General features: G+C 43.2%; 3 protein-coding genes across 6 annotated transcripts; 2 read left to right on the top strand and 1 right to left on the bottom strand.

The window, feature by feature from the left end:
• Nucleotides 1–1,717: 1,717 nt before the first annotated feature.
• Nucleotides 1,718–9,167, top strand: LOC130609944 (glioma pathogenesis-related protein 1-like). The gene is made up of 6 exons (XM_057429418.1): nt 1,718–3,604; nt 5,776–6,021; nt 6,430–6,542; nt 7,300–7,382; nt 8,670–8,696; nt 8,782–9,167. The coding sequence occupies exons 1-6, from the start codon at nt 3,425–3,427 to the stop codon at nt 9,024–9,026; spliced, it is 894 nt and encodes a 297-aa protein (XP_057285401.1). The 5' UTR covers nt 1,718–3,424; the 3' UTR covers nt 9,027–9,167.
• Nucleotides 9,168–11,525: 2,358 nt separating this feature from the next.
• GLIPR1 (GLI pathogenesis related 1) lies at nt 11,526–20,052 on the top strand. The gene is given in 6 exon segments (XM_057429419.1): nt 11,526–11,854; nt 15,116–15,361; nt 17,196–17,305; nt 18,308–18,390; nt 19,530–19,556; nt 19,640–20,052. Coding segments are annotated over 6 exon segments (798 nt in total). The 5' UTR covers nt 11,526–11,674; the 3' UTR covers nt 19,792–20,052.
• An 8,005-nt stretch (nt 20,053–28,057) lies between these two features.
• On the bottom strand, nt 28,058–33,528 carry KRR1 (KRR1 small subunit processome component homolog). Of its 4 annotated transcripts, none has more exons than XM_057429465.1 (10): nt 33,437–33,528; nt 32,793–32,971; nt 31,846–31,980; nt 31,501–31,626; nt 31,325–31,408; nt 30,626–30,682; nt 30,007–30,177; nt 29,734–29,811; nt 29,508–29,601; nt 28,058–28,211 (listed from the first exon to the last, which is right to left on the bottom strand). In XM_057429465.1, exons 1-10 carry the CDS (start codon nt 33,516–33,518, stop codon nt 28,072–28,074), a joined length of 1,146 nt encoding a protein of 381 aa, XP_057285448.1. In that variant the 5' UTR covers nt 33,519–33,528; the 3' UTR covers nt 28,058–28,071. The 4 variants fall into 4 exon arrangements, with proteins under 4 accessions (XP_057285448.1, XP_057285449.1, XP_057285450.1 ...); XM_057429466.1 differs by having other exon boundaries at nt 32,793–32,968; nt 33,437–33,524; XM_057429467.1 differs by lacking the exon at nt 30,007–30,177.
• Nucleotides 33,529–60,948: the final 27,420 nt, after the last annotated feature.

Genomic DNA, 60,948 nt, shown 5'->3' with positions numbered 1-60,948 from the left:
CTTCCCTTATCCTTTGGCTGAGGGAAGAGAGTGATGTGGGCTGTCCTTGAGGGGCATAGCCATCTTGACTGGCAGGAGGTGGGCACCACAGAAAGCACCTTCCAACAACCTCTTGTGCTTCAGTCCATGTGACATCCCAGTACTGCGTTGAGAGAACACTGCAAGCAGTGCAGCGTGATTTTGTTCAGTTAGGCCAAGGGGCATAGTTGGCACTATGCAGCAGCACTGTACAAATCCTCCTAACCGATAGTGAAACTACATACAGTCCAATTGCATGCTGATGGGCTCCCCTGTTAATTGTAAGGCTCTTCACAACCTCATTAATACAGAATAATTGCAAGAATTTTTAGCTTTTAATAAACACAAAATAGTTTATTACAAAATAATTCCAGTACCACCACCATCCTTTCATTCAATCTGTTTACTGCCCTGAGGTGAGACTGTGTAAAAGAAGTAGGAATACGTGTCAGAATATTATTCACAAGTCTTGAAGGCAAAATGACCTCACAGCTGCCTAATCCTGTGGACAGAACAAGAAAGCCCAGCAGATCCACCCGTCTTTGATCAGCTGAACCTAGTAAGTCAAAAGACAAACATTCTCTCCCCAGCACAAGTAACAATGTGGGGAGGTTGATGATTTGAGGACAAAATTAAATGTAATTTTACAGATTCCCAGGCATCTTGGATACCTATAATAGTCTGTAATCCACCAACCTTTAGTCCTCTGACTGAATCATAATTACGGAAATCTAAACTGAGGCCTTATTTTTTCCAGCCATTTTAAACTGAAAGCAGGTGCAAAGTGAGAGGGAGGGATGTAAACATGGGAATCTTTTCAAAGTTACTGGGCTGTATGGCTTCCCGCCCATACCCAGCTCATTGTGCTCAATTTCTCTTGAGATCGGTGCGGGGACAGGCAATGTTTGTATTGTCCGGACAAATATAATGTAACACCCAAATCGCAAAGCTTAAGTTTCATCTGGTTTACAAGATCCACCGACTAATGCTGGCAAAGGGTTGGAACTCTTTTTGTGAAAACATTGTTTACAGATGCTTGAGGGCAGGCTGGACTTCTGCTTTAATCATAGATAGAAGCACTAGGTGGAGCCAGAGCCAGCTCTTCATGAAGGTCGCCTGTAACCTGGGCTATCCTGGGTGTGTCAAAATTCACTGCTTCATAAAGATCTCCGTTCAGCTTCCAAGCACAGCATTTCAACTGCACGCATCTATAACTGCAAGATCACTGCATTGCTAAATTAATGGTGCAGTTTGAGTGCAAATTGCATGTGGTTGTAATATATAGTATTATATATATTATATATACATTACATCTAGCTGCCCAAAAGCTTTAGATTGTACAGCATTATTAGGAAAGAAAAAAGAAAGAGAAAACATACTTCCAAGGTAAGACTCAGCTGGAGAAAGAATAACTGGCAGTAAATTGAACTTGGTCCTGGTCTAGAAAAGAGGCAAGGTGACTTTCAAAGGAGCAAAACTGCAGGCAGGCTATGTTCAGTTTGGAAGGAGGGGAGAGGGATGTTCACCCTAATGATGTAAACTGTCACAATTTCATCTAAGTATCTTTCCATTACCTGGAGAGTGGCACATCCAGTGGCACCTGGAAGGTACCCTGTGGGCTTCAGGAGTGAACATGGCAGAATGGAGGGTCTTTGGTAACCCAGAAGCAAGCAGCTGACAGAACAACCTCTGTCCCCGGGTTATACAGAAGGTATTGGCAGCCACAGGAAGAAGCCTCCCTCCCGAGATTTGCTTCACCATCCCAGTTTGACCAGCAGTCATCAACACCAGCAAGGGTCTGACCTCCTGTACACTGAAAAATGTCCCACCACAGCTGAGGGCCCTGTCACCTATGCCAGTGTCCACACACAGTTTCTGGAATAAGCCATGAGAGCAGAAGAGAACAGAAACTACAGCTGGTAGTCAAGGGACCTTGGCACTGTTAGTTGTACACCAGAGGCAGAGTCAGCAGTTGGATCTAGTAAGTGCAGGTGAGATCATGACCATCGCATACATGTTCTGGAGGTTGATGGAGCCACAGCCAACCGCTGGTAGAGGAGCAGGTAAAGCAATAAGAGCTAAAAGCCAATGGCTGGGCTGCAAGTGTAGGTACTGCCTGGGGCTGGGGTTGTGTCAGGGTGAGTGCTTCACCCCCTACTTCTCTTTACTTGCCAAGGGAGTTGAGAGTTTGAGATGACTGGTAGTGCTGCAAGCATCTTTTTATCACATCATCAGTACCTTGATGTACTAAAAGCTTCTTGCACCCAGCTTGCTGTGGCCACAGAGAAAGTGGCCAGTCTCCTCTCACTGACTGCTTCAGCTTGGTCTTTTTTAAACAAATAATTTATTAGAGAAAAAAAACAGTGACCTTACTGGGAGAGTTTCAAAATACAGGAAACTATTGTAAAAGAAAAGGGGAAGATAGTACTTTTCAGTTCCCTCTCTGTCCAGGTCTCTTGTGCCTGTGAGGACTGTTTATTGGTAAGGGCTGTGTTAAGCCTGTCCAACAAAAATAACTGGAAGTCCTCTTTTTGTTTCTTCCCCAAAAGATCCAAAGCACCAGGATCTCTTCCATCCCCCTCCCCCCCCCAGCTTTTTTGCCTTCTACAGCTGCCCCTGCCTTCATGAAAATGGTCAACAAATCACTGCAGGGCTATGAGGAGGGTGTGGAGAGTTAGTAATGTGTGGTCATCCATAAACACATACACGCAGAAATATTTCATTATATGCCTCCTGTTAATAGCCTAAATAGATGTAGCTGTGATGGTGCTGGAGGACTACAGATCCTTCAGCCTGCCTGAATAAGGTGTACAGATTGTTACAATTTGAAGCAAATCAAGGGTATTATTTAACAGGGAAAAGCCATCATGCAACACCAGAATCATAATTTCCACAAGTGTTCAGCAGGATAAGACCTGACCTGCAAAACTGAGCAAAGAGTGAGACTCATGAATAGTTTACAACATATTTTCTCTGTAAACCTATCTAAATCTGAGTCACAAGACCTTATTTTAAAACATGGCTGTTCCTATGCTCTTGCATGTTTATACAGTTTGGTTTAGGTTTGAAAAAGCCTCAACCAGCTTGTAGAACAGTTGGTGAGACAATATAAATCCCAGCCCAGGCCATCCTACTGCCCCAAGAAGTGATCAGTCCTGGAATGTTAACAGAAGTGCTAATCCTATAGCCATTCTCCAGGAGCACTGGAAGCTCCTCCAGTGATTTCAGGCAATCAGATAATGTCAGATAGAGCTGTACTTTATGAAGCAATTTCGCTTCCTGTTAGTTTGACAGTTTCAAGTGCTTCAACACCGAGAGGACATCCTCTGAGGAACTGCTTGCCAGTATTATCTCAACCTGATTTCTTTTAGAAATTTAAAAACAATACTGAAAGCATTGAAGAATTATGAAAATCACGTTTTTCTTTGCTGCATTGTTCTTACTGGATCTCTTTGCTTGCTGTCATGCTTATCTACAATATCCCTTGCCTGACATAGAAGATGCAAAGTTCATTGAAGACTGTGTGAGAGCTCACAACACGTTTCGATCCAAAGTGAATCCACCAGCCAGCAACATGTTTCGCATGGTAAGGTGGTGTTCATGATCTGTTTGAAAATCAATAGATCTTGTGATGCTGATTTAGCCCATTTTATTCTTTATTTATTTTGTGCTCTACTTTCCATGTCTGTCAATGGCTTACCTACTATATATGTTAATGCTTCATAAGAAATATAAAAGACATTCATTTTCACAGTATTGTTAAGTGTTAATAATCTGAAGGGAATTCCCTTTTTAGGGATGGATTGTTACTTTAAGCTTCAGAAGAAAAGACAGAACAAAGGGCTGTCTTGCAAAAAAAAAAAAAAAAAGGTATTCAGTTCTCAGCATTTCATTTGCTTCTCTCTATGAGAGATAGTAATCTGTTTTATGTTAGTCCAGGTTTCATACAGGGAAGCTGGTATTAAAGAGCTTCTGAATAGGCAACCAGCACAAAAGGATTTGTTGCAAATTTAGCATCTCCTCTTGTTTCTCTCAGTCTAGAATATGTTGAAGAAAGGGATTTGCCAGGACATCCATCTTGATACCTCCTTGTCATTTGCTGTAGCAGGGTTTGAAGAGTAGGGATATTAATATCTGGGCTGGAAGACAGAGCTTCCTATAAATGCAATGAATAGTAGAACAGACTACGGATAAGTCTCAGCTTGTTTGATGGAATACATACAGAAGAAGGTAGATAGGAGGCTGAAAGAGGTAGCCCCCGTCAGTTCATGTCATTCCTCTGAGCCCTCCAGCAGCATAGCTGCAAAGGAAGTTAAATGCATAACCGCATGCACAGTATGAATCATTTCTATGAAAGGAAGTTCACAGTAAAGGGGTAGCTTGGACTACTCATTATTTTAATACTTGCTATTTTAAAAATCAGTGTTTCATTTAAAATGCTACTGTACAAGAACAAACTCAGCTGCTGAGACCAAAAATCCAGCAAGCCTGGAATAACAGCAAGATAAATATATAGAAACCTCTTGAATCAAAGGTATCACATTGTATTTAAAAGCTCTTGATGGATTTTTCTTGTATGATTTTTTTTTCAGCCTTGAGCTCACGCAAGCTTTTATCATCCCTGTCATCATGTAGCAAAGAGCTGCACAACCTTAGCGCAAGTTATGTGAAGATATCTCCTTCCATTTGATTTGACCTGTTAATTCTTAGTTTCATTTGATAGTCTCTGGTCTTTGTATTGGAAGGAGCAACTAACGAACTGCTTATTTACCTACTTGACACAAACTGTCCATCTGTCTCTGATCAAAGCTGCAGAGCACTCTTTGTTGTTCTATGAAAGCCCTACATACTTGAGGATGATCATCACCTTCCATGTTCTCTCTGTCCTTTCCAGTTCTAGTGTCCATTTTTTAATGCACACAGCATTTAACAGGACTTCTCACAGTGGTGTAATTATACACCTGGTTTTATTTTCCATCCCTTCTCAAGGAATCTCTAACACTTCATTTGCTTTTTTAGACTACTCTTTAATAGTGATTTACAAGCGGTAATAACCACCTCCAAACTTGTCATTATGAACACAAAGTCAAAATTGTGCTTTTTTTTTTTTTTCCTCACACATCCCTTAACTTACTTTTTATATATTGAATTTTACATTTTTACCTGCTATTATATTGCCTGGTCATCCAGTGGCATGAAGTCTTTCTGCAAATCTCCCAGACTAGTTTCTCAAATTCTCACTGTGCCACTCAGTGTAAGAATAATTCCTCCTCAACCCAGGAGAGGTGAGTGAGCCTTTTATTTGCTTCGGCCACACTTCTCAATGAAGAGCAAAGAGGCAAAAGGGGCTGGGGAAGGGAGTGAGTTTTCTCTCCATCCTGGCCAGCAGAATTCCTATTTGGTTTAGTGTTAAGGGCAAAGGGCTAATCCCTAGATGCAAAGTCCTTCACACCCCTCTACAGCTGGGAGTTTCACTCAGTTACCTACTCTCAGGTGCAGCAGCTTACAGACTGCAGTTCAGCCCATATACCACAGGTCAGCGGATAGATCCTACATGTCCTGCAGTATCTAAGGAAGAAAGAAGAAAAAAGAAATTGTTATGGGAGTAGGAATGTCAAGTCAGAGAAAGAAACTGGATGCAGGGATGGGAAGTAGAAAAGGGGAAAAGAATCCTAAAGTTTCTGTTTAAAAATGTTTGAATTCAGCTAAGTCACTGCTGTGCATGTTATATTATGGGTTTTTTTTCCTTTTCTACAGTCCTGGGACACTGCTTTAGCTAAGACTGCCAAAGCATGGGCAAAGAAGTGCAAGTTTAAGCACAACATTTACCTTAAAATGCCTGGGAGGGTGCACCCCAGGTTTACCCCTGTTGGAGAAAACATCTGGACTGGCACAGCTACCATCTTCTCTGTGGATGCAGCTCTCAGTGACTGGTTTAACGAAGTCAGCAGCTATGATTTTGACAGCAACAAGTGCGCTGGCATGTGTGGTCACTACACCCAGGTGAGTCTTATATGCCCAATGGTTTATAATCTCATGGTTACACAGATAAGTCAAGTACAGGCATGGAACAGACTGGAAAGGAATTACAGCAAGATTTTACAACCCCCGATTTATTGCTGAATGAGACTGGAAATAAATATTCCAAGTCCCAGGGATGTCCAAGTCCTATTTCCTGTATGGTGAAAGGGGTTATCCCATGACGATTTCATGTTTCCAGGGGAGCCAGATAATAAATGGAAAAGCATTTATCATTCAGTTGTTTGTCTCAGCTGCTGTTTGGGTTGTTGATGTTGCCCCTGTGTCAGCTGTTTTGAGTTTCCACAAGATCCTCCCCTTCTCCTTCCTCCCTTAATGCTGCTGTATTTTCAGTTTTTGAATGGGTACATTACGTTTCTCTTTGCCTTTCAGGTTGTTTGGGCAGACAGTTACAAAGTTGGCTGTGCAGTTCACTTCTGCAATACAGTTGAAAATTTTCCAGGACTTTTCAGAGCAGCACATTTTGTTTGTGACTATGGGCCAGCGTAAGTTACTTGTAACATTATCGTTATTGCTATTGTTATTGTTAGTATTATTAAAATATCCTAGAACTGACCTGGTGTCAGATGGAACAATGATGGGAGCAGCTGTAACAAACTTGAGAAGAAGCTACATCCATATGTCACCAGTTCAAGGGAAGCTTCCCCCAGCCATTGAGAGCAGGAGCTGCTGGACATAGCCACAGCTGCAGAAAATCCCTTTCTAAAAGGGCAGGAGAGCAGAACATAGCTGAGAGCACTCACCATAACCAAGATGGTGGAACAAAATCAGTTCAGTCTCTGCAGGAAAAGGTGCAAGCTTTGCGCTTCAGCAAGATTACATCTTTCTACCGCCCCACCCAAGCTTCAAACAAGACATTTTAGTTGAAGAAATCAGTTGGTCTTCTAGTTTATCTCATACCCTGCAATTTCTGGGCTTACCTTTTATGTATTTGCTTTCAAAATACAGCTGGGAAAGGAGGGACTAGAGGCAGACTGTTGTGCTTACAGCGAGTAATACGGTATTTCCTGAGAAGTTTCATTAATTTCAAGAGGCACCAGGGAGCTGCTCCCCATGCCAGTGAGAGCTTTATTCTGATCTAAAAGAATTTCAAACAACTGCAGTGATCATTTTCTCATAAAGGGATTTCCTCCCCCCATAATAGCTGTTCATGAAAAATTATCCTAACAGTCTGATGAAACCATGTATTTAAATTGCTTTCAAATGGCTGAGCTAGCAAAATACTGTTTTTCTGCTTTGCAGGGGGAATTACCCAAGAAAACCATATAAAGTAGGGCAACCATGCAGTGGATGCAGCAGCGATAAGTGTGTAGACAAGCTCTGTGGTAAGACCAAAGTGATCAACTAAGAAAGTTGAATAGAAATAAAAGCGTCATAATTATGAGTGGAAAAATGACGATGAGATGATCTGTAGTAAGTACATAGTGGGTCTGTAGTGCAGCACAGAACAGCTGTATCAAACCCTGGTAAGAATAGTATAAGAAGAAATGAATTGAAATACTTTTCTGTTGAAGGCTCTTAGAGGTAGAAACCAAAGTTTCTGATAAAAGGAAGTATCAGGTAGACTGCTGCCTGCCTTTTATCTGATCAGGAAGTCAAAGCTAAAACTCTAGCCCTGACAAATATTCCCCTTGTATTTCTTCTTTCCTAGCAGAAATTGTATATTTAACTTCTGCTTTCTTGCTTGTCTAGTTTGTCCTGTCACGTTTTCCAGGCGATTATAGCTCTGAATCAATGACAACACTACTGAAAAGCACACTTATTTCTAACTTCTACAATTTTCTGAACTATAGCAGTGAGAGCTTGTTTTTCCACAGCAATTTGCAGCTGTGGACCTTTATGTCATTACACTTAGTCCCAGACTAGTCAGAAATAGTGTTTTAAATAAACAGAGAATAAAGGACATGCAACAATGTCTTAAATCAAATATGAATTCTATACAGAGGATTAATAAGGATGGTCTCTACAATACGGGCTCCAAATAGCTTCAGCTGTAGAAATAATTGAGCATTTGGTACTCATATTTCCTTCTGTGATATCCTGGCTGACTCATCTTGAGGTCTCAGACTGATGCATCACAGGAAAACTAGGAACATCTCAAAGACTAGGGGGAGTGTGAGGAGGAAGAGAGCTTTTAAAAACTATGTGCTAGATCCTACAACCCATTTTACCATGTTCTCCTACAAGGCAAATCAGCAGTTCCGATAGGATGCACATAGGCAATCCTGAAAATGCATCAAAGGTCTTAGTAAAGGTGTACTTTTGCTAAAAACCTATTAGTTATATTTGTCTGTAACTATTTAAATTTGGTTTATCAATTTTACATAAATTCCATGGTTTGTTTTAATTTGCTATTCCCTCCTTCCCATGACACAAATTCTTCCTGACACAACTGCCTCTTTCCTGCATCTCTTGTAATTTAATAAAAAATAAGAGCCGCACACCAGCCGGAAGCCTGCTCTTGTTGACATGCTTCCTCCTTGCGGGATGTTTTAGGCACTAACTGGCATTATCACTGCAGTGAGCAGGGCACTAGCAATGGCTTACTCTTTACATTAAGAGCCACCACCTAGCGATACTCGCATTCATCTCCTCTTCTCATCTCTTTTCAGCAAATGCAGAACGTGAGAAGCTGATAAGTACGTATCAAGTTGCTCTTAATTGCTTTCCTGTAGGTATGGCTAAGTTTGATGAGTCTTAATGCCTGTTTCTTCACTGTTTTAGATTATGCCTACTGGCATCCGGAGTGGGATACACAGCCCCAGCCGCCACGGCCCCGGCCCCCCAGGCCTCCAGCACCACCCCACATCCCACCTGCTGAGCAGCCGCATCCCTCTTGTGACCAATACTGTCTTTGTGTTTCAATTTTAAGACCACTGGTTTTGGTACTGAGTACTGGTGCTGTTCTTTTAGTACAAAAGTGGTTTCCACATACTTTTTTAATGAGTAATGATCAATTAAGGTACTAATAATGATCTTACTGCTCTGTATTACTCTCAGAGAATTGCACAAATATAAGAAAACACTTGGTTATCTCTCCATTATCCTACTGATGTTTATCCACCACAGGAAAGGCTTCTTCTCCACTCAAGGCAGAGTTAGCATAATTTATTGGCAGTAGCTGCACACGCTCCTATGTCTGTACAAGCCATTTATATCTGGTTCAGTAGATTGATAGAGGGACCACATATAGATTATATATTACTATACATGCTAACAAGCCTCCTGGAAACCTGGGGCATCACAAAGACATGTCTGCAGTGGCACACTGTATCAAAAAGAAGTAATAACTCATCTCCATTAACCTTAAATTATCCCAAACATTGTTTTCCCCAGATAATGGAGATCTAACTATATGTATTATTTATGAACAGAAGGAGTAAAGCTTGTCTTTTACTGTGTTTAGCCTATGTGTATATATCAGTCTTCATTAAAGTTACTCTGTTGTCAGGTGTACTATTCTGTTCTCCTCCTCCCAGAGTTAAGCTCTGTCCTCCATAGCTACCATACCGGGGAAGTTGACAGAGCAAGGACTAAGATGGGGTGTTAATGGGGAGAGCTTAATTTTAGGATGTGAGATGGTGACAAAATCTGAAATACAAAATCTGGGTGACAGAAGATGAAATAGGCTCAGGACAGCCTCTGGTTCAGAAATGGAAGATCTCAGCCTCATTAAAAAAGCCCAAACTGTTGAGTGATAGATTCATTTTGGGTTTAGAGACATTTAACCCTCAACCCCTATCACTCCTGTATACATTTCCTAGTAAAGGAAACAAACCTGTTTTTCAAGCTAAGAGATGCTGGCTGGTATTAGCAATACATAACTCTGCTATCAGTATTTAAAGATATTTCTCCTCCTTTATCAGAGTCCTAATGCTTTGAGAACACAGTGACTCAAATTCTGAGCCACACAGCAGCTCTGAAGGAGCATGGTGTCCCACTTTTGTCATATGCTGCAAAATGTCACCATGTAAGAAGATACATATTTAATTTCACAACTCTCAGTTCCTGTCTGTTGCCATCTTTTATATGTACCAACAGTGAATTGGCTGGAGTTGGGAAAGTGTCTGGGAGGGGGCACAGCTGGGATGGCTGACCTGAATTGACTGAAGGGATATTCTATGCCATATAACACTGTGTTCAGAAATAAGCAAGCAAACAAACAAAACAACAACCACACACGCACACAACAAAACCTGCCATAGAGGAAGAAGAAATGTGGGGGGCTGGCTTCCAGGGTGTCCACTGCTCAGAGACTGTCTAGGCACCAGTCTGCCTTTGGGGAGTATGAGTGATTGCCTGTACATCACTGGTGGGGTTTGTTTGCTTGTTTCCTGCCTCCTCTTTCCACACACATTAAACTGTCTTTATCCTGACCCATGAATATTCTCACTTTTCTTCCTCTTTTCTACCCCATCCTGTTGGGAAGAGGGGAGTGAGTGAGTGGCTGTGTGGGTGCTTGGCTGCTGACAGGGGTCAGCACACCGCATTATTCTGCTCTAAAAAGGAGTCTGTTGGGGAGATGTGAACAAAGCGTTTCTCGTCCGTGATTCCCTCAGAGAGTATTTTCATCTGTAATCAGTCTCCCCACGAACAGCTGGCAGTGTGTGACATGCAGGACCTAATGTGTGCTGAATGTGGCCTTGCCACCAGCCCCAGCCCCCACAGGAATGCATGTGCAGAAGCGATAGCTGGGACCTGCAGCCAGGTGTTCAAAGGTGTTCCTTAGATGAACATGGAGTGACAGCTACAACCTCATTCCCATAGAGATGTACAGGTTGGGACTGTGGCAAAGGGCCTGAGCTTGATGGACAGGTGATAGTTAAGGGCAGTGTGAAGAAGAGGGTGGTGGTGGTGGTGGGTCTGAGCAGGGACACTGTTGGGCACCTGAGGCAACATGCATGGGACATCGGCTCCCAACTCCTGGCTGTGAAACCCAGTGTGGGTACTGGGCACCCAGCACGAGACAGCACCAACTTTCACAGCATCCAACTCAGCTGGGGACTTGGGTTACAGGAAATTAATTATGAACTGCTGAAGCTTGATAGCACATAGCACAAGGATGTGATCACAGGACAAACCCATCAGTAAGTGCAGCATACTTAAATTGTGGTTCTCAGCCAAACATACCCCTCCAATAACTCCATGTACAACAAAAGTGACTATTGATACTGTAGTAAAAGTTCAGTTATTTCTCATAGCATTTTGGATAAGAGTAACAGCCGTAACAGCAATGCTATTTTAATGAAAAGCAGAAAATATATCCAAAACTGTCCAAAATCCATAGTGATTGCTACGGATGGGATGTTGGGAGCCAATAGAACAAAAACAAAGAAGCCCAAAAGACAGGACAGAAGCTTACCCACCACAGTTGAAGAAAGAAGAAAGAAAAGAGACAAAGCTGCCACAGCTCTGATGTGAACTTGTAGCTTAATTTCCTCATTCTCGCAGCAGTGCTGGTGAAATGTGACTCATTTCCTGCAACAAAGCCATATTCAATTACCATGGCTAAGATAAGTCCAGCCCACAAGCCATCCAAGCAAAATGCTGCTGTGGGGCTAAAACCACCTCTGAAGCATTCTGCTCTTAAAGCTGAACAGACCAGAGGCTGAGAATCATGACAAGCAGATTTTCTGCTTGTGTGCTGGCTTTACTGCACTTCTGTCGTTCCTCTGACTCATATGGACCACAGACATTGCCTGATGTTGGAGATGCAGAGTTTATTAAGGAATGTGTGCAAACCCATAACAGATTCCGGTCCGGGGTGAATCCATCGGCCAGCAACATGCTCTACATGGTAAGGAGATCTTCACGACTTATACGCAAGTGTGTAGCATTTTGACTGTGCTTACACTTCTCAAAGCAACCTCCTGGGATCGTAGAGCTCATAGAGCATAGAACCATAGATCACAGAGCATAAAAAGCAGCGCTGCTTCTTTTTAAAGCAGAGAAAAAGGCTCTGATTATCAGGTGGCTTTATGCGCTTGGGTTTGTGTATAATTTTTCCTGGATTAATTTCCTCATTTGAAACCCAAGATTTCAACCCTCAGTGTTTTGTGCTGTGAAAAGCCTTGACAGCCCATGGTGTAATTTGTGTGCAGACTTAAGCACAACCTTTCATACTTGAGTCAGCATGGGCACAGACTGTTGCCAAAAAGTCTCTCGGAGAGCTTTCTTTAAGCTTTCTTTGCAAAGCTCTCACAGGCTGAGCCAATGGAGCAGCTGTTTCTAGGTACTGGGGCTGCAGGGGAAGCCAAAAAGCAACATACATCAGGAGCAAGTGATGCTGGAGGCACCAGGTCCCACATTGCTCTACATCCCTGCCTTCTCCCTGTCCACATCAGGAGGCAGTATCTGCAGCCACCATGCAAAAAATAGCCTGTTGTAATTCAAAATACACCCAAAAGTGGCCACCTCTCATGTCAGATGGCTCATGACACTTGCCTCCCTGTCGGGTGGCACATGGAAAAGCCAGCAAGGAGGAAGCTGTATGCATAAAGCTAGGCTTATGGCTGAGAAGCCCAGCTCTGATTTGTGAGATGTTCCAATAGCTTGGGAGTTGCCTCTTGCAACATCCATCACCTTTTGTGCTTTGACTGGGTAATACATGAGATTTCTGTGTTTCTCCTTGGAATAATCACAGATCTCTCAGATGGACCATAGCAATTGTCCCTGCCCATGGCAGGGGGCTTGGAAGCAGATGATCTTCAAGGTTGCTTCTAACCCAAACCATTCCATGGTTCTATGATCCTGTGGCTGTCCTAATTCTGATCTCTTTCATTTTGTTCCTCTTCCTTGCTATCTTGCATGGTCACCACCAGAAGAGGACATAACCACATCTGTAATTAGCAACACCCCAACCAAAGTTAAAGCTCATTTACCATTTCTGGTTGTCAAACACTAACAAAGAAGTGCCCACTGGGGAGGGGTAACTGAGCAGTGAGCAAGCTCCAGTTACAAGCCTGACAGGAAACAATTCAGTTTCTTTTCTAGATGTATCTTTTACTTCAGCTTTCTTCTGCTGGGCATTCTGAACTCCCAGTACATATAGCTCCACACTCAGTTTTCTGGAATGCTTTACTAGCCCTGTACTAACAAAATCTTGCTAGGATGTAAGGATGTATTAAAAAAGCAATAGTCATATTTTTAAATTATGCCTAATTTTTCCTTTTGAAAAATTAAAGAACTGAAAAAATAGCAAGAAAAAAAAGCTTCAACAAATGAAGATTATTACAAATAAAATAAGAAATCATGGTAAGTTTCCTTTAAACTGCAATCCCCCCCAATCTTAAGTATGACCTCTCCCAGGAAGAATTTAACGTGAAGAAAGCAGCATAATACATGATAAAATCTGTTATGAAAGTAAAAGCATTGGAATTGAAAACAGCAGATTTCTTCATTTTTGAGTGGCCTTTAGCACTTCAAAAATGAAAAGATGTCTCTCTTTCACAGGGAACCTCTGTCTGCTGCCGCCGATAACTGTCCACCTAGATATATAAAAATGAAGCCTTTCCATGTGAACTCAAAGCATTTCTGTCTTTTGGAAAAACAGTTTTTAAAAGAAAATACAGGACAGAAACTCCTTTAACTGCAAGTAACAAAGCCCAACCATCTGTATTCGTAATACATTTATTATGAGAATGCTGATCTTTTTTTTACCCCAGTGTGACCCCTTTCCCATTCACCCAAAGCATTGCTTAGGTCTGTTCCAAGGCTCATCAAAATCAGCACAAAGAGTCTCATCAGTTTCATTAGGGCTTCACTACAGTCTCCTTTGAGAGATGCCTCACATCACTTTTCACACATTCAATTTTCCCTACCTAATTCAAGAGGGAACTCACCTGAGCTATACAACCAAAACTGAGAAATAATTTATTAGGAGAAAAAACTGTAATTATTATTTTCTTAAATAGCAATGATATCTGTATGCAAACGTCCCTGTTCTGTGCATCAGTTTAGTCCTATCTTTTTGCATAAATGAAGTTTCATAAGCAAATAGTTAAAGATCACCCTGAAATATCAGTTTCTGCATGCTGCTTTTTCAACTCTCAGCCACTTTAAGCATTCGCTCAGAAAAGTACACTTAAAGTTACTAACTTACCTTTAAAATTATTATTAACTAATAATAACTAACTTTTCCTTAGTCATTGTTACTGATCCATTCAAAGCAATTTCCCTAGTCATTCTATTGTTTGCAGAAGCAAGAGAGATATTTTGATCCATATAGAAAAGGAGAAATATAAAAGGTGTCTTTTAAAAACAAAGTCCAATCTAAAATAGTTCAGCACTGCTGAACAACTTCATTTACAAGACACACATTGCAACAAGGGCTACAGACATGTAGAAAATTGCATTTTCCAGGAGACGCAATTCTGTATTTGCTCAATCAAGTTGTGTGTACAAGAAAACACAGCAAAACCAGACACCACCTCCAATGCAAACAAAAGACTTACATAATTCAATTGCTTAAATAAGCACTTTCTGTAGGATTGAATAGCAAGTGAATTAGTCATTCCACAAATATGAATTAATCACTAACATTTGAAGACACTGAACACAAAGATGCAAACCAAGGGGTTGAGTTTAAACTGTCTCAAAAATCCACGTGTGCTTGTGAACTGACCTGAAAGCAGTAGCCTGAATGCATGAGGCTGCATGAGACTCCAGTCTGACTGGTGGTAAGCATACACCTGAATCTCCAGATTTCCTGTAAATTCATTGTTTAAATTACATTAACATTCCCTCATGGTCAGCACAGCCTGGAAATGCACATTGCGCCCCAAAAACTGTGTTTGACTGACAAACAGTTCTTGGCATCCAACAAACCAGACAGCTAAGATCACCCACCACCCCAAAAACTTCTGCAAGTTTAATGAGTAAGTTCAAATCAGAAATTAACTATAAGACAATCTGGCATGTAGCTCTGGAAGTCTCAGCAGAGACAAAACAAAATGAACCCGAAGCATACATGCTACTGAGACCCATCTTCTCCTGAAAGCTGCTCTGAATTGCCACACTGCTAAGGTACTGAATGATTTTCAGTTGTCTTTTTTTGCAGAGTTAGGATCCAGACTTGGCAAAGACTGCAAAAGCTTGGGCAAAGAAGTGCCTGTTTGAACATAATACGTACCTGAAAGAGCCAGGGCAGGCTCACCCCAAATTTAGCCCCGTTGGAGAAAACCTCTGGACTGGCTCACTTTCTATTTTTACTGTGCAAGGAGCCATCACCTCTTGGTACAATGAGGTCAGTGCCTACACTTATGCCACCAATAAATGCAGAGGAGCGTGCGGCCACTATACACAGGTAGGCATTGCCTTTCTCTATCTAAACCAGGAACCAGTGTTGCCATTTTGACAAAGAAACTCTCTGTTGAAGAGGCAATGAATTGTTTTCCATGTGCTGTAGTCTTGTGTTAAATCTGATATTCTCACAAGATACTCTCACGTCCCCATTTTAGGGAGGAAAAGAGTCACTGTATTATTATTTTCAATATGACAGTTGTATTTTCTTTCCAGGAAGAAAACAGGTCAGCCATCAAGCAGTCAGATTTACCCAAGCAGTGTCCAAACAACAGGCAACAGCAATGGCTTTGGGCTGCAATGCACGGGGGAATGAAGTCCCAGCTCTGGCAGGCAGCCTTTACATGCCAAGGGCTGGGGAAATACCAGCACGTAGAATGCTCTGCAAGCATCACATGCACATTTTTCCCAACCATGATTCCCAAAGAAAGAGGACAAGTGAGGGAGAGGAGTGCCCTGCCATGCAACCCTGCAATCGCTAACCATGGCTATGGGAAAACAGGACAGCTTGCAACAGTGGCTCTAGGGATTAGATTTTTACCTGAGGCTATTTAATACTTTCTGCAGAGACACACATACACATTTAGTACTTGAAGAGGTGAGCTGAAGCTAGTGGGGAGGCTGAACAACACATGCACGTACTTGTATGCAGAGAATGTATGTGGATGCAGGATGTGTGAGAGGTGACAGTATGTTGCTTTTAACCTTGCTCACAAGGACAAGGCAAGATTGAGCATCTGGAAACTCCTGTGAAAGGCAGCTTACCTGGCACTAAGGCACAGGGCTGTTTACCATGTTGTTTGTAGAGGAGCAGCCCAAGTGCTTGCATGGGTACCATAAACACTTGCCCAGCATATGCCTCAGCTGGTAGCTGCTTGGGACGGGGAGGGTCAATCACGGTCCTCAGGGATGCAGGTGTCTATGGCTGATATCAAGGACAGCCTCTGCTCTGCCACTGCACTGAGAACACCCTCAGGAGCCTGAGGATTGTTCCTTTTTCCCAGAGCTGGCACCAAAAAGGCACAAACAGAAAGGCCAGGCCTCCCCTTTGAGTCAGTGGAGACATGAGCGTGTGCCTTCGTCTCTTTGTGCTGCCAGGATCTCTCTACATCTCTCCATAGTCAGTCACTGCTGCTGTTGATCACCCTCAGGTACTGCTGTGCCCTCGTCTCCCCTCTGTTTCATGGGGTTTTTGTCTCCAGGACTGCAATATTTGGTTGCACTGTAATCTTTGAGTTGGGTATAGGATGCTGGATTGAACTGCACAGCTTCTGGTAGACAGAGGATTGCTAGATGATGCCTCTAGATTATCTTAGTCATTGGTGTGATGCTGAAACGCAGGTCTACAGCCCTGATATGCAGCTCCTCCTGCTCCTCCCATAACATCAGTGTCTTCCACCAATTTGCGTATATGTCCCCACTGGATTTAGCACAGGGGCAATCAGCTCTCTTTGGGGCTATAGCAGATCACATAGCCTTTCTGCAGAGATTTGATCTGATCTCCCCCAGCAGGAAAGACAGAAAGCTAATGGATTACCTTGAAGCAAAGGAGATGAACTTCACCTTCTCCTTTGGAAGAAAGGAAAACTGCCTGTTACAGTTATTCTTCCTTTCAGACTCATTTTAACAATATCTAGCAAATAGGGCAAAACAATCAGGCATTTTTTAGAACAAGCTGTGATTTCGAGATCCACCACTGCTGCTTTTCCCCATGAAGCCTGCCCAAGGAGTGCTCCTCAGCTGATTCACTGTGATACAGAGGAAGGCAAGTCATTTCCTTAAAGCTTCAGATGCTGAAGCAAAGCCTTTGTGACCAGTGTACCCATCTGTCTTTGCAGATTGTTTGGGCTACAAGCTACAAGGTTGGCTGTGCTGTCCACTTCTGTCCCAGGGTGACGTACTCCTCCATAACCAGTGCAGCACACTTCATCTGCAACTACGGGCCAGCGTAAGGTTTTCATTACAAATACCATTTCACAGGGCTTGGGTCCTGCCCCTTCCCTCCCACAACATGCAACTTTATTAGATCAGTCCATCTATTTGTGTCTTTTGTGGTACGAAATGGTCCTCAAAATAGAGAAAGAGGTACACCTCTGTCCAACCAGCTTTTTCTTTGCTGGTTGAGGGCCATATATTTGAGCCAAAAAGCAGTGGCACTGGTAGAAAGGGTTAAATACAAGATGCTGACATGAAAATACTGAAGTGATCAGTTGAAAATGAATCTCTTGTTCTTGAGTGCCAAGATGGCGTCAGACAGATTGTACCAGCTAAGGTGAAAGCCAAATGTCTGAAAACATTTCCACATGTGACTGCAGAATGAAGCCTCTGGGTCAATGGTTTGGATACATATTGAAGAGTGCAATGCTTGCAGCTGCTATCTTAGCAGCTGAGGGCTGGGGATTCTCAAGGCAAAATCTTATCCAGAGGTCCTTCATATGCATAGTCATCAGGCTACCCAGCCAGGGTGGTAGCTGGTGCCACTCATGCTGCTGGCAGAGGGGGCAAGCAGGGGAAGACGTGCATCTCTCGTAAAAACATTTACCAACAAATGGATGAAATCAATACCTATGAAAGATTCTCCAGCACCAGAGATTCCTCTTCAAGGCTGAATACTCACATACACAGGTAACTAAACCTGCTTTTGTTCCCATAGCCAGAGTCAGCTCTGAGAGCCTGCAGTCTCTACACATAAATTACCCAGCTTTTAGTCTATTTTAACCCCCAGGTTCGCAATACTGCTGTGTCCAGGTTCTGAAAAGACAGGGTGCCCCCATTACACTTAACCTCTTCTGCTTCACTGCACGTCTTGTGCAGTCAGACAGGGACCATACAAAAAACCATCTCTGTATCAACACAAGTTAAGCAAAATCCAGGTTAAAACTAATTAGTGGTAGGTGTTCACACTTTTCTCCCAAGGGCAGTTTGAGAGCAGTGTTTCTTTCCTTTGTAGTGGGAATTACCCAGTGCGCCCATACAAGACAGGAGCAGCATGCAGTGACTGCAATGGCGAGCAGTGCATTAACCAGCTGTGTCATAAGTAGAAGACAACCAGCCCTCCTCCCCAAGCACACGTAGAAAGGGAAAGAGCACACAAAAAGATACTGGCAGGAGGCAGGCACAGTGCCCTCTTGATCCTAAAGATAGCCTGGAAAACTGCAGTCAGAAGCCAAGTGAGCAGTGATGGACAAAGAGAGGGGAGAATGCTGGCAAGAACCTCTTTTCTACCCCAGGGAGTGACAGGATGGGGTATGCTTTTTGGGTGCTGGAGAGTATGTTACAGGAGATAGAGTAGCTGCAGTTTAAGAACTCTGCAAAAAGTTACTGCCTGCAGATATGGGAAGCACAGAAGGGGGTACACATCCCCTCCTACAGGCTCCAGGTTATTATGTGGTGCATGAGCTGTGGCTTGAGCTGGTGCAAGTCCAGGCAAGCCTTTCCTTGCTGTGCCACTGTGGGAGGGGAGAGCTGCCATGGCACTGGCAAAGCTGCTCGCTCCAGTGAACATCAGGCTGGCCATCTGCTTTCCCCTAAGCACCAGGAGAGAGCCAGGCTGACATGCCCTTCATGGGGACACCGTGCTCAGCCTGAGTCCCTAGCAGCCCACCTGAATCTCAACAACTTGGCTCTGCAATGGCTGGATGGAGTCGGGAGGGGAGAAGAACTTCTGTAATACCCACAAGGACAAGGCACTGTGCTGTGGACATCTGATGGGGAGAGCCGAGGGTAGGTTCGAGTCACACATTTCCTAGTAGTTGACCTCGGATGAACTAACAGAGTGGGAAGGTGACGTTAAAACACCAGCACTGCAGGAATGAGGGGGAGTCTCTGACACATGGGGCTGTTGAATGTTAGCTGCAGGTTGAGGATCTTACATATAAGGCACTGGGCAAAAGGCAGGGATCCTGGGAAGCACGCCCTGGGGAGTGAGTCTTCTCTAGGCCAGACAGTGGTGGGAGAAGTCAGCATAGTGTGATCAAGTGCTTCTCAGCAAAGCCTGGAAGCCATTGGAGGCTCTCACAAAGTCACTGGGTTTTTCCTTCTTCCTGGAAATAAGCACAGCTCCCGTAACTGTTTTGTGAGGCCATCCTGATGTTCACATTTCATTGCCTGTTTAGGCTCAAATTGGTTTTAATGTGTATGTTTGCTTACGTTCACTTCTTTTCTCTCTCCAGGAAATGCAGAGCGTGACAAAGTCATTAGTAAGTACCACCAGAGTTACTACTTCTAAATGTTGTCCTTGGTACAGTTATACTTGAAAACAAGTAACTTGTTTTGTCTATAGGTGATTCCAAGTGGTATCCAGAGTGGGACAGATCTCCATGTGATGAGTACTGCATCGTCATTATTGCTTTAAGGCCACTACTTCTTATACTGACAATTCTGGCCACCTGGCTCCTACCAAAATACTGGTCTGTAATACCTGCCAGTGAGTGACACAGGCAGAAGACCACAAGAGTACTTGGGTCAACTCATCCCTTCCATGCACATTACCAGCAGCACAAAGATTGGTAGAGACATTGTTTGCCTCCAAAGGTGATTCAGAGGTACAGAAATACCACCTTTACTGCAGGCAGCAGCTGGGAGAGCTGATAAGCAGCTTTCTCACTGCTCAGAGCCAGTAACTGGTTTTAAATCACTCATGTATTTAGTGGAGTGGTGTGAACAGGACCCGATAGCTGGGGGAGCACGCTGCCCAGGAAGGTGCCCAACACGCTCTCTTAGAGAGGGCTAGAGGGTGCCCAGCCCAGGAGCCTGGCCCCAGGCAGAGCACTCCCCTCTCTCATTCCTCTTGCCCTCTTTCCTTGGATGTTCCTCCAGCAAGATACAGAGCAGCCTGGAGAGGTTTTTATTCACACTTATTTTTAAAGACTTTGGGAGCTCTGGCATTTGCATCCTGGAGCAAGCAATGTATTTCCCATTTGCCCTGCACTGGGGCCACTGGCACTTCTCTTTGTTTAGGATTTGGTTTTAAACATGTCATCTGTGCCAAGATATGGCTTCACCTGTGTTTACACATGATTAGATATCACTGCAATCTTTCCTGGTATTTTTTTTTTTTTCTGATCATAGTTTTTGACTGCTGTTTCAAACAATAAATCATTATTTTCCTGCTTCCCATGTATGGCAATTGTGTATTTGCAACATGAGCTAAAGCTTAACTGCTGGTGCATAAAATAAAACACATTCACCTCCAACCTGTACAATGCTGAGAAACACAATGCTGGTAAAGAGGGCATAGAATCACAGACTGGACTGGGTTGGAAGGGACCTTAAAGATCATCTAGTTCCAACCCCCCTGCCATGGCATAAAACAAATAACATCATGCTATCCCCTTTAGTCACACCTTTCGTTCAACAGCTGCCAAGGAATGAGTCTCCTGGAAGCCGCACATCTGGAGCAGGCAGAAAGCAGTGAGGACAGTGGCTGTGTTCAGCTGGGCATGTCCTCTACTGGCTGTAGGAAGGGTAGAAGTAGCAGAGCTGCACAACCTCACAGCTGGACCGTAGTGATCTGTGTCTACACATGCAGATGCTTCTGCACCATGCCCTGTGCAGGAAACAGACTTGCTCTGCTGTAAAGGAAGCCAAAAGCTCCCTTGCCACTTGCTGTCTGGGGTACTGCCCTGGCATGTACCTGTCAGTGTTTCTGCACACCCACTCCTGAGCCCACCACTGGGGTAGATCTTAACTGAAAACACTGGAAGTGGGCCCCAAAGTTCCTCACATTATTCTTCCAGGTTAACCGCTTGCACTAGAACCATCTCAGCATCACAGCATTCCCTGAACACACCATTTTTCAAAATGCAAATATGACTGGGGAAAAACATTACAAATGTTGCCCTTCATGTATCTTTATATTTGGGTTGTTGGCTACCAGAGCCCCCATAGACAAGACATCACAGTTGCAGACAAATGAGCAGTTTCCTTTCCACACTCCAGTGACCATGGTGGCAGAACCCATAACGACCTACCTGTGAGAGAGCCAAGCTCAGTTTTGTCTTCCAAACTGGGCAGATTAGGATGTTTTTTTAAAAAAATCCCCATTGCAAAAGTAAGAACACGGGTATATCTCTTAAAAAGAGCAGCTGTTTTCCTCCCCACTTGTTTTTTGCCACTCTTTTGTGCGGGAGCAAAGCCACAAGCTCCTTGTACTTCAAAGTCCCATCTGAAAATGAGATGGCAAGCAGCACACGGACAGCAGGACCTACTCTGTACACTCTGTTGCCCAGGACTCCCTCCCTCCTTCAGTCTGCCCCACTGAAGCCATGTGCATTTAGAACAGATCCCGAGATCACAATATCTCTTATTGCAATACGTAGATGACATCTTTATTGCAACAGAACAAAAATCGTTATGCATAAAGGTGACTATTGAAATCTTAAACCAACTAGGCCTGAACGGGTACAAGGTCTCAAAAGAAAAGGCACAAATTGCATGCACGACTGTGTTGTACTTAGGATGTGAAATTTCACCAGGGCAGTGAAAGCTGGGAATAAATCGCATAGAGGCAATTTGTGCCATTCCAGAACCGTGGAACCTACATGAGTTAGGAACGTTTTTGGGTATGGCAGGGTGGTGCAGATTATGGATAATGGACTATGGACTCACTGCTAAACCCCTGTATGAGGCCCAAAAATCACCTGGTTTTGTTTGGAATAAACCACAGAAAGAGGCCTTTAAGAAACTGAAAGAGGCGTTAATGAAATCTCCAGCTTTGGAACTCCCAGATCTGACAAAGGACTTTCAGTTATTCGTCCATGAGAGACAGAGATTAGCGCTGGGAGTGTTAACTCAGAAACTTGGGAGCTGGAAGAGACCAGTAGGATATTTCTCAAAACAGCTGGACGCGGTAAGCACGGGATGGCCTCCATGTTTGAGAGCAGTAGCAGCGACTATTGTTCTAATACAGGAGGCCAGAAAACTGACTTTGGGAAAACACATGGAAGTGTTTGTACCACATACGGTGACAATCGTCTTGGAACAAAAAGGGGGGTACTGGTTATCCCCTAGCAGGATGATGAAATATCAAGCATTTTTAACAGAACAAGATGATGTAAGCTTAAAGACTACTAACCTGTTAAATCCAGCAGCCTTTCTAGGAACGGACCTAGAAGGAGGGACGCTTGAACACAACTGTATAGAGGTCATCGAGCATACATATGCAACTAGAACAGATTTAAAGGATGAACCTCTTGAACAACCTGACTGGGAACTTTTCACAGATGGTAGCAGCTTTGTGGAAAATGGAACACGGTATGCAGGATATGCTGTAACAACACAGCAAAAGATAATTGAAGCAAAAGCGCTACCTCCTGGAAAATCAGCACAACGGGCTGAACTCATAGCTTTTATGAGAGCACTGGAACTGAGTAACAAAAAGGTAAATATCTGGACAGATTCAAAGTACACGTTCAGCGTAGTACATATACATGGAGCATTATGGAAAGAACGAGGGCTTCTATCTTCTCAAGGGACTAATATAAAATATCAGAAAGAAATTTTGGAATTAATAATTGCTGTGCAAAAGCCTAAACAGGTGGCCATCATGCATTGCAAAGCGCATCAAGGAGGAACTTCAAAGATATCTGAAGGAAATACATTGGCAGACTGGACAGCTCGACAGGTGGCCCGGAAGGTATGGAATATGATGGCACTGATACCTCTCAAGGTAAGCCCACTCCATACCTATATCTCACAAGATCCAAACTATTCAAAGGAAGATGAGAAATTGGCAGGACTTTTAAAGGCTCAAAAGAATTACTGTATATAACAGTAACTGGACAAATAATAGTGCCACCAGCTATAATGCGAAAAATTCTACAGAACGAACATCAGAAATGTCATTGGGGTGCAGAAGCATTGGTGACTTATTTAAAGCGAGGAATAATTTTCACACAGATGTTAACCATGGCAAAATCAGTAGGGTCAAAATGTGAAATTTGTTTGAAAAATAACCCAATAGTAAGGAAACAGGTTGAAATGGGAAGGATCAGAGTAGGGATGGAACCAGGAGACTATTGGCAAATTGATTTTGCGGAATTACCAAAGACACAAGGGTACAAATACTTATTAGTAGGGGTTGACACCTTTTCTGGATGGCCGGAGGCCCTTCCCTGTCACACCAGTCAGGCAAAAGAGACAGTAAAGTGGTTGCTCAGAGAAATTATTCCATGATTTGGTGTTCCTTTAGAAATATCATCAGACAGAGGCCCACACTTTATCGCAACAATAGTACAGGAGATAAGTAAACTGTTAGGAATATCATGGAATCTACATACTCCCTGGAGACCTCAATCTAGTGGGCAGGTGGAAAAGATGAATCAGACAATAAAAAGGCAAATCAGTAAAATATGCCAAGAGGCCAAAATAAAGTGGCCACAGGCACTGCCCATAGCCTTGTTGAGAATCAGAATAAAACCTAGAAGTGGAATGTCAGTAAGCCCCTACGAAATCCCCTATGGAAAACCATATGAGGCACCAGAACCTAATCCCAATACCCACATTAAAGGGAATCAGGATGTTTACAATTACGTGCTATCTAACCAGACTGAGAAGCACCCTGGTGTGGAAAATCCAGTGCATGACATTCAGCCAGGAGATCAAGTATACATCCGAAATTGGAATGAGGAACCATTAAAAGAACGGTGGGATGGACCTCATCAAGTACTATTAACAATGTTCACTGCAGTAAAGGTAGAAGGGGTGGATTCTTGGATACATTATACATGGGTAAAAAGAGTTCCAAAAGTCTGGGAAACACAGATACTAGGCCCTACGAAACTGAAGCTGAAATGTAAATAAGATGTCTGGGTTTTGTTACAAAATTTTGATTGTCATTTGGTCATTAACACAATTGACATTTAGTCCTATCTTAGGAATTTCTCAGAAAAATGGTTTGACAAAACAAGATGCCATTTTGACCTGCAAGTTCACGGAAACCATTCCGATGGGACCGACACTTATAAAGGGAAATGACTCGCAACAGTGCATGGACTCATTGAATCATAGGAGCAGTAACTAGGGAACATCCAAAGTACCCCACACCTCCACCTACCTATCAGGAGACAGCTACCTAAGAGAATGAAAATACTTGCTTAAGTTAAATCAAGTATTTTCAAAGGGGGGAAATGTTAGAGAGGGTGAAGTTTTTACAGTAAAATAATTATATAAAATAGTAAAATGATTATATTTGAGAAATTTATAAATCAATAGTGAGGCTTTGTATATTAGGAGACACGTTGTAACTTTGCCGTTTTGTATCATAGTTACTCTGTAACTAAATGTTACAATGGTAGTCTTGGTAGCAAGAGCTAAGATAACTGCATATGGTGAGGGGAGTTATGGGTGTATGTATTGTAAAACTCTACCCAAGCAGAACCTAAGTTTAAGATAGCCAGAAAGGGCATACCAGAAGCATCCTGGTGAAGATAAGAGAATGCTAACGTCCGGAAGACGACTGGGACCTAGCCAAGTAGAGAAAAGGTGAAGAGGACAACCTGAGGAAGACTCCTTACTTCATCAGGGCGACCACCAGAGGGGGCTGCGCAAGCGCAAAGGAGGCTGATGTCGTAATAGACTGATGTAGCAATCCTTGATGCCTATGTATTAGTCAATGATATAATCTGTGTTGAATATGTATTAGTTACGAAATTTTTAGTGTATAAATTGCGAACGCAATGTGACGGGAGTCGGAACCAGATTTGGGTGCGTACCCCTGGTTCCCGGCGCCTCAATAAAGCACCTCATATAACCATCCCGGTGGTTACGTGTTTGTCTCGACGCTAACACTACTACTGCAAAGGGAAACGGAGGAGAGGAAAGAGCATACACTGCTGTGTCCAGGGACCAAAAGTGAGCTCAGCAGGAATCTCCCCTGCTTAGTTTAATCTATGCTTGGTCTCCAGGGCAGCAAACAGAATGAAAGTCCTTAAAGTTCAAAACATTCACAGCAGTATCATTTAACTATTCTTCAGCAGCTTTCAGGAAATACCATAGAAAAGCTTCATTAAGAAACCTGTAAATCACTGGAGCTTAGGGGAAAAAATATCCCTAAACTTTACAACATGGTATCTTTCAAACAAAAAACGCCTGTAAGTCAAGAAGCGAAAGCTAAACCAGTACTGCATCTCATTTTAAGGACATCCAAAAATCCCTATATTTAACTCTGATGATCAAACCACTCTGAGCTGTTCGCATCTATCTTACGGTTTGTGCCCATGAATTCCATGTGATAAATGCAAAATATAGCCTTTGGGTACATTTTTGTGAGTCTGTAAACTCTAAAATCAGTTTAAGGAGATAATTTGCAACAGGTCAATCTGTTCTGAAAATACCAACAAAACCTTTAAAGCCTTCCAAATCCATTTTATTTTCTATTCTTTACTTTTTTATACAAGTGTTAGAACTGGTAAGCCACAGTTGGTACAAAAGCACCAACAGTGAGCCCATGAAGCCAGTTACTATCCAGATACGGGCTTTTAGGTTTGGTTTAACTTGTCTAGAGGAATATGAGTAAGCTTGCTTCATTTTCCAGTGTAAGTTAATCCTTGAAACTTGTCAACCATAACAACTGAAAAAGATTAAAAACAATGGGAAGCCTTTTCACCTCCTAACAACAGAAGGACAAGACTTCCTTAAGTCCGTTAAGAGTTTTACCAGGATGGGATTTGACAGTAAAGCTACACAGTGCCTCAGGTGTGGGTTCTAACTTAAAAAAGCAGACTTCCATGGAAGTATATATAATTTGAGGCTAGGCTGCCACCAAACTGAGGTATCTTTTCCTGCACTGCAACTCAAGACAACCAGGCACCTAGCAGATGCAGACTTTTGTAGGGTACTTTCAGCTAGATAAAGGTTCTTGAAATGAAATGCCAACCTGCAACCAGTCCTACACTTGTTTTCAACTTTTTAAACAACCAACAAGGGAACACCTGTGCCAGACCTTTGCAGTGAAAGGGACCTCTTCCAGTCTAATTTAGAAAACCAAGGACTCTCCCTCCCCCAGGACACCCATGCTCCTTCCCTGGCTATGGTCAGACTCATCCTTACTGGCTTCTAGCTCTGCACTCTGAGGCACCCATTTGCACTGTGAGAACAGGATTTAAACTCCAGTATTGCAGTGCCTCCTGTTGAAATTAGTCCTTTCACTGTTTGAGAGATTTGAACGAACAAGCTGACACTTAACTTCCATCTCCCCTCTACACAGTACAGTCAGTCAACTACTGCTTAGTTGGTGTTTCTAAAAATCTTTTCACAGTGCTGTGAAAAGCTTTTCATAATGCTCATCACTAAACCCATCAGCTCAATAGTTTGTGACTTATTAATACGATATTCTCAGTGAAGTATCTGTTAAACTAGTATTTTCCTGATTCCACAAGTAATTAAACTGGTATTTATGAATAATGCAGAGCAATGTAAGCATCTTTTTTCCTAACAATTATGTGCCAATAAATGATCACATAACTGAAAGGCATGCTACAGCTAATGTTATCTCCTGCCCTAAAGGGCAAGCATCTCAGCTATTTCTCAATGCACATGTACTGGCTATTTAACCACATGTATTCTAAATTCTTATTTATACATTTAATAAAGGAAATAGCTGTGTTAGGTTAGTGACCTTTTATTTGAAACTAAGAGCAGAGAGCTGCAGTATTCTAGTATAATCATTTCCACTGCATGTGCAGATCATCAGAATTCCAAAACTCGGCAAAAGCACTCCAACACAATCATTAAATTGGTGTTGCTTTACCACCTCCTAATCATTACATTTGCTTCTTTAATCTCAGATGTATGAAAGAAGCAACATCTGCTCTTTCAGTGAACTTCATCACAATTTGCATTTTTCAGGAAACTAAAACCCTCTAAACTTCCTTTAAAAAATAAACCTCCTTTAAAAAAGGGGAAGGGCATCAAGAAAAAAGAAAAAAGAAGAAAGAGAAACACAATTTCTTAGACTTTCTTGCAAGCAAGAAATAAATTAAGAATATATTTAAAGAAAGATAACAAGACTTTGTGCTTTCCCTGCAGCACATTCTGTGTGGAAAGCCACTTGCTTTTGCTTTGTACCACATTCTGTCCAACAGCCTCCAGGATAATGCTAATAAATTAAGTTTATTAATGGCATTCAATTAAGATTATGGTTTATCTAATTCTCACATGAAGCTGTAAACTTGTTTCCTGGAAAACAACATGGACGCTGTGCAACAGATGACTAATTAAAGGATTTAAGAACAATGTATTAAAATATTTATTAACACCAAGACACACAAAAATAATCAGCTTTCACAGAAACAAAAGCATAATATAGTAATAAATCTTGCCCATTTTCAAAAGTTATCACCATAACCAAGGCTGCATATAGTCTGGTAGTCTTTCACAGAAGAAGAACCTTAAACTTCCACAGAGCTCTCTGACCCTAATGTTTTAACATCCTGCACCAAGCTCCTGAACGTTTCTATCACAAAACCTTCCCTTAAGGCAGACAAGTATTACCCAAATACACTCTCTTATTTTCTCAAACAACAGAGCAGTGCAGATTTTCTTCACCAACCCTGGCAATTCTGCATAGCTGCTTTAGGTGCACTAATTAAACTGTACTTACGAAGAGAATGCTCTTTCTACCTAGTCGTTTCTTGTCCAGATTATACTGATAGCAAGATATCTCAAATCTTCCAAGTGTGAAAGTGTTCATTAAAGAAAATCTTGGGTGGTGAATTACTTTTTCTTTTTTTTCTTTTCATCTGCTGCCATTTTTAATTTTACTTCTTCCATAGGAAGTGCTCCTAATTTCTTCTTCTTTGCATTCTTTACCTTTTCCTTGATGGCTTCAATATCAATTTTTTTCTCAGTAGAGGCTACATAGTAAAAAATACAAAGACAACAGAAATTAATTTTACTTTTCTCTAAATTTCAACAGTCTACAAGATGCAGTACACTGCATCCAGCAGCATTGCCTTGGACTCATTTTATGTTCACTGCTGATTTTATAAACTATTCTAATAATAATTTTTGTTGAAAACAATATTATACACTAAAATTTCTTTCAACAGAATTCAGAGAACAGTCATATAAATAAAAAAATCAGAAAAAGCCCTATACAGCTGCATTTGAACAGAGATGCTACATGCCAGATGTATGAATGCCTGTGTAAGAGGCTTCTACAAAGGAGTGCCAGGGTTAAGCTACAAGTTAGGCACTTAATGCCAAGCAACATGAATAACCTACTCTATACTTAAGAGATAACATTTTTATTTTAGAGCGTAAGCCATGAGTCTGGATCCAACTCTCCTGTCTCACAGAGTCTTTTGATCTCTGTTCTTCTCTACAAACTACTTGCTCTTGGAAGACTTAAGGATTTCAGGTCAAAATACTTAGCAGCTAGAAAAGCACAGTATTTGAAATGCAGCAGAGTCTCTTGCAGGATGACTGAAAATTCACTGCCATCACAAAAAAGTACTGTGTCAATGCTGCAGAACACAGGCTTTTTGATAAAAGTGAACTTTTCAGTTCATAAGAAACTGTGTAATATATGCTGTGAGAATACGTAGGTAGCACAGCTAATACAAAAGATTCATCACATACCTAATGCAGTGAATGAGTACGTAGTATAATCAATGAATCTGGAAAACTGAAGACTTGTATCTTTAGTGCATAAAACCCAAATTATTGAGAACACAAGTTCTCACTCTGCATACAGGGTGGTTTTGGTTTAACTTTTAGAAAAGCTATTTACCCTATCTTATACCAACATTTACCTACAGTGTAAGTTCTCAAGTAAGTATTGCTTTTGGGTTTCTTTTTCTTAACAGAAAAGCTATTTGAATGCAAAAGTTACGGCAGCTTCACTACAAGACTGAAAGCAAAAAAACTCAATGTAACCAGAACTGAGCTTGCCATCCCAGTATCTCCATTAGGAAAATGTTCTATGGGGAACTGTCATTTTATAGATACAGAATTATGGCCTGCATGATCTACCGTCTGTCCCTGGCAATTACAGGCATGAATCTAATCACTAGGATTTTTTTTGCATGACTTTTTTTATTCCCTACAGCTATACCTCTGCAAAATTCACTCAGCCTAGGAATCAACAGCAGATGATTTTAGAGGTTTTAGAACAGGGAAAAAAAAAACAAAAACTGATCAACAGTTACCTTTCTTTGTTTTCACAGCTGGCTTTTCCTTTGGTGGAATAAAAGCTTTGTTTCTTTCTTCTTGTCTTTTCTTGAGTGCATCTGCTTGCTTTGCCTAAAGTTACCAATAAAAAGGCCAAACTATCAGTAGAGCATGGCAAAAGGGACACTCAAAAAGAAAAAAAAAACAAAACAAAACCAAACCAAGCAAGCAGTCTAACTGAACAGTGAGTTAGAACAACTTTACCTTTATCTCTTCCACTCGCTTTCGTTTCTTCTGTCTTTCTTTCAAGAAGTATTCACCACTTGCCAATTCTTTATCAATCTGCATAAGACAAGTGCCAGGGAGCTTTAGGTTATTATGCACTATAAGCCAGACGTACAGGCTCAGGAAATCAGAACTAGATGGAGAAGGCCTCCCAGCCTCATTAGCAAGAACATGATTTCAAGTTGAGCTATATTCCTGCACATATCTATATTGCCCTATATATATTTATAACCAAATAAAGCTTCATCTGACCTGGCTTTCCGGCTGTGGAGGTGGGAATGGCGTGTACTCCTTCTTGGTATTTTTCTTCTTTGGCTCCTTGCGTTTTTTCAAGTTCTTCCGCTTGAACTTTGGCAAAAATCTGTCCCAACTTTGTGACCTCAGTACAGGATCTTTTGCTAATTCCCTTTTGATCATCAAAGTCTTCAGTAGTTTTAGAATGTCGCAAAGAAGTTATTAAAAAAATAGTATTACAGTAGTAGCCAAGAGCTCCAAACTATGAGTTTTACTAATCTTTCTTAGAATGAATGCGCTACATCCAAATCTTCCATCTCTCACTTCAGTATAAGCAGAGGGGTTTAATTATGAACAGCAGACCCAGAAAGACAGGTATGTCTCAAAGCAGGGACGGAATGTATTGGAGGAGGTGCCTCAGTTTAAATAAGCAAGCATCAAGCAAACAATCAAAGTTTATAGATGCTATTCCTTTGATGTTTTCTGAGATGCTGCTAATGATATTATGGTAATATATCCTGGTACAAGTCTCAAAAAACAGGTTACCACACAGCAACATGGAAATTATCAACATATAACTCTCTGAAAAAAAACAGTACTTTCTTGTAAGCAAAGATGCACAGTGGACCATGCTAACCTTAATATTATATATGGGATGTATATTCTTCATTGTGTCCAGAACAACTTTTCTGACCTGTATTTAAGAAAAGAAAAAAAAAAAAGAACAGAAAACTCAGCAAGTATTTTGTATTCTAATTAATTAAATTACCGGGTATATGATCTTTCTTCCTCTCCCAGCCACTACCCTTCAAAGTAGGTAGATTTAAAAAGCTACCACACATGGTTAACCAGAAGGCACAGCACTTCAGAAATAGCAGTAATCTTGTCATGTTTCTAATACACTCCAGCACACCCTACAAACATCACTTCCATGTTACCATGGATTTTATGTGTCATGAAAAACTTGGTTTTGATGAGCATTTTTCTCCTACATCATTACTAAAAATGTATTATATATTTTTTAAGGTTATATATAATGAATTCTGCAGTATTTTCATTATTGCACCCCTTATGCAAAACTACCAAAAGTCTTGCTAAAAAAAAAACAACAAAACAGTAGCTCACACATACTTTTTTACTTCTAAGACAGTAAGACCTCAGAGTCGAAGCAAAATCCAGCAGCTAAGATGCTAAGACTACACCCATTCACATAAAAGTATCTCACACATAGCTGAAAAGTCAGTGAGATATTCCTGAGATTGCCAGATTTTGCACTTGAGCCTGGAACAAAAGTCTTTTACACAAATGGCTCATCTGCTCATCTGCCTCCCCTTACCTCTTTTAGCCCACTGAAGGGTCCAAGAGCTGAAACAGTGTTGCCTTGCACCATAATATAACAGTTTGTTAACAGTTCCAGGGCCTACCAAAAAAAAAAAGAAATTAATTAAGTATAAAGACCTTGCTCAAATTTGGGTCTAAGAATTGTCTGGTTACTACACCTATAGGAAATACCTTCAGAGTAGATCCTTTTGGCCCAAGAAGTCGTCCTCTTCTTTTTATAAAAGTGTCTCGCTTCCTCACCAGAGTGCCTATTTTAATGATATCACATGCAACATCATCCTGAAGGATACGAACTGCCTGAAGAGACAAGAAGCGGGCAACATCATCCGAATGTATCATTCAGAAGAGTCAAAAGAATACTTCAGTTTCTTCTTCTCACTTTGCTTTAAGATATATTTACTTTAAATATGTATTTTATTTTACTTGACTCACTTGAAAATCCCACATTTTGAAAACATACTATTTTATAAGTATTACAACTGAATTTGATACAAGCTTCCAGGATTTAACTCAGACCTGTTCAAATGGAACACTTCTTGCCAGAAGTTTTATTAAATCTCTAGCCCTGATGATTGCATATGGATCAAAAGTCTTCTTAGTGGTAGTGACAGTCATGCTTCCTTCAATTAGATCCAGCGCTGCATTCACATACTGCAATATTTGAACATAAATAGTGAGTCAGCCTCAAGATCCTCAGAATTCATCTTTGGCAGTAAGAAGCTCACAAACAGAACACTACATACAGAATACAGATCCATTTTCCAAAATTCCTTAAGTGATTTTCAGCTTAAGAAAATTTGTACACACTCCTTGCAAGAGGATGTGGATGATCTCTTCTTCTAAGTAAGAGGACAGAGGTAACTGCCCCAAGCTGCATCAGGGGGAGTTTAGGTTGGATGTTCAGAAAGATTTCTTCACTGAAAGGGTGCTCACGCATTGGAACAGGCTGCCCAGGGAAGTGGTGGAATCACCATCCCTGGAATTGTTCAAAAACCATGCAGACTAGGCCCTCAGTTGCATGTTTTACTGGTGGACTTGGCAGTGCCAGGGTAAAGGCTGGACATGACAATCTTAAAGGTCTTTTCCAGCCTGGCTGATTCTATGAATAAAAACGAAACATATGCGTCACAAGGCCCAAACCAGCGCCTCCATTGTCTCCCTGAATTCAGGCACAACAAAGTTGTCAGTGTCTGGATGCTGAGACACTTGCTGCTTCAGAGAGATTTGCTGCCAGCATCTGTAAAGATGTTAAGAACTGCAAGTCCGGCTACACTCTGTATCTTGATGCCGATAAAAAATTACACTACCAATTCTAAATGCAAGCATAGTAGAAATATACACAAATACTGTATCAGAAAAGCATTTGCACTTTTTTATAAGCTTGATTTGCACATTTTTATAAACTTAAGACCTGTATCTCCTAAAAGATACAACATAGTCTCACAATGAGTAAATGTTCATACATGTTCACCCAAGGCTTTCTGGACCAGTGGCCAGCACTCTTTCAAGTACGCTTCTCTGTACTTTGGGAATAACGTTGCAAAACTGCTTTCTTCCAGCAGCCCTTTGGGATTATCCTCTCTTGTAAAGGCTGGCTCTTTCCATCCATCTGGCACGGTGAGAAGTTCAGATTCATCAACTGCTACAAGTATAGAAAGAAGAAAAAAAAAGGTTGTTTTGCATCTCTTCTGACCTCAAGGTTAATTTACTGCTTTAGGCTATTTATTTATCAAAGGAATTTTCTCAGCTGAGATGCGCGTTGTGGATGGCGTATTACATAAGAAGAAGACCTAGGCTGAGGCGAGCAACCAGAGCACTATAACGAGAGGCACATCACCACAAGGCCCCACCGCTGTGTGGCCCCTACACCCACAGACGCCTCTGTGCCAGGCAGGTCGGGAAGCAGCCTACCTTCCCCACGCTGCCTCTCGGCTTACAAGAAACCGCAGCCAAGCTCCTCAGCCCCCGGCTGTGTATGGAAACCGCAGGGACCCCTGACGCCGGGACAGAGCAGCAGGCCCGCTGCCACGAGGTGTGCAGCCCGAAACCCGAAGGCTTCCCAGAAAACCAGGTACCAGCCCTGCGCGGCCGCTGAACCTGCTCCTACCTGCGGCCGCTTTCTTTTTGCTTCTATATTTCGGCTTTTCCTTTTGCTTCGGCCCGGCTCCCTCAGGATCATCATCCGCCATCTCTGACCGTGCTCTGCCTCCCATCACGCGGAACCGGAAGCGGAGTGCACCGGAAGGAGCGGCCACCATGGCCGCGGTGCATACCAGGAGCGGTGGTCGCGGCGGGCCTGAGGGAGAAGCGGACGGGGTGCTAGGGCGCGCTGCAGTGGCTCAGTGGCAGCTATGGTTTGAGTGGCTTTATCTTTTGCATGCAGAACAACACGCGTTTTCCTACCGGGTTCTTCTCTGGGAGCAAAAGAGTGGAAATATAGCGGGTGCGAACAGGCAGGGATGCGCTCTGCCGCCAGTGAGGGGCAGTGCTGGCCACTGCTGCTTGTGAGCACAGAGGACTGCCGCAGCTCCCCTCAGGGTCCCTTTACCCCAAACTGTGCCTGCGCCTGGGCGGCAGCGGCTCCTGTGAGTGCAGCGTGGTCCGTCTCCAGCCAGCGGGATCTGGTGGGGGGGTGATACTGATGGAGACCTTGCTCGCTACCCCAGGGGGGTTCTGCATCACCTTTTGGATTCATTACAGGCACAGGCCCTAAGAAACTCAGTGCCTTGGTTGAGGTGAGAGGCATATATCAAGTCTCTTCTTACCCTCCTCCTCATTCATGTGAAACATCTTTTCCAGCCACATTCTTCAGATTTCAATTTCTATCACTATTATGCAAGGTAAAGGAAGAAAGATTCAGCATCATCAAAATGTACTCTGAAGCACATTGATAAATAGTTGAGGTACTTGAGTGCTCGTAACTAAATAAAACATGTTCCTGATGAGACCTAATTATGCAGTTGAATAACATAATCTGAGGTTCTCAAGGGGATGCTTCGCATCCTCCTCTCTCCCCCTTCCTGTATGTGTAACTGAGCGTTTTCTTCAGTCAAAAAAGCAAGACAGTGCCTTCTTCACTCTTTTTCAGGGATCATGAAAAGCCAATAGAGTGAAGAACTGGGAAAAACACCTGCATCTCTGCAGTAGGATGGTGTTGTTCTTGGCAGGTGTTCATCAGAACTGTTTATAAAAGCCTGCACTCTAGGTTATTTAATTACCATCGTGATGAGAACGAAATTCCTATCATGTGATCTACACATAAATATGGTATTAATTCAGAAATCATTTTTTACACCCCTCCCTTGCCCAAATTTGTCTTTGAACCTGACTGCTGTCTTTCCTAGCCTGCTCCATCTCGTAGCCCTGTACCCACACCATCTCCTACAGTGAATGAGACACCACGATCCCTACTATGTGCAAGTTTGCCATTGAGATCATGCATGGGTTTAGCCATTTATTGCAATGTCTGCCTGCCCATGTATTTCAGTCAGGTACAGCTGTGGAAGCGCCTGTGGGCCTGTGAAGGACAGAGCATCCCACCGTGGGGCTAGGAGCGGCACTCCAGTGATTCACCTTCTGCTCTGAGGACAACGGGGAAAAAAGCGGGAAGGGGAAAGCAGAAGGGTGCTGGCGGGTCCCTCCGGCCGTTTTGGGTTATCCGTCCCCGATACCGCTAGATGGCAGGACCGCTACGCTAAGAGGAGCATCCCCAACGGAGCTGCAGCCCGCCCTTTGGTTTCTGCTTGAAGGAGGAAATGGGGAGAGATGGAAGCGGTGGAGAACGTGCTCCCGCTGCCCCGCTGGCCTGCCTTGTGTGAAGAGACTGAGGTCCTGCTCCTGCCTTGCCGACGCCGGGCTTTGGATGCTGTATGCCACTGACAGAAGGGTGCAGTGCCCTGGGCGCGCACAGGGAGGCATTCTCTCAGCTCCTGCTTTCTAGGCTGATATCCCCTAGCGCTGCACAGCCTATATGCTCGGGATGGGGGTCCTTCCCGGCTGTAGGCACCCGATCCATCCGAAGGCAGGGATGGGCCACCCAGGGAGGTGTTTCTCCTCGGAGAGGTAGCACATGAAGTGCACAGTGCTAATCTTACCTGAAAACTGGCCAAGTGTTGTGGAAATGCAGCAAAGCAGATTTGGAAAGGGTTTGGGGGAGGACAAGTAGTTTAGTTCTGTACTTGTTTGTAGCCTGGCTCCTCCTGTGAGTAAGATGCAACCCACCAAAAAGTCAAAGGAATGGGCTGTAGCATGCTGGCAGTTTCCTGACTGGGATGAGAGGAGAGAGGTGGGGAGGCTGCAGGCTGTGAAGTGTCAGAGAAAAGAATACGAATTATAGGCTGCGGCTTGAGAGAAGAGAGAGCCCAAAGGAGAGGTGCAGGGAGAAGGTGTCACGACCAAAGCAGTCAATGAGGCAGAAGGTCTTTGCAGTAGTGTGCTCTCTGTGCGCAGTTTTGAAGGTCAGAGGAAAGGTCTTGGGTGAGATACATCTTTTTTTTTCTGCTGCTGACCTCTTGGGCAATGCTCTGCTCTGGGTATGTATCTCACACCTCTGCAGTGGCAGCGACAGCCTGCCCATGTGCCCAGTTCTCTCATGCATCACAGTCTTTGCCAGCTGCTGCTGTGTGGGGGTCACCAAGTCCCCCAGTCCTCTGTGCTGGAGAAGGAGGGAGGTGCATTGTGCAGAGTGTAAAAGGCAAGGGACTGGGCCTTGTGGCACCCAACCTCTCCAATTCAAAGGATCGACAACTGGTGCAGTGCTGCATTGAAGCGTGTTCGTGCCCAATTGAGACAGATCCACTAAAAGTAATAGAAAACAGAGGCAGTCATGTTGATAGACTTGGAAACTGATTCAGGAAGGTCCCTCACGTCCCCTCCTGTTTGATTCTTTAAAGGAGACATTAAATGCTTGTCTTTCCTCTTACCTCAGGATCTGTGGTCTGGTTGGGTATGGGGAAGCCACTTCCCTAATTCCTGGTAGGGACAAGATGCCCCCACAGATCTGCTTTGCTCCTCTGGGTAAGCCTTCTCAGGCTCCAGCCATAGCCTTTTTTATTAGTCACCACTCAAATGCAATAACCAGCCACTGCTTGCCTGGTGGGGTTAGGAGAGTGAGGACAGCTAGCTTAAAGACAGTGGCTGCTAAGGGGACTGGGGACTAAAGGCTGCTGCCCAGGTGATTCCAGCTGTGCTGTGACAGACCCACAGGAGCGGCATTTACCGCATGCTGGTTTGGCAGCTGAGCTCCCAGGCAGAAGAGGAGTGTAAGTGCCAGCATGGCAGGGGGGCACAACCAGTGGGACACAGTGCCGCTGCAATTCCCTGCCCTCCACCACCCTGAGGTCTGTGTGCCCTCCCAGTTCTGCCAGCACCAAGAAGCAATGTGTTTTCTGAAAGGAGCTTTCACTGTCAGCATATACCATGTTCATTTTACAGCAGCCCAGTATGGGATGGAGACACCCAGGTGTGAAGTGCTCTGTTGAAGACGTTTGGGTGAAAAATACAGATCCCAGCCTGGCAAAAGCCCTATGCTTGCTGAACCCATCCCTGGGCTTTGGGTGGACCTGGATCAGCTCTGTGTGTGTGCATACGTGCAAGTGTTTTTTAATTCCTCTTAAAAAACAGCACAGCCACACATCCTCCCTTACATGCATCTCAGGCTATGTGATAAAAAGGACAGAACCCTGCTGTTAGAATGAAGGTACCTCTTTATTATGCAGCAAAGTAATTATTTCCCAGTCAGTAGATAAGACTCCAGCCACTTGGCACTTTCTTAACGTGCAATTTTCCAATCCAAAAGAGCAACTTGGGATTTTGTGATAATTCAAGCAATCAGATGAGCTCATGCACATGGCATTCATTCACTAGAAACGCCACACAGATCCCATTCAGCCTTAGCACTCATAAATCCATGTGACACTTTTATCTATTTATAAACTTTTAACAGCAGGTTATGATTGTTATGCAAGCCATTTTCCAGGGATTAATAAGCAGCTTGTGTTGATGGCAGCGAGAAGGGCCATTAACTGCTCTGGGACAGTCATTAATCTGTGGTAAATGCTCAGCATCTGGATCATTTCTATGTAATTAAATAATCAATACTGCCTTTTGATTCAAATAACTGGAGAATTGTATTTCAAATTTATCTTAGAGTAGGGTGTTCTTAATTCTTAGTTTACAACTGGGCAGGAAACAGGCATATGGGCAGATAAGATTGGCTCTTATATTATCATACAATTTTCATACAGAACCTCTGAAGTGATCAAAATATAGTTCACATTGGCCACCAAAACCTATTAATGGGGCTGGATGGAGGAAAAATAGTCACAGATGTGTTCTCCTTTTTTCTGTTAATATAGAGTTCTTTCATTATTGGAACAAAATTATGTCTGTGAGTGACCTGACACTGGAAGGTACCCTGGCAGAATGAAAATAATCAAACAGAAGCTCCCCGTGCCCAGCTACCTACAGAAAAGCCTCTTTTAATTCGTTCCCCATCTGGCTAATGCGACCTCTGTGCCTTCAAGCGAATGGGGTTGTGGTCTTAATTTCTCTCTTCCCTCCTCCTTTCCCTCTGCCTTTCTATCCCTGGGCAGCAGTGTAAGTCCCTTCTCTGGCTTTGTTTTGTTCTTGTCTTTGCTGTCAAATCCAGTGATGTGCAGACATGCTGATAGATGAAGGTAGTGGTGCCCATTGCAAACGCAGTCAGGCAAGAACAACGTTGTAGTGGTGCTGCTGCCTTCTCTGTGGAGAACTGGGGAAATGCCCAAGCAGGCAGAGCTTATCAGAGTTGAGGACAGGTAAGTGGGAGTTGAAAAAATGAATTTCAAAAGAAAGAAAGAGACTTACTTTATCATCACGGGATCATATGCTAATTCCCATCCTTTCAGGTGATCTTTTCACCATGTAATCTGAATCTTACCACAAGGACACGAAGGACAAATAACAACTCACCCTCACTGTTAGTGAGCTTAAAACCTAGAAGAAAAACAAACACTGATCCAGTCAGATATCTATTCATATTTTGAGGCTTGGAAGACAGGAAGAAGATTTTACAATAAATGGAGAGGAATATCACTGATGTGATAGCAAAGCTTTCAGATGTAGCTACCGTGAAGACACTTGTAAAGTTAGGCATGAAAAGATAAGAGGGTACAGTGGCCATCATAAATTCAGCTCAGCTGAAGGATAGCTGAGTTTGTGAGAACAAGGGCTTTCCTTTGAAAGAGAGCAGAGAAGAAAGCAAGTGCTAAACCCAAAGAGGAAAAAAGAGCTGGAAAATGAGAGAACTGCAAACCAAAAGGCATCTCAAAGGGTGAGCTGGCAAAGCAAAACAAAGATGATTTATGGCAGAAGGAAGAACCCAAGATAAGAAGGAAGAACCGATGAGTAGAAAACACGATGGCTTTGTCTGGGGAAAGACTCGCTTGCAATAAAATTGCTGTCAATTTGTGGACAAGAAAGGGGTGAGAGCCAAAATGGGAAAGGAATTTAGTATCATTGTGAAATCAAAGCAGCAGGTTTAGATCTAAAGGTCTCTGGAGCAAGGGATGTGCCTAATCATGTATTCATACAGTGACTGACAGAATGAGGCTTTTGTCTTGACTTCGAGAGTTGTCAGAAAACAAACACCGTATCAAGTTGTGCCACACATAAGAGATTAAAAATGTGAGGGTGAAGGTGAGTGCTGGTCAGGGTAGGTGTGTTGGAAGCTGGGGAGAAGGACATCAGGGAGCTGAGGATGGTGGTGGGAAGAAATGCCTAAATCAAAATATTGGTCCAAAGCTTCAGAGGGGAAGAGAGTCAAAGGATGATTACAAAGTGATTGCTCTCACCTGCTTTAGAAAGTCTCCCACATAGTACAGAGAGCAATCATATGTTCCCAAAGGCCCAGCAGGGGTGGCTAGCAGAGATTTCTCCAGCTGTCTCAGTCTCCATCCTATTTAGGTAATGCCTAACATGGCCTGTGCTTGCCAGGGCAGAGCTAGTCTAATGGCTCGCAGCTGTCCAGAAGAGAAGGTGTCCCTCTTCACTCATGGATAGCTGCAGCAACAGAATACCACATGGGCACCAGGTGCCTGAAGGCTCAGATCTGTGGCAGCACTGCAATGTTCCGTCAGTTTCTCTCCCAGCCTCTCAGCAGTAGGTGCCTAGGGAGTCCTTGGGAAAGGGACTGCTCCTCTCTGAATCAGAGCAGGAAAAGTGTCCCCAAGCTCTGTCCTCCCTGGTACAGCCCTGTGCCAGGGCCCTTCCAGAGCAGCAGAAGGGCATCTGCTGTGCTGCTCCTTGTAAACCTGCAAAGAGCAGACCCTTTCTCAATGGCATCTCAACAACACTGTGGGGTGGTGGATTGAAGCTGGAATTTCCCCCAAAATGTTGTTAAAATAATTTTAGAGTCATATGTGAGCAGCCAGAGTTTGAGCGCAGCTTTCCTGTGGGATTTCACAACATTGCTTGTGTGTGCTATTCTCAAATGCACAGATAAAACATTCCCCCAGTCGATTTTTCTCTTGTACTAGAATCTGGACATTATCATGCAGATTTCCACTGTAGCAATATTACAGCAGAATAAATAGCTTTTCTGTACACGAAGGGGAATCCTATTACATCTTCAGTAACTCTCAGTAAGCATTATCATTATTATACCAATTGAAGAGACAGAAAACAGTTTTTAATTAAAAATATTTATAGCAGGCATAATACCAACTGCCAGTTTCACTATCCAGTGAATACATTTTGCAGCTGGTACTAATTCTCTCTTATTTCCATGAGGTTAGCCAATATCAGCTGTTCATTAAGCAAAGGACATTTCAGGAATATCCATATTATATGCTGTAACTAACTGAGAAGTTCTTCCTTTGACAGATTTTAGGAAATCAAGATTGCTTTACTGTGTTATTCTGGGACTTCATAATAGAGAGGTCATTTCCCAGTGATCTGAGTGGGCTGCATCATCAGTTTTATTCAAATCAATCCTAAAAACTGCTTTCCAGCAGATAAGAACATTTTAATTAGCAATATATCTTTTGTCTTCTATCTGCAGTGGAGTAGGGGGTGGGAAATCGGTTTCAGCATGCCTTTTATTTTACTGAGAGAGCAGCATAATCAGAAGGTGTCAGCAGAACCACAGGCAAATTAATTTTGAGATACAGAGCTTCGTACAGCCAACCGCAGGGCTGCTCCTCACACTGACTCCAACTGAGCTCTGCCGCAAGCTCACTGCTACCAATGGTGCCAGATGCTTCAGGGGACAAAGTCTGATAAGGCTCTCTTGTGCAAAGGGCACGATAGCCATCAGCTGGCTCACCCTGAAACACTCTCACACTTTCTGTGCCAGAGAGCATGTAAGACCTCAGTTCTTGTCCTGGTTAGATGTGTGTATCAGTGAATGTGCTTATGCGAAGCTGTAGGTGCTGGCCAGCTGGCCCTAGGAGCGGTAAAAGCAGCTGTAAACCTGCAGTGTCTGCTGCAGCTGTAACTCAGGCTCAGAGGAACCCAGCATGGAGAGGATGGGCACCAAGGAGCCCTATTCCCATGTATCTCCCTTGCTTCTATCTCTCTGTGCCAGAGGACGTGTATCTGAAATCCAGAGCTGGAGCAGCGTTTCCACAAGTTTTGTGCTCATGGTGAACCCTATCCCCATAAACGCAGAGCTACAGCACAGTCAGCTTGTCCTTGGTTCACATTCATGTGGCTCAGAGGGAACTTGGTATGCTGAAGGCTCCAGCCCATAAAGTCTAATACAAAACTTGTTGTTCTCTGTATTCATCTTGGGAGAGCTGGCAGCACAGCCAGTGAGGAAATCCCCCAGTGATTTATCAAAACAGCGGCTGGGAACTGACAAACCAAGCAGCTCATCATAACCGAGCTTGTGGTTTGCTAAATCCTTCTTGGTTGTTGTTTTTCACTTTAAAATATTAACGGAGAGATTCAAACCTCAGAATTTAGGAAGCTGTGTTTTATAACTGGAAAGATCAAACCCCATTTGAGCCTGTGGAGTCATTTACAACATGCTTATCCTTCCACTCGCAACAGATTTTACAGCAATTTCTTTTGGCCTGTATCCCTGGAAATAGTGGAGAGGGGCATTTGTGAGGGGTCAGAGGCTTTCCCAGGAGGTAATTCAGAACAAGAGTTTAATGCAGGGAAGTGCTCTGAGTCTCTCCCTGGGGACCTTCTGTCCCTCCACTGCCTGCAGACTGACCTGTGAAGAGCAGCCGCTGTAGCTTAATTAGCCTTTGTGAATATTCCACTTTAATCCATCTTTAAAGCTTGCAAAAGCCTAGCATGTCCGTGTGCTGATCTTGCTCTAGGCAAGCATTGTGCCAGTCATCAACAGCTTCAAGAAGCTGAGCTCCACCAGCTCCGTATAGGAATGTCCAAACTCTTACATACATTTTCTTTTACCCACAGGGAGATAAGTCTTTCAGTCAATCGAGGAGTGAACCCTTTCTTCTTGCACAGATGGCCTTTGGACTGAGTGTATGTCACTGCAGCAGTCACAGATCTGACTTTCTGAGTCATCGTGCTGTCTTATGCTAGCTGTTCCCCTTGGGATTTCATGGAGATGAGCAGTGTGCATTTGAGTGATGTGCCATTTGCTTCCTAATGGCAGCAAGCAAAGTTTCAGTGAAAAAAATGATACCAGTCAACCTTGTGGAAAGGCTGTCTCTGAACAAGTGGAGCAGCAGAGCATGAAACATTCCTTCTCATCTTTTTGCTCAGCTGTTCAGGAAATGGCATATGGAAAACCAAACCGTTATTTCCCACAAATGTTTTGTCTGGGTTTAAATAGAGTTTGTAGGTTAAATAACAGTAAGTTTGCACCAGCCCTGGCGAAGGCAAGGTCAGACAGTGTAGTTACCTCTGTCCATTAGCAGAGCTGCTATTAAGCTTGACAAACCACTTTCCTTGCCTAAACTGTAAATTTTCAAGGGCAGGAACTTTCTCTAAGTATGTGTTTGTAGAGGAGGACAATTTGAGATGATCCTGTGCAAGGTACTGCTGCAATGCAGACTGCTGGAGTTGACAAACACTGAGTTTGTCATAAAGTTGTATTCGATGCGGAAGGAAATACAACTGAACTGGTGGGTGGCTCAGTAGGTGTTAGAACAACCATTCTGAGTAAAATATCACAGACTGAAGTTTGATGGATAACATTTCATTTTTGCATGCCACCAGGTGGAAGGAAAGAGCCCATATGTTCCCCAAGCATTGCACATTGTCAAGCAAACTGCTTGCAACTTGGCACATCAGAGCATTCAAAGAAAAACAAAATAGATAAATAAAAAAAGTCAACCATAGAGGAGCATGAATACAAGATGAATCATTGAAGTTTACCCAAAAGCAACATAAAAATGATGGTCCTCGCCAGGAATTTATGCCAGGGTATTCTCACGGGCTTGGCTTGCCGGGACAGGCAGGCACAGAGGGAAAGCAGCAGGGAATAGGGGTGCATTCTTCTGCCACCGAGGCTGGCAAGGGCCACTTGGCTGCTCGCTGCGGGGAGAATGTGTGTGTTTGTCTTAGCAGACAAGGGGCACCATTATCACATACCTCGGCAGGGTTGTAGATGTCAACCAAATAGCTGGTTTTATTTAGAATATGACCTCCAATGCTTCTGAATGAAGCATTTTAGGGTGTCCTGGAAAGATTGTATATACAAACCAGCTGGAATCCCATTGACAGGAACAGCATCTTCCTTTCTCTCACCCCCTCTGCATTATTTCAGTCAGACAGGGCTGGAAGTGACTGAGAGGAGCTCCAAGAAACTTTTGCCTTTGAGCAGTAAAATCTACTGGTGCTGAACATCTGACACTTGTTCATTAAGTGAGACCCAGGAAAGCATTTAATCATTGAGATGACTATTTAATACATGAATGGGTAGTGAGAAAACATATTTGTGGCCATTTCAAAAGGCTGTCATACAAGGAGACCCCAAGTCTGAGCAGGTTGGAAAAGCTACAAGCTGCTTTGGAAATCTTTCAAATGAAATCACACTTGTAAAGCACAAAGTTGCTGTTGCAGCTTCCAATAAAAAGTGAGGAGTGAGCGGGTGGGCATGGGGTAGGCAGCGGATGCTGGGTTCCAGCCTTCCTTTAGCACAACCCGTGGGTTATAGGGAAGGGGGGACCTTATAGGGAAGGGGGCACCTTACGCTTTCCCATGCAGAGCATCACAGTTGCACCCACCCCAAAACAATACATTATTCCCATTATTCCATAGCCACATTAGTGACATGCTAGGATTTTCCAGAAACTCAGAGAAGGACAGCACATCCTGCAAGCAGTAGTAAATCTCATGGTCAATGCTAGATAGGTGCATGTTTTTACTTTGGGAATCTACCATTTGTTCAAGGAAAATTACTAAATGTAAGTATATTCAAAACCTGGGGATAGAAGAATGTTTCAAATGAGACAAAAAAGGGCAAAACATCCAGTAAAGTGCTTTTTTTCTCTGCTTTTGGAAGATACAGGATGATGGCTTCTGTAACAGCAGCAGACTGTGTCTTGTGCATCCCAAGTGTCCTGAAAGAGCTGGCTGAGAAGGGAATGGCTTTTCAGTAGCTTCCTAAGTGCCAGGAGACTTACAGAAAATTTAAAGCAAGATGGTGACGTGCTAATTGAACAGGAAAAGTAGGAGGTCCCTGGCTGAAAGCTATAAACTGGCTGGCTGATTGCCATGATAGGTGAAACTACAGGCAAGCTTGATGTGCAGTTAGTTCACTGATCAAGAAGATGTACATTTAACCACTGGCACCAGTGTTTTATAAGACCAAACTGGCATAATTTGACCTGTCTTTCACTTTTCGTGTTTACAAATTTGGCTAATGAAAGGCAATTGTGGACATGTCACAGACTTCTAACCCATTGTTGTGGTTTAAGCCCAGCCAATAACTCAGAACCAAGCAGCTGCTTACTCACATTCCCCCTTCTTTCCCTCCCCCCCCCAGCTCCTGGAGGGCTGGGGAGGAGAATCGAAATAATGTAACCCCCACGGGCTGAGATAAGAGCAGCCCAGTAACTAAGGTATAACACAAATCACTGCTGCTACCACCAGTAATAATAATGATAAGGGAAATAACAAGGGAAGAGAATACAGCTGCTCACCACCCACCAACCAATACCCAGCCCGACCCTAGCAGTGATCCAGCCCTTCCGGGTAACTGTCCCCCAGTTTATCTAGTGGGCATGATGTGCTGTGGTATGGAATACCTCTTTGGCTAATTTTGGTCAGATATCCTGTTTCTGCTTCCTCTCAACTTCCCCTCCTCCCTGGCAGAGCATGAGACTCAGAAAGTCCTTGGTCAGAGTAAACATTACTTAGCAACAATTAAAAACATCGGTGTTATCAGTGCTGTTCCCAGGCTGAAAGTCAAAAACACAGCACTGCACCAGCTACTAAGGAGAAAAACAGCTGCTACTGCTGAACCCAGGACACCCATACTCATTGAAGCAGGCTATCTGGTGTTATCTCAAAAAAAACCCCACTAACATCAACAAAATATCCCCATTACATAATACAGGATACAGCCAGTTGATTAAACGCCACTGATTAACAATGAGGAACAGTCATGAAATGTGCTGCCAGATTTCTGGTTCAGTCATTGTAGGACCAAGGTAGCATTTTTGTTCAGCACCTGAAAGCAGTTACAGGAACACCGCAAAGCTAATGAGTGGAAGATGCCCAGGTTGCAAAGGAAATATCGTATGATATGGCAGTCATGAGGAGTGAGCTGGGGCAGTTGCTCAGCTCAAGTCACCCAAACAATACGGATTTTAACACAAGGTGATGCGAAGGATTTAACACATCTAGAAAGGATGACTGCTGGACTTGCGTGGTGGGAAATTGGATGCTGGAAAGAAATGACTCTGTAGTGTCTGGGAATTAAAAGAGGGCAAGGACTAGAACTGGAGTGTTTTGAACAATGCTGTGGCAAAAACCCAAAACAAAACAAAGCAAACCAAAAAGATATATAAATAGATGTATAAATATATAAAAAGATATAAAAAGATATAAAAATATATTAAATATATAGACAAGAGCAACGCAGTGATACAAATGCTTATATACAACATTGGTGAGGTGATCCTTGAAACCTGTGTCAAGTTAGTGATGACATTTCTTACAGAATAAAATTAACTTGCGGAAGAGACCCAGCAAAGAATTGCAATACAGGGAAATTGCTAAAAGCTCTGAAAAAATAATGCCATTTGCTTGTCAAAATATATAGAGAATGCTTCTATAGGGTCTCAAAATGCCTAGTATTAAGAAGGTACTAATTCAGATAAAGGATTCAGTGATAATATTCAAATTATCAGCATAATCAACATCAAGGTAGCAGTTACCAGTTTTAGGTAACAGTAATAAGAAATGCGTTTTTTTTACACAAATCCATTTTTCAGAAAGAAGGGTGGTTATCAAAGGGCTGAGATATAAATGGTTTCTCCACCCCTTGATGGCATCAGCTGAAGATTTGGCACCTTTCTGGGTGATATGCTTTAGTCTAAACACAAGTTATTTACTTCAGTATATGGACATTCAGACAAATCTAGTGAGCTGTTCCTTGCAGGTGATTGTGCTACATCTAATTGTCTTTTCTTGCCTTCGGATCTGTGGCCCTCCCAGTTCTTTCCTCACATTGTTCTGCACGTTAATGCTTGCACAGAGTAGAAAATAACCTTGTAAATCACTGTGGTTAAGTAGCACTTTTTACTTAGGATTTGAGACCATTTTCAAATCGGGACAGAGGAAACAAAGGGAATCGGCAAGCAAGTCAAGACATGCCAATAGCAATAGTAAGTGCTAGGATTATGAGGGCTGTTGGCACCCAGCAAGTTCACTGGGGCCAGAAGACATTGCCAATCTCCTGGGTGAGATAACCCCGTTTCAGCATGTGCTGGTCTCAAAATGGTCTCAAAGCCTTTTACTGTAGGACTGGGCTGTGTGCTGACCCTGTTATCAGGTTTAAGAGCAGGAACTGTGGTCCTGCCAAAATTAGATAAAGGTTAAAAAAAAAAAAGAAAAGGGCGTCAGCAGACACTGCTATCGAACAGAGTGCTTGCTTGTGCTCATACGCTGTTGGAAATCATCAGCAAATTAGGTATAAAAGGAACAGGCAGGCAGCATGTTCCCAGCTGAACTGCTATAAATGTCACAGCATTTGTATTGACACCACAGGCTGCTTCATCATCACTCACACACACACACACACAAAATAAAACATAAATAAAAATGAAGATAATATTGCAAAGAGGTTCATTTTTCTAATGAGAAAAGTCAAACATACTTAGCAAAATCTACCCTGCAGGAATCTAATAGGCTGTAATTGGGTGGTGGTCAAAAGATTATAGGAGCTGAACGGCTAAATAATAGTGATAAAAAGTGCTTAAAACATGTGAAATCTTGTATCAAAGAGTAAATGGGAATGGGATAAGGATGTGAAAGAATTTTAACTGTTTATTTAGACAATCCTTAGAATTGAGTGAAGAATGAGCAAAACCAAATTGTAGTGTAGGGAAAGGTACTGTATTGCTTTAGGGTTGATGCTCTTCCCTTATCTTAAGGATCCCCTTATTCACTGCTAACACATAAGCAATGCTTCCCATTAAGTCACAAATCCCAGCAGTTTCTTGCTGCTTGCTCAGTATCAGAAGGAGCAGTTCACCAGGTACTGTGACAGTTATTTCAGCTCATCAGTTTTAAAAGGAAAATTCAATTTTAGAAGTTCTCCTTCAGTAGCTTGGCTGAAATATGGCTATCTACATACAGCCTTATCCAAAATGTTCACAAGCCCCTGCTACTTCCCACACCAAAGCAAAATTCCTCTGGTTTCAGATGTGATCAGTTCAACATTTAGGACAGTTTTACAAAGCTCTCAGTATCGCACCCAAAAGTCCAAGAAAGCATCATGCTTAAGGGCAGACACTGCATGATGCACACAGCCAATGAGATTGCAGAATCAGAGAGATAAGCATCATGGCAAATACTGGCAGCCCAGGTGAAATGGTGTCCTGGAGAGCCAGCAGTAATCTGAGTCTCCAGAGTACTTCAGCATCTCTTGGTCCTTTGGTGAACAAACAAGCAGGATGGGGCTGGTTTCTGCATACAGCAATGAAATCCGGAAAAGAGACCCCAGGTTGCTAAAGGGATTTTATGAAATCTCAGTGAGGCAACATCATCCCATTTGACAAATCTCTGCATGGTTACATGTTTTGAATACCGCAATGCGTCATTTATTCCTCCTCTACCAGGAGGAAACTTCTCTCTTTATAATTGATGAGATTGTGTTTGCTAACAAGCAGGCTGTGACATCTCTATGGGGAATGAGGAACCTTAGAGCAGATACCACTTCATGAATAATTCCAGTAGCACACAATGGAGCAGCAGGATGTTTTATGTTACCCTTTCAATTATCCCTTCTAGAGGGACCACAGAGGCTCTTATCTCTGCCTCAAAGAAGTCATCAACAGTTGCAATGAAACAACATTTTGGCACACGAACATTTTCCTACTGGGTCCTTAAGGTAGGAGAAGAGAGCATGACTATGCCTTCCCACTCCCATAGCAAGAACATTTCTTTTCATGAGGACAGGTCTGACTGCACTGCCTAGCCAGTGGGTCTTGCTTCAGATTTGGTCTTTTATTCCACTTGCATTGCTCAAGGCAGTTGTTTTTTCCTCGAAGTTTCTGTCCACCCAGACCTGTGACTTCTAGCTGTGGGAGACAGTGAGAGGCATCTTCAGAGTGCAGGGCATATGAATAGGTTCATTTCAACCAAAGTGATTAGGATCAGTGGCTTTAATTGCAATATGAATTAGGAGCAAGACCTTGCTGATTCCTAGCCAGAAAGATGTATTGATTTGGAGTTCTGTATGGTCTTTACACAGAGTTTGGCATTTGTTTTTGCTGTCCAGGAGGACACATGGTGGACATATTTAAGCCACTACACAATTTAACATACCCTGCTTAGGTTCTTCATTTTATATAACAGGGGACAGCAAATGGGAAGTGAAAGAACCAACTGGTTTTTGCATCCTGCTGTTTCTGGATGAAAAGTGAGACTTAATAAAAGCGCAGAAACTTAAAACTAGGGTAGATTTGTTTTATATGTATCATTTACTCTTCTCAAATTATGTTATGCACTGGAAATGAATGGCTTGGTTACTGAAGGCCATGTCCATAGTCAAGGATTTTAAACAACTAAAGCAAAGCCAAGCAGATATTCCTTCTGTACCTGGATAAAAGGCTCATGCTGCCAAAAACTAGTACATCTCCTCAGTAAAACCCTGGTTCAAAGTGGTCAACTGTGAGTGACCTTCTTCTAGAGCTCCAGCTGTCTCAAGGACTTTGAGAGCAAACAAGTATTGTTTGAATATTATCTATCAGTGTTTATTCAGTTCATGCTATTTTAATACCCTACAGTAACTTTAAAATAGGCCATCATGATTGTGAATTAAATTTCAAATATACACTGATTTCAAGAAAGCAAAAAATTGAAGTTAAAAATAAGTTTGTAGATATCTAAAATGAAAATTTTATTTAATACTACTTGGTAAGCAATATGCCATATTTGCTTATGTCATAAATCATATTTGATTTTACTTATTATCCCTCTGTGGTAGGTGTTACAGTGCTACGTATCTCCACTGCATCTGCCATGTAATGAAATTCATGACCCAGCATGCTCAGGGAAATGGAGGACAGGGTTTGGCTGTCAGAGGGTTGGATATGCAGTAACATCAGGGACCATGTGCAGGATGTGCGGGATGCTGAATGAGGACATGGCATTTATCATGTTGTGGGGGGAAGCAGCTTTCCCAGTGGGAGTGAGACACTCAGTTCCTGTGAGGTGCTGGCACAGGGGATCCTGACTGCATCCAAGGCTACTGCTACCCACTGAGAAGCCTGATGGCCTAGGGTTTCTCTGAATTACCATGCCAGAAGATACCAATTCATGTTTATGAAATCCAGGACAGATACAAAGCTTTTGTATTGAGAAACTGTATTATATTCTCATATTACCCTTTTGGTCTTGACATTTACAATCCCCTTTTCACCAGGACTTTAAGTTATAACTGTACTGTAGCTGCATAAGGGATCATTTAAGTACTGTGCCATTATAGCATTTTATTCTGACAGTCATTTACTCTCAGCTGTAACCACATCTATGAGCAGGAATTAGACTTACACACTACCAAAGAGGATGTTTCAAGGAATCTCTGAGAAAACACTTGAAATGAGCCTTCACATTTTGTACGCATGGTTAATATAATCTTTAATTTCTTCTTTAAAAGCAATAGCAGCAGAAGTGATTTTCTTACTTGTAAGCTTCAAATCCAAATACAAGAGTAAAACGATAGCACATAAAGAGATGAAAGCCCAATCTAGGACAGTTTATATGCATTGCAGTTCTGTTTGAGAATGGTTTTAGGTGTCCCTGCTTCTAAAGCTGTCAGTTAGCTTTACTGCTGCATGCACTTAACCTCCCCCTGAACACCAGCTTCAAAGCCTCAGTGCTTTGCAGGTGCTATCAGTCTTTCAGATACGAAAAAATATTGCTTTTTGCTAAAAGATGTGCTTTGTTCCTTTTGTTGGGTAAGCAGAATGTCCCCGCAGCCTCAGCACTTCATCATTAACTGCAGACCATATTTCAAACCCAGGCTGGGAGAGAGCTGGAGCAAAAAGAATAATGCTTTTGCCTCCCTGCCCCTGACCCCATGCCACCGTGTGATTTTTCACAAGATCGCTAGGATGTTCATGTGCATAAATCAGTGTCATTCAAAAACCTAATGTCAAAGGAAACAATAAAAATCCCAGGATTTTATGAATGGGAGGGATTGTCCTGCCCTGCTGGGCTTGGATCAGTGTGAAGCTGGCAGGGAACACCACTGCAATGCCATAAACACTGCCATCTGTTACCCCTGAGCTCCCGGATCATGTAAAAGGCACCAGTGAAAATTAGCCCTGCCCTGACATGAGGTGCTAGGGCAGCTCCTTCCTGCCCATGAGCACAGCAGGGAAAGCCAGTGTGTGGTGCTGCCTTGGTGGAGCTGGCCTGTGGAAAGATGGGTGGTGAGGCACTAGCACAGGTTGCCCAGAGAAGGATGGTAAATGCCCCATCCCTAGCACTATTCAAGGCCAGGTTGGACAGAGCTTTGTGTAAGAGTTTGGGGTGAGACGTCCGTGCCCATGGCAGCAGGGTTAGAACTGGATGACCTTAAGGTCCCTTCCAACCCCAACCATTCTGTGATTCTATAATTCTATGAAGATTTCTAGGGGGACCAGGACTGTTGCAGGGCATCCCCATGTTGGAAAGTTTCCATGAGCTTTCCAGCACTGTGGTTGTTTGATGCTCCCCCTTCCCACAACACTGACACAGATCAGTGTTTTGGTGGCACCCGGGCTCTCCTTCTCCTCCTGGGAAGGTCCAGCACTCAGCACACTAGGAAGCACTCAATGCAGTTTTGCATACATAAAGCCACCACCTCCCATGCAGCAGCTCAGCCCAGGTCTAAGGTTCTTACAGGAAGGCATGATGCGGGTGGGGGCAGCTTCCCCTCTCCCCAGCCTCCCTGCAAGCACTGATCTATCTCTAAGTGCATGGAGCATGCAGGAAGACTCTGTAGGGTCCTGCCACCCCTCCACAAGCATCTTGCCACTGTTCCCCCCACTGCATGGGGGATGAGGGCTGCTTGCCAGCAATCACCCCATCCATGGAAGCAAATGGCTTCCCACATCACCCTGATGTTGACTGCTTGGCTTAGGGACATTTGCATTGCTTTTACAGACTTTGGCACAGTGTGTTGGGATAATTAATACCCAAGATACCTGCAGCTGAGGTCTTAAACACAAGGCACTCTGAAAGAAAACAGGCTGTTGTTCTCTGCTGTGCAGAGAAATACATGGAGGCTGATGACAGAAACAGGAAGAAAGAGGAGACACACACATATGAAAGCAGCCTGATCAAAACCTGTTATTTTTAGTGCAGAGTACTACTCACATTTGCAGGCATATTTTTTTTTCCCACCCTGAGTACAAGCAGAGAGGGCAATAAATCTCAGTAACAGCTCATCATTTCTGTTTTCTTTACATCAGGATAATGTATTTCCGGGCTAAAAGACTGGGTGGACAATAGTGGCTACATTTGCAACATTGCTGGAAACAGGGCTTGTATGCTATCTTTGAAACCCTGGCCCAGTGGATTGATGATTCCTGTCATTATTTTAGCTGGCTCTTCCCAATGCCCTTCCCCTCCCTGGCACGTGGCCGCTTGGAGCAGCAGCCGCTCCTTCACAAACACATTGGGAGCTGCTGACCTAGCCACCAATTCACTGGGGAGCTGCAGGAGGGACCAGTTGTGCTTAATTATGGATAGCAAAACACCAGTCCCGCGACAGGGACAAGCGTGCAGATGGACCTCTCAAAAGATTTAATTACATAGAAGTGATTTCTGTTTTGAAAATTAACTACCAGAAAAAAAAATGTTTTGTGTGTCTATTTGTGTCAAAACATTCGTGTCCCTCCTGCCCTCTCCCCCAGTTCACTTTATATTTACAGGAAACAGTTCACACATCATGATGGTGTATGTATTCCAAGCAGCCTTTTTCCTCCAAACCAGATTCAAAGATGATGATTAAACTGAGATGTGCCTGAGTTTCTGCTGAACATGACCAAAAGGCAGTTAGGTCCTTACCTTTGATCTTGTCAAAGAGGAGTGATTAAAAATATCTAGCTAGCTAGAAAAAAGGCAAGATGGAAACTTATGAAGCTAAACAGAACAGTCTCATGAGCTGATTTTTAGTTTAACTGGTTTTCATATAGCAAGAACATCACCAAGAGGAAAATAAGACTAATCAGACAAGCAAACAACAAAAACCAGTTCACATTAAAAACACAATTCATTTGCCAATTAGGTCTCAAACAATATTAGCAATGACTGGCAGGTGCCTGAAACCCAGCTATCTGGGCTAAGCTATCACTCTTATGGTGCTGTGGCCCAGCAATTGTTTATTTCATTAGCAGATAAAGATGTTTGATTGGTGCTGTTAAGTAGTTTAGATAAGTCATGTGCAGTCATTACCCTATATGAAGGACTGAACAGATTTACGGTGGCTTTGTTTGGCTGGCGACACTGCAGTTCAAAATCCCAGGGTGAAATACAGGTCGTACCATGTGGGCAGAGATTTAGAAATTTTGTTTTCCCCCATTAAACTGTGGCCAAGGTGGTTTCCTGTTGAAACACAGTTCCATGAGGAGATAGGTTGGGTTAAGAGAGATGAGCTGCTGGTCAAAGCAGTCCCAACCTCATGCAAGCCCACTGGGCTGCCACGGGCTGGTGGCTGGGAAGAGGAACAGTGGGCATGCATGGGGTGATGGACAGGGAGCTACCTGAAGCCTGTGTCACTGGTGAGGACTGGGGGGCCAGGAAGGCAGTGGAGGGGGATGGCTCAGATGCCTCCTGGCACGTGCGGTGGTGGCAGGTGGTGGCTCCCCTTCCCCTTGCATCAACAGCAGCTGGTGATGAGCACAGAGCTGCTGCCTCCCCAGGAGGAGGAAGCTCTGCAGAGGTTGTCTCCAAAAGGTGCTTTAATGGTCAGCATCACTACCTGATCCTGATATGTCTAAAAGTCACTCGCAAAGGAACTCTAGGTTTTTCATCCCCCTCCCAGTGCAGCAGCCATTGGATGTGGATGCCAACTCTTCCTACAGCAGGACTCGTACACTGGGACCTGCCACATGATCAGGGATGTCCAGCTCCACAGGGGCTGCTCCTGCTGAGCCCCATCTGCTCTTTCTCCACCGCAGACACTGTGCTGGGGACCAGACAAGGGGCATGGGAGACCACTGAGAAGAGGAACAGCTACACTGGTACAGAATCCAGTAGTCAGTGTCCAAGCTGCTCAGTCACTGGCAAACTTTGGGGCTGGGGGGATAGTTCACAAGTTGCACCAACGCATCTGTGCAAGAAAGTCTACCCTGGTACTTCTGGGTGAAGAGCAGGGAACGTGAACCAGCAGCTTCAAGGATGTGCCTGGATGTGCCTTTCCAAGCTCCTTCAGTCCCCAGTTTGCTAGAAAAAAACAAGCACTAGTATTTTTTGAATTCTGACCACTGGGAACAATACCAAAGCAGAGGCCATTGGCTTGTTTTACTTGAACATGGGAGAAGGAGAGATGGATTTGAGCTGTACCTGAAGTGGATGTGCTTCCCTGATTCCAGCCCCTGCACACAGCACAGCCTCCCAGCTACTCTGGAAGGAAGGGTGTGACACTGCCAGCCCTGGGCTGGGAGCTCCACTGTGATCCCAAGGACCTATGTGCCCTACCTCTCATGGTGACATTATCACAGAGTTGCTCTGACCAGTGTAGCCGCAACAGTTTGTGTCTTGGGCACCAAAGTGTGGCATGCTCCAGCAGGATAAATACCCCAGTGTCTGCCAGCTCAGGCTCCCTGAATGCCTCTTGCCCTGGTTCCTAAGGTTTCTTAGGACAAGCCTGTCTCTCAGCTTTGGTAGCAGATAGCAAATCTGGATCTCAGACCATAAAAATTCGCCAGAAAATACAGCCTTGAATAATTTCCCTAACCTAAAATGCTCTTTTTCCTTTTGTGCACATGCAGAAGATACAGAGCAGTGGGACAGAATTTTAAGTCACAAAATGATGATACAGGTACAAATGTGTGGCTAGAAGCCAAAGTCGAAAACAGGCCAGGGACCAAGTATTTGACACAGGCAAGAGGGTAGAGGGTATCTAATCCTGAGCAGTCCTGGTGTGGGTTAGAGGGTTGCAGGATGACTTGAGTAAGGAAGGGACCTCAGCAGGTCATTGCTATAGCCCAGCCTCATACTCAGAGCAGGATCAGCCTGTTTGCCATCTGCCTTTGCCTTTCCCTAGGTCTGTTCCTTTCACAGGTGACCCCGAGGAGCAGACACAGGCAGGTCCCTGCAGCAGCATATCCCAGTTAATGATGCTGCTTGCTTCTCCGGGCAGGGAGAGCCAGCACTAGGTTGCTGGGGCAGACATCATGCTAGGGTAAGGGACGCCTTCAGTGCTTACCTCAAGTGCTTCCCCACTATTGTGACCTGAAACTGCTTTGCAAAACCCCTGCAGTTTTCAGTACTGAGGGTCAGTCTTAAACACGGATAATGCCATTTTATTCACCGAATATGACACAATCCTTATTGACTCATTTTGAATATATTTATATTTACACACAGCATGCTGTACAATTTGATAAAGCGTTTTCACGAGGCTGTCCGCAGAGGTCGGTAGGGGGACCAAGAGATCAGGCAAGCAAACTCGAAGCAAAAAGGCAGCCCTTTATTTGGCTGTGGGGCTGACAGAGGGCTTGGCTCTGCATTAGTAACGGTGAACTGCTGCTACAGGAACCTGTTTTGTTACTAAGACACGTTACAAGTCAGCAGACAGCCACGTTTTTCTTACTCATCAGCTGATGCTAATTAATGACTTGGGAGCACACCAAAAATTCCCACTGGCTTTCCTTCCTTGAAAGGCTGTGGTTGTCTTGCTCCCCCTCCCCCTGGCTTCAGAAAAACCCACACGGACAAAGCTATACATTTTAAATATGGGAAATGACAGAAATAGCTCACCCCTCTATTCCTTTGTAGAGCACTGCCCCGCCTGCAGCAGCGACCGGTCCTAGCTTTCCCCATGAAAAAGATGCAAAACCCCCAGAGGGCAGAGTGCAAACCTGATGAGGAACATAGAAGATAACACTGATCGTTTTTTCCCTCTCTTATGAAAACCAGTGTTGTGTTTTACCGAAAGTGCCTGTGACAAAACAAACTCCCATCTCTGTGGGCTGCTACAGCTCCCTGCCAGCCAGGACAGTAATTCTTAACAATGGGATTTCAGGTATATACATTCAAAATATCTTTGTTTGTCTTAAACAAAGGAGTGAGCCAACTCCACTCAACTAGAAACTACAAAAAGCCAAGCATTATGCGCCTTCAAAGAGGGTAACCATAGCCCCTCGTTTCCCCAGGGTCCAGCCACCTTTGCTTATGCCACATCTGCACCCTCAGTGGGGCCAGCATCAGTCAAAACCCAGCCCCTGAGTCCTTACCTGTTACTTAAAGGCTGAGTCCCAACACTTGTATTTCTCTGTCTTAGCAAATACAGCCACTGGTCATTTGTTTTTTGGGGATCCTTTTCCCTTACTGTAATGCTCAGTTTCTCATCTAAATAGCCTGTGTTGATATGAAAACAATTTTTCCCAAATCCCCTGCAAATATTAATCCTTGGAGGAGCATATTTAGACAAAATGTAAATAGTTTTCTTTGTATAATTTTGTTTGGACAGAACAACTGCCACCAAGATATCGCATGATCTCCAGGGTATCATGAATAGTGCTTTCACACTTTTCTGTCACTGGGGTGTAATTAAAAGATCCTTCTTTAGTCTTGAGTCATTACTGGATAAATAAAGCCCCCTTCTGAATTACCTCATCCTCCTTCAACATGAACACGAACACAGAGCAAAGCCATGTTTCTGAATTCTGTCTGGTTTTAAGAGATATAACCCTCTTAGTAACAGCTTTGTCATGATTTTACAGACACCACATCTTTACTGTGGTTATCGTACTCCTATACTGATTTTAGAAGCTCCAAGGAACATTAAATGCACCTTAGAGGACATTTTTGTGGTAGTCGTGATGAAATAATCCCACTCTCATCCTGTATACATTTAACTCCTAAAATATTAACAAGTCTTAGGAAGACGCAAGTGAACAAAAGAGGCTGAAATACTTACCTCCCAGGTACCCTCACAGCAAATGACAGCATCTGCAGCAGAAATTTGATGACAGCAATTTGCACATGTGCAGAACAAAGTCCTGTGCGAAGTTATACCTCAAAAATACATTCATTAATTGATTATTCATAATTCATTAATTCATTCCTTCCTGTTCTTTACCTGAAAGGGTTTCTCAGACTGGACTTTCTTGGGATGGCACTTTTGTTTGCTCCTGCTATTCTTCCTGCTTTCACATTTCAATGGCTGGAGCATACAAAAAAACATCCTGGCATTTTCTTTTTCCTTCAAACGCTTGTTGGCTTTGGACTAAAGACTCATACACATCCAAACTCAAAGCAGGTCTTATCATTGCATTATGAAGGTTATAAAAGCAGTTGTGTAAAGCTGCCTGCTATAATAGGAACACTGAAAGTGCCCAGGGCCAGACCAGAGAGGCTTCCTGGAAGGCAGGCTGAGAATGAATTTACACCCCCATAAGTTTCTTGTTCAGAAATAGGAACAGCTTCACCTGCAGAGCTCAGAATTCAGTGTTTCATAAATTGCAGAATGAACACAGGCAGCTATTTACTTCATCCCTTACCCCTGTTAATTCTCCAGTGTACACATGTTCATCCAAAGCTCAGCATTAACTTAGAAACTCAAAAACATGTAAAGGTTAGACCTAGAAAAAGTTTACTAGTAAATGGGCTTGCTTGTGAATTTGTAGGAGCACAGGATTGTCTGATATAAGTTCCCAGTGGGTCAGTTGTATCAGGGGTAAGAGCATTTGATCATTTGATCATTATCTGCCTTCCTCACAGGATGGCCATGGCTTTTTCTCCTTCTCAGGGATGACCTGTAGTGGGGAGTGTTGCTTTGAAACGCCTCCATGGACATGAGGCACCTTGGACGAAACAGGAAGGAAAAGAAGAAAAAGAATAAGGAAACGGAAGCAACACCAAACCCACACCTGCCTTCTTATGACAGGGCTGAGGGAACCCAAACTGGACTGGCTACTGACCTGACAAAGCCAAACTGACTTGTCTGCTTCTGGCAGGAGACTCAGCCTCAGCCCCCACGCCTGTAGACCAAATTTGCCTCAAATTCACGTTTTAGGTGTACATCTTTTGAACACATGCTGTGTTAGGATTCTCAGAGGAATAGAAATGCAAGTCTGAGCCAAGGCTTCGGGGTGATTTCCAAAGCAAGTGTGGAAAAAGGGACTGAACGTTTCTCAGTAGAATTTGTGCTTACCGATGCTTCACATTATTGTTATTTAAACACAGAGGGTTTGTATTAACGGCATGTTTGTGCATGGTAAATTCAAAACCAAAGTTTGACTTTAATAATGGAGCTGATAACACTGAAATGATGAATCTAAACCCCTGTAAATAGCAAATCCTTTTGTGGGTGCCCTCAGAGTCTAGGCAGTAATCTGTGCTGTTTGCATTGGATTTTCACTTCCATTTTCACTGAAAAAAATACAAAGTTAACAGGTCAAACAAGTGTGCCTGCCCCATCCAAATTCATGGAGAAAATGTGTTCATTTGAGTTCAGTGCTCCAATTCATCAGACTGATATCAGTTATCAGTGTGTGCCTGCTCATACCAGACTATTTAAAAATTGAAACTAGAAGAGCTTCTGACTGCTCTGCCTTAGAAGCAGAAAAGTGAGTTGTATGAGTCATTCACAAACAGACATCGTAAACCAACCAAACACTTTGAATTTTCCCTAATAAAAATCTTCTTTCCTCAAATTTTACATGCAGCATCTGGCCACATTATCTCCTTAAATATAGCTGCTTTTTTATTAGTGCTTTAGAATACGGCTATGGTCAATTCATAAATGAATGGTAATATAAATGCTATGCATTATGTGTTCACATGCCATGGCCTTGTAAACTCTTTGGGTAACACCAACAATAATGAATATTAAAATATCATTGTAATAAACCAGTGATAATTATATACTAAATCCAGTGAATGGCCCAACCCAGAAATCCCTCAATAAAGGAAATTTCAGTCCTCTTAAGCACAAGCCGTAAGCAAGGTGTGCCAAGCAATATGATAACTGAGCTCAGATACTTGCCCTGCTCTTCCTTCCCCCAGAAAACAAATGTAAAATATTCATCCTGTAGCTCAGTAGCTTTTAACATCCATCTGGCGTGTACTTTCCAGCATACAAGACTGCAAAACCAGGTTAGAGAGATGCATTTCAGCAAGCACCACAATTAAACAAGTGTCACATCATGTCAGAAAATGCCACCAGGCCTTGATGCCAAGAAGAACTTTGCTGTGATGTAGCATGCCTTTGTGAGCTGCTGCATGCCTGCATCCCTCCCACAGCTGCAGGGACCATCACTGTGTACCCATGCAGTGCCTTCAGGACTGGTGCTCCAGTGGGCAAAGCAGTATCAAGCAGAGGCCTTACCATTATCCCCTCTTGCTCTTTCTAGCTCCTCTCTCTCCTGATGCCACGCACCCCTCTTTCAGCTCATTGCAGTACCAGGTGACAGTCTGGATCCTGCAGCTTTTGACAGTTATGTTGAACTCTCAGCGCTGTAACAATGTGGCTGCTGGAAGAAATGGAGTTAAAGGCTTGAAAAATTAAAATCTCACACAAACTATAATGAAAGATTTATTTTTTAAAGTATGCACTCCTGAATACGCATCTGCAATATACAACTACAACAAGATACAGTTAGGGGTGATATATAGGGCTCTAACAACTGTTTTTCCAATCCCCTTTGCAAGCCCTTGGTAAAAGGCCTGACTGTTCTTTTACAAAAAGGGTGGGATTTTGGCTGAAATTCCCTCAGGGCACAGAAGCAGATTCATAATCTAATCATTTATTTTCCTAATTGCCTGCAGTGTTATGGAGTGCTCCTATGAAGCTTTGAATGTTGCAGCCCGATTGTGAAACAAGTCCTTCCCCATTATCTGCCAGCAATGTTTATACACACAGCTAAAGATCAGCCAAAATTTCATTACAGAAAATCAAAAATACTGAAAATGAATGCAAAAAGCATTTGGTAGAAATTAACGATACTGAAATGAAACCTTTTCCCCATATAGAACTAGGAACAGAATATGTTACAAGATTCAGTGTCAGAGCTGGAAGAGATGAACGAGATCATTTGGTTTGACATTTGGCAGAACATGGACCTCAGTTTTCCATGTTAAGCCCTGTTGGAGGCAGAGCATCTCTTTCAGCAGGAAAAAAGGCAATATACAGTAGTTATTAATGAGGTTAATTGTTTATTGCTCTTTTTGTTAGACACCTGCACCTTATTTTTAATCTGAAGTGTTTCTGTCTTTGGCTCTTCTGAGTTGATGATGCTGTATATTTGTCTCTTAGGCTGAAACGCTATCTGCTAATAAATTTCTGTTTCTTCTGTAGACATTCACAGACTGCACTGCCCTTGGTTTTGACAGGATAAACAGGCTCCTCTCCTTGAGGCTTCCTCATGTTTTCTGTTGTGTTTTTTGTTTTGTTTTTTTTTTACATCCTGGTAGTTGTTTCTTGAATTTCCTCCAATTTTTCAATATCCTCTTTGGATTGCTGACGCCAAAAATGGACTTAACTTGGCCGGTGTGCTGCTGCCAGACAAGGAGGTAATATATCCTACTTACTCAACATTCCCCTGCCTTTAATCACTTGGCAGAAGGGGCTGGGCTAGCAGCTCATGTTCAGCATGGCTTCCAGCTCTTTTCCAGCCTGCTGCAGTTTCCTGGGAGGAAGCACTGCCTTTCCCCCAGAAGGATGCTCTACACCCATCTCCTCAGGTGTCCGGATTTGAGCTTGGCTGCATTAACTACATGATTTTTAACAGCAGCCAGACTATCAGGTGATGCAGTTTGCTGTCTGTCACTGTGGGCTATTTGTGCCTCGTCTGCTGTTTCTCTTATTTGTACATCACTGTCAACCTTCAGGAAGACGACAAAGCTTTAAGATCTACTTCATGTTCCTTTGAAACAAAGGATCTTATTTCTGTTACAGGCACATGCACTGGCTCTTTGTTCAAGGATCTCTTCTTTCCCAGTTTCTCTTCTAACTGCAGATCCATTGCCACTGAACTATAAACTGCCACTGAATGGTAATAAGCAAATGCACCAGGTTACACACAGATTAGGCTTAGCTCTGCAAAGGATCGATTGTAGTTAATGAGAACACTTAATCACAAGGAAGTGTCTAGGAAACATTGGAAAGGAAGTTAAAGCATAAAAACACCCCATAGCTTTGCTCCTCAAGGGGTGTTGACCACCTATTGATACTTCATGGGAAAGCACTGTTACAGCCCCACTGTGTTAATGCAGCAAACAAGACTGCATATGCTTAGCAATAGTTACTTTCTTCTGATTACTTCTTATCCTTCTGCACTTTCTATGAGCTTGGTAACTGTGGCTTTCCAAACTATGAAGAGCATTTTAAAACTTGAAATTTGCTTCTTGATGCTGTAATTGTACTTAGGTATGCCTGCTAATGTGAAACCCGCAAAACATCTTGTTGGCACCAAACTGTAATAACCTGGCAGATCACACTGGAGATTCCGTAGTCAACCTGATATCAGCCTGCCTCTGCCATATTGTCCACCATGGTGCTGCCCAGCCTTCCTGTCACAGACCCCATGCAGCAGGCATGACCAAAAGCCAGAGCAGGACTGTCACCTTTTCCAGCAGGGACCCAGAGCTGGCTTACCCTGTGCCACCACACAGCCATGCTGATACCATCCAAGCCATGTGATGGGTTCTCAATAGCTGGTGTGCCTGGAGATTGGCAGCATACTGCCCCTCCAGCTGCAGGCAGGAGAAGTCTTACGGAGAGGGATGAACCCCATGGGCTGCAGCTGTCAGTACAGCTAGTGCAAA

Source organism: Pezoporus wallicus, unplaced genomic scaffold (assembly GCF_028554395.1).
Source record: "Pezoporus wallicus isolate ANWC-B61680 ecotype Strahan unplaced genomic scaffold, APGP_CSIRO_Pwel_v1 contig_5069, whole genome shotgun sequence".
NCBI classification, from domain to species: Eukaryota; Metazoa; Chordata; class Aves; order Psittaciformes; family Psittacidae; genus Pezoporus; species Pezoporus wallicus.
The sequence above is the reverse complement of the archived record's forward strand: the minus strand, read 5'-3'. Positions and strand labels throughout refer to the sequence as shown.

Bases quoted from the DNA above. Each gene is read 5' to 3' on its own strand.
- LOC130609944 (XM_057429418.1), top strand. From the start codon at position 3,425: ATGAAAATCACGTTTTTCTTTGCTGCATTGTTCTTACTGGATCTCTTT. The intron at 6,022-6,429 runs GTGAGTCTTATA...TTTGCCTTTCAG, and splicing joins TGTGTGGTCACTACACCCAG to GTTGTTTGGGCAGACAGTTA. The intron at 8,697-8,781 runs GTACGTATCAAG...TCACTGTTTTAG, and splicing joins AGAACGTGAGAAGCTGATAA to ATTATGCCTACTGGCATCCG.
- KRR1 (XM_057429465.1), bottom strand. From the start codon at position 33,518: ATGGCGGATGATGATCCTGAGGGAGCCGGGCCGAAGCAAAAGGAAAAG. The intron at 30,178-30,625 runs GTTAGCATGGTC...AAACTACTGAAG, and splicing joins ATCCCATATATAATATTAAG to ACTTTGATGATCAAAAGGGA. The intron at 29,602-29,733 runs GTAAAGTTGTTC...TGGTAACTTTAG, and splicing joins AGCGAGTGGAAGAGATAAAG to GCAAAGCAAGCAGATGCACT.